Source organism: Lactuca saligna, chromosome 6 (assembly GCF_052625555.1).
Source record: "Lactuca saligna cultivar CGN05327 chromosome 6, ASM5262555v1, whole genome shotgun sequence".
Classification (NCBI taxonomy): domain Eukaryota; kingdom Viridiplantae; phylum Streptophyta; class Magnoliopsida; order Asterales; family Asteraceae; genus Lactuca; species Lactuca saligna.
Genome location: NC_136422.1, coordinates 168211981 through 168281684, shown reverse-complemented (window position 1 = coordinate 168281684; position 69704 = coordinate 168211981). Strand labels below are relative to the sequence as shown.

General features: G+C 35.0%; 9 protein-coding genes and 1 long non-coding RNA gene across 12 annotated transcripts; 2 read left to right on the top strand and 8 right to left on the bottom strand.

Annotated features, from left to right (window-relative positions):
- Positions 1 to 9871: 9871 nt before the first annotated feature.
- Positions 9872 to 17183, top strand: LOC145000420 (P-loop containing nucleoside triphosphate hydrolases superfamily protein). The gene is made up of 28 exons (XM_078959646.1): positions 9872 to 10004; positions 10115 to 10263; positions 10379 to 10525; positions 10706 to 10855; positions 10961 to 11208; positions 11313 to 11488; positions 11623 to 11747; positions 11886 to 11922; positions 12025 to 12116; positions 12202 to 12318; positions 12400 to 12513; positions 12886 to 12969; positions 13053 to 13239; positions 13327 to 13427; positions 13528 to 13626; positions 13713 to 13826; positions 13910 to 14026; positions 14102 to 14182; positions 14321 to 14392; positions 14498 to 14591; positions 14681 to 14706; positions 14798 to 14883; positions 14961 to 15032; positions 15105 to 15332; positions 15401 to 15536; positions 15607 to 15693; positions 15762 to 16346; positions 16513 to 17183. Exons 2-28 carry the CDS (start codon positions 10135 to 10137, stop codon positions 16909 to 16911), a joined length of 3903 nt encoding a protein of 1300 aa, XP_078815772.1. The 5' UTR covers positions 9872 to 10004; positions 10115 to 10134; the 3' UTR covers positions 16912 to 17183.
- A 6760-nt stretch (positions 17184 to 23943) lies between these two features.
- On the bottom strand, positions 23944 to 26659 carry LOC145000294 (argininosuccinate lyase, chloroplastic-like). The gene is made up of 7 exons (XM_078959492.1): positions 26214 to 26659; positions 25747 to 26010; positions 25419 to 25535; positions 25176 to 25324; positions 24782 to 25073; positions 24530 to 24694; positions 23944 to 24444 (listed from the first exon to the last, which is right to left on the bottom strand). The coding sequence occupies exons 1-7, from the start codon at positions 26550 to 26552 to the stop codon at positions 24193 to 24195; spliced, it is 1578 nt and encodes a 525-aa protein (XP_078815618.1). The 5' UTR covers positions 26553 to 26659; the 3' UTR covers positions 23944 to 24192.
- A 201-nt stretch (positions 26660 to 26860) lies between these two features.
- LOC145000295 (uncharacterized) lies at positions 26861 to 29704 on the bottom strand. Of its 2 annotated transcripts, XM_078959493.1 has the most exons (6): positions 29244 to 29703; positions 28744 to 28936; positions 28459 to 28545; positions 27919 to 28314; positions 27709 to 27823; positions 26862 to 27592 (listed from the first exon to the last, which is right to left on the bottom strand). In XM_078959493.1, the coding sequence occupies exons 1-6, from the start codon at positions 29315 to 29317 to the stop codon at positions 27039 to 27041; spliced, it is 1419 nt and encodes a 472-aa protein (XP_078815619.1). In that variant the 5' UTR covers positions 29318 to 29703; the 3' UTR covers positions 26862 to 27038. The 2 variants fall into 2 exon arrangements, with proteins under 2 accessions (XP_078815620.1, XP_078815619.1); XM_078959494.1 differs by lacking the exon at positions 28459 to 28545 and having other exon boundaries at positions 26861 to 27592; positions 29244 to 29704.
- Positions 29705 to 29948: 244 nt separating this feature from the next.
- Positions 29949 to 31423, bottom strand: LOC145003116 (CCA tRNA nucleotidyltransferase, mitochondrial-like). Its single transcript, XM_078962257.1, is given in 3 exon segments — positions 29949 to 30996; positions 30998 to 31057; positions 31419 to 31423. Coding segments are annotated over 3 exon segments (1113 nt in total).
- Positions 31424 to 33284: 1861 nt separating this feature from the next.
- Positions 33285 to 36078, bottom strand: LOC145000396 (CCA tRNA nucleotidyltransferase, mitochondrial-like). 2 transcript variants are annotated; one of them, XM_078959616.1, is made up of 2 exons: positions 35739 to 36078; positions 33285 to 35221 (listed from the first exon to the last, which is right to left on the bottom strand). In XM_078959616.1, exon 2 carries the CDS (start codon positions 35202 to 35204, stop codon positions 33516 to 33518), a length of 1689 nt encoding a protein of 562 aa, XP_078815742.1. In that variant the 5' UTR covers positions 35205 to 35221; positions 35739 to 36078; the 3' UTR covers positions 33285 to 33515. The 2 variants fall into 2 exon arrangements, with proteins under 2 accessions (XP_078815742.1, XP_078815743.1); XM_078959617.1 differs by having other exon boundaries at positions 33285 to 35131; positions 35739 to 36077.
- LOC145000397 (uncharacterized) lies at positions 35889 to 37586 on the top strand. Its single transcript, XR_013661213.1, has 3 exons — positions 35889 to 36026; positions 37008 to 37187; positions 37270 to 37586. It is a non-coding gene; the product is annotated as an uncharacterized LOC145000397 (long non-coding RNA).
- A 969-nt stretch (positions 37587 to 38555) lies between these two features.
- Positions 38556 to 39287, bottom strand: LOC145003115 (uncharacterized). Its single transcript, XM_078962256.1, has one exon. It carries the CDS (start codon positions 39285 to 39287, stop codon positions 38556 to 38558), a length of 732 nt encoding a protein of 243 aa, XP_078818382.1.
- Positions 39288 to 42610: 3323 nt separating this feature from the next.
- Positions 42611 to 51693, bottom strand: LOC145000774 (uncharacterized). The gene is made up of 23 exons (XM_078960051.1): positions 51458 to 51693; positions 51239 to 51339; positions 50195 to 50767; positions 49864 to 50027; positions 49680 to 49751; positions 49448 to 49582; positions 48830 to 48954; positions 48338 to 48643; positions 47714 to 47801; positions 47502 to 47607; positions 47198 to 47305; positions 46942 to 47105; positions 46739 to 46859; positions 46063 to 46287; positions 45737 to 45927; positions 45483 to 45650; positions 45299 to 45404; positions 44586 to 44723; positions 44145 to 44306; positions 43808 to 44011; positions 43280 to 43474; positions 43116 to 43187; positions 42611 to 43013 (listed from the first exon to the last, which is right to left on the bottom strand). The coding sequence occupies exons 2-23, from the start codon at positions 51284 to 51286 to the stop codon at positions 42861 to 42863; spliced, it is 3624 nt and encodes a 1207-aa protein (XP_078816177.1). The 5' UTR covers positions 51287 to 51339; positions 51458 to 51693; the 3' UTR covers positions 42611 to 42860.
- A 1538-nt stretch (positions 51694 to 53231) lies between these two features.
- SDH6 (succinate dehydrogenase subunit) lies at positions 53232 to 54766 on the bottom strand. The gene is made up of 3 exons (XM_078961489.1): positions 54496 to 54766; positions 53758 to 53860; positions 53232 to 53613 (listed from the first exon to the last, which is right to left on the bottom strand). The coding sequence occupies exons 1-3, from the start codon at positions 54673 to 54675 to the stop codon at positions 53459 to 53461; spliced, it is 438 nt and encodes a 145-aa protein (XP_078817615.1). The 5' UTR covers positions 54676 to 54766; the 3' UTR covers positions 53232 to 53458.
- A 1320-nt stretch (positions 54767 to 56086) lies between these two features.
- LOC145001383 (plectin-like protein) lies at positions 56087 to 58081 on the bottom strand. The gene is made up of 5 exons (XM_078960753.1): positions 57807 to 58081; positions 56876 to 57017; positions 56664 to 56765; positions 56493 to 56569; positions 56087 to 56385 (listed from the first exon to the last, which is right to left on the bottom strand). The coding sequence occupies exons 1-5, from the start codon at positions 57982 to 57984 to the stop codon at positions 56279 to 56281; spliced, it is 606 nt and encodes a 201-aa protein (XP_078816879.1). The 5' UTR covers positions 57985 to 58081; the 3' UTR covers positions 56087 to 56278.
- Between the last annotated feature and the right edge of the window lie 11623 nt (positions 58082 to 69704).

The window sequence follows — 69704 nt, the reverse complement described above, 5'->3', positions numbered from 1 at the left end:
TGTGTTATGTGTTTCAGGTACCAATGATGATCATGGGAAGGCGCCGGCATGATTCGTACACACGCACATCGAAGTTTTTATATATACTTTAATCTTGGGTTTTGTACTAATAAAATGTTGATACAATGTTTTATTTATGATTTCAAATGATATTTTATGGGTTACAAAAGTGAAAAATTGTTCAAAATTTTACGGTGTTACAAGTTGGTATCAGAGCCTTGGTTTGACGGATTCGGATATATCTTCGGGCGTATCTGAACTCAAACTGGGGATTTGAGAAATTTTTTAATAATAAAAATAATATTTTTGAAAAAGAGTACAAAGAGTTTTGAGATAAACAGAGCAGAGCCGTGTGTACGATCAGCCAGCGCTCGAACGATGATTTCCCAAAATACCCTCATAATAAGTGATTATCAGATATGTTATGTATGCTATATGATGAGTTGCGATATGCATGCTAGAGTAGACTAGGTATTGTTATTAGGACTAGAGTGGTCTGATATATGATGCCTTAGTCTAGGGGTTTTGTTGTTAGAGATGCTTATGAGTGATTTAGATAGCAGCGAGGTGCTTATGAGAGTTTTGTTAGTGAGTAGCACATGATAGAGAGAGTAGAGTACTTGGGATTTGAGGCTCAAGGAGGAGGACTTGGGATGAATGCCAATACGGTGTGGACGGTAATATTGGGCCCGTACTACTGAAGATACCGGGTTGGTACGCAATCCAAGTAAGAATCCTTTGTGCACCAAGGAACGAGTAGGGTGGAGTTATCGAGTGTGATTATACTCGAAAAGGGTCTCTAATATTCTTATGTTGTATTTCAGAGGGAGACCATGGTTGGGATGTGCCACACACCAGTGATTGGCAGTTCGGGTGATGAGGAGATTCGTAGGATCATCCAGGAGGAGGTGGTTGCGGCCATCAGGGTAGAGATACCAGAGATGTTCGGGTCTATCAAGACCACTATGATGGAGACATTTGATGAGAGATATGTTGCTCTTTCTGAGGCTGCTGTTGCTGCGGCCACTGCAACTATAGCTGCGACTAGGTTGCAGGGTGGTGATGCGTTGTTGTTCCGAGAGTTCAGCAACACAAAACCACCGGAGTTTGATGGGACCCAGGACCCGATCGCGGCGATGAGATAGATTTCAGACATAGAGGGGTTTTTCTTTACTTGCTCATCTCCAGAGCATCTGAGAGTCCGGTTCATGCTGAACCAGCTTCGCTTGGGAGCGAAGGACTGTTGGAAGTTTGTGACTGCGCATTTTACGTCAGTCGAGCTTGCTGCGGTGACCTGGGAGAGGTTCACCACTATGTTTCGAGATGAGTACGTTCCCCAGGTGGAGAGGGAGCGTTTGGCCCAGGAGTTTCTGACCCTCAAGTAGGGTACTGAGTCTGTTACGGTAATTACGAGGATGTTCCATGAGCGGGCGATGTTCTGCCCAGAGCACGTGTCCTCCGAGCAGGCATGTATGAGCCGATATTTGAGCATTATGAGGAGGGATATACGTTAGTTCGTGTCGAACTCGATGTACCGGATATTTGCCGAGCTTCAAGAAAATGCCCAGAAGAGGGAGATAGAACTGGAGACCCAAGCCAAGGAGGAGGCTGAATCTCAGTGAAGGGATCGGCGGCCGGATCAGTCTCAGCCGGTAGCCAAGTGGGCCAAACCCGCTGATTCGAGATCTGGGAACCAGAAGGCCCGCACTTGTGGCAAGTGCGGCAAGAATCACGATGGGATATGCAGAGCAGGATCTTGCTACAAGTGTGGCAAGGAGGGGCACATGGCCAAGGATTGCCCCAAGGGTTTTTCAGTCTGTTTTCATTGCAACCAGACTGGACACCGGAAGGCAGAGTGTCCACAGTTGCGAGGGTCAGCGCAGGGAGCATTTCCGGGATCATCCCCTGTTGCGGTGAGATCTGCGAATGTCCAGCCTGCGAAGGTTGAGGCACCAAAGGCACACGGGAGAGCCTTCCAGTTGACTGCTGAAGAGGTCCGCGCAGCACCCGATGTCGTGGCCGGTATGTAATCTTTCATTTATTGTTTTATATTATGTGATGATTGTGCTTATATATTCTTATGCGTAGGTACCTTCCTTGTGAATTTTGTACCTGCTCTAGTGTTATTTGACTCGGGTGCGAGTCGATCTTTTGTATCGTTGGCCTTTAGCCGACACATCAGTATTAGTAGAGAGGCGATGAGTCGACCTCTGAGATTTTCCATAGCAGATGAGAGAGCGGTGTATGCCACCGAGGTGATTCGTGGTTGTGTACTCGAGATTTTTGGGGTTGAGTTTCCGATAGATTTGGTCCCTCCTCTTTTATTTTGATATGTATATTTTTGGTGTCTATAACTTTGACAGAACACACATGTATGAAATTATATTATTAATGCAATGGATGATGTTGTTGCTTGTTTACTACTATTCATTGTTGTGATACTGTACATGACGTCCTCCGTCCCAGAATGTTTCCGTCATTCATGGTTTTGGGGTGTGACAGACTAGACAAAACAAAACCATTTCATAAGGTGTTTGGCATGGATGGAACAAAATCTAGTCAATGAGACTAATTTGTTAAATTTTAGTCTCATCTAAAATGATAGAACTCAATGGAACAAAAAAAGAAAATGACAAAAAATCCACCTTATATCCTTGTCCACCTTTCTTTCTTTCAACTGTCAAGCAACACTTCGATGAAAACTACTCCTAGAAACACCCTGATGACCCCCGCCTCTTCCATACCAAAGCTTCCCTTTCATAATCTGATATGCTACTCCATTTGTTGCTTTCTCTCATGTCCATCTCGAATGATCGATCTACTTTTCTTCTTCTCTTGGTTTATGTTTCCTCTTCTCACTCCTACTTGCACATGCTAAGATCTTATTGATTGTACTTGTTATTTTCTCGAACAATTAAATTTATGTATGTATACATCTGCTTCATGATTTGTAGAATGATAAATTAGAAAAGAGATCAATCAAGAAGTCGAAGGAGAATGAAGAAGATAGCACTTCAATGACTAAAACCGAATTCGGCATGAATCAAGATTAAACTTGAGAATATAACAAATGAAAACTGAGAATGAAATAAGAAAACCTATGAACTTTTTCAGATCTTTTAGGTGTGAATGTGAGAGACGATGCTTACAATAAAATGAAAAGGAAAACTATTTGTACCATTTTTCCTAATACTCGTTCATGATTTGTTATATGGTGGTAGATGAAACTTAATAAAATAAATAATTTTAAATTATATATATGAAGAGTGTATACTTTTCACAGTGTTTTCATGATTTGTTTTTCCCTTTATATAATTTGCTCATATTTGTGTTTAAACAAATAATATGAATTTATTCTTCAACAGAGATTTTTTTTTTTTGGTTTGATTTAGGTTTAAACAACAATAAATTTACTTTTTCAAGAATGATACCAAATATTGACGTTGTTAGTTATAAATTTTGTTTAGAATTTATATTACTTGGTAATTGTAATTATAAAGTTATGTTGTTTATTATGATATGAACGACACTATAGTAATCGTGACTGTTATTTGTTGTACTACCCAGGTTACCTCCGCAACGACAGGTCGAGTTCAGAATCGACTTAGTCCCAGGAGCTACCCCAGTAGCCAAGTCGCCCTACCGCTTAGCACCAGTTGAGATGCAGGAACTCTCTGGTCAACTTAACGAACTGCTCAGCAAGGGCTTTATAAGACCGAGTTTCTCACCTTGGGGAGCACCGGTCTTGTTCGTTAAGAAGAAAGACAGATCATTCCGTATGTGTATCGACTACAGAGAACTCAACAAACTGACGGTCAAGAATCGTTACCCTCTGCCTCGCATAGATGATCTATTCGACCAACTGCAAGGGGCGAACTATTTTTCTAAGATTGATCTGAGATCCGGATATCACCAGTTACGAGTGCTAGAGGAGGATGTGCCGAAGACAGCCTTCCGAACTCGTTACGGACATTACGAGTTTGTGGTGATGCCATTCGGATTGACCAATGCGCCAGCGTTTTCATGGACCTGATGAACAGAGTATACCGACCTTACATGGATCAGTTCGTCATCGTTTTCATTGACGACATCCTGATCTACTCCCGAAGTAAGAAAGAGCATGGCGATCACCTGCGACAAGTTCTAGAGACATTACGAAAAGATAAGCTATATGCGAAGTTCTCAAAATGTGAATTTTGGATCCGGAGAGTCGAATTCTTAGGACACACGGTAAGCGAAGAGGGAATCCACGTGGACCCATCCAAAATTAAAACCATTGAGAACTGGTCAGCACCTAAGACGCCTACAGAAATTCGCCAATTTCTAGGTCTCGCTGGCTACTACCGCAGATTCATTCAGAACTTCTCACGAATAGCGAAACCTCTTACAACCCTAACCCAGAAAGGCATGGCCTTTGACTGGGAAGAGAAACAAGAAAGAGCGTTCGAAACACTCAAACGAGCCTTGTGCACCGCACCAATATTATCCCTTCCCGAAGGAATAGAAGACTTCGTAGTCTATTGTGATGCATCGAACCAAGGGCTCGGGTGTGTTCTGATGCAGCGAGGTAAGGTCATCGCCTATGCCTCTAGACAGTTGAAGACACACGAAGTTAACTACACGACCCACGATCTTGAACTAGGAGCAATGGTGTTTGCTCTGAAGATCTGGAGACATTACCTGTATGGAACGAAGAGCATTATCTTTACCGACCACAAGAGTTTACAACACATATTCGATCAGAAGGAGCTCAACATGAGACAACGATGGTGGGTCGAGCTACTCAGTGATTACGAATGCGATATTCGTTATCATCCGGGTAAAGCCAACGTAGTAGCAGATGCCCTAAGCCGGAAGGAATATTCTGGTCGCAAGGTCAAGTCATTGTCAATAACCATCCATTCACACTTGTCTAAGCAAATTCAGGAGGCTCAACTTGAAGCCATGAAACCTGAAAATGTGACGAATGAATCCCTTAGAGGAGTAGACAAGAATTTAGAAGCCAAGGGTGACGGAGCCTTATATTTCATGAACCGAATCTGGACACCGAAACACGATGGTTTCCGAGACTTGGTCATGACCGAGGCGCACAACACTCGGTATTCCGTCCACCCAGGTTTAGATAAGATGTATCTGGATCTTAAAAAGCTATACTGGTGGACTAATATGAAAGCAGAGATTGCTACCTTCGTGAGTAAATGCCTTACTTGCGTAAAGGTTAAGGTCGAGTACCAGAAGCCCTCTGGTTTATAGCAACAACCAGAAATCCCGGAATGGAAGTGGGAGCGGATCACTATGGATTTCATAACCAAGTTGCCCAAGACAACGGGTGGAGTTGACACCATATGGGTCATCGTTGATAGATTGACCAAGTCTGCACACTTCCTGCCTATCAAAGAAAACGACAAGATGGAGAAACTTACGAGAACATACATTAGGGAAATCGTACGACTACATGGTGTACCTATGTCCATTATCTCCGATAGAGATAGTAGGTTCACCTCAAGATTTTGGCAATCACTACAACATTTCCTAGGAACAAGGCTGGACATGAGCACATCCTACCATCCTCAGACCGACGGACAGAGTGAGAGGACCATCCAAACTCTGGAAGATATGTTGCGAGCCTGCGTGATTGACTTTGGGAAGACATGGGATACTCATTTACCCCTTGTCGAGTTTTCCTATAATAACAGTTATCACACGAGCATCAAGGCTGCTCCATTTGAAGCTCTCTACGGCCGAAAGTGCAGATCCCCTCTATGTTAGGCTGAGGTGGGTGATACCCAATTAGCCAGGGGGCAAGCTTCCGACAGTACTCTCACCGGTCTGGAGATCATTCGGGAAACGACAGAGAAAATCGTTCAAATCTGTGAACGATTGAAAGCCTCTAGAGACCGACAGAAGAGATACGCAGATAAACGAAGGAAACCTTTGGAATTTCAGGTGGGAGACCGAGTCCTTCTCAAAGTCTCACCCTGGAAGGGCTTGATACGCTTCGGTAAGCGTGGGAAGCTTAATCCGAGGTACATAGGGCCTTTTGAGATTCTTGCAAGAGTCGGCCCCGTAGCTTACAAACTCGATCTACCCGACACACTTCGTAATGTACATTCTACATTCCACGTATCTAACTTGAAAAAGTGTCTGTCCGACGAGACTCTCGTAATCCCACTCGACGAGATCGAGATAAACGAGAGCCTCAACTTTGTGGAAGAACCAGTAGAAATCATGGACCGAGAGGTCAAGCAAACCAAGTAAAGTCGCATCCCTATCGTGAAGGTCCGCTGGAATGCAAAGCGAGGACCTGAATTCACATGGGAACGCGAAGATCAGATGCAACGAAAGTACCCACATCTGTTTCCCTAATCCACAAGTGTTTTCTTACTTTAAATTTCGGGACGAAATTCCCTCTAACGGGGGGATGATGTGACAACCCGATATTGCAACTCTTTGTAATGACCCAAAAAGTCAAGTATTGTAACCACTTTTGAGTTAATAAAATTAACTTCGATATTAAAAAGTCCAAAAAGTTCCTATTTAAATTTCTTCTATGTTTAAATGTCATCAAACCATGATCGTACGTAAAAAGAACGCCCAAATCCGACTTCGTATATTGAAGTTATGATTTTTCCAAGTTCAGCTTAGCAACAGACAGCTGAAAACTCGAATCAGAGATCGAGCGACTTTTGGCCGGAACGACCTAAACGAGAATCGAATGTCTCGACAATGGTTTTTCAGCGGTAAAAAGTCTGGCAAAAACCGACGTCAGATAAAGAAGTTATGAATTTTTAAAGAAATTCCTTAATCACGTCATTTTAATAAATAAATAATAAAAATAATTTCGGAATTTGCCAACGGAATCTAAACGAAAGTTATAGATCGTAGTCTCACCTTCGCGGGGATATAAAGAACGTCGAAAATGGAGTTCGTATGAAGAAGATATGATTTTTTGAAGTTTATTTAATAAATTATAATTAAATTTAAATAAAAAATGTTGGTAATATCCGAAGAGGAGTCAACCTAGGGCCGAGGTACGCGCTGCGTACCCTCGTACGCCCCGCGTACTCGAGGCCACGACCTCGGATCGTCCACGTCGCCCCTATGCGAGCCTACCCCCCGTCCTGTCCGAAACGCGCTGCAGCCGAGGATGCGGTCAGCAGTGACGTCCCGTACGCGCCGCGTACGGGAGTACGCCCCGCGTATGTGGGCCTTTCAGCACCCCTATAAAAGGGATGCGAGGGCTTCCGAAAATTTTGCTCATTTTCTCTCTTTCTCTCACGATCTTGCCTCGATTTCCGTGCCCGTTCAAACCCGAAGCTCTGGTCTTTTTGCTCAAGTCTCGAGGGTCGATTTTACTCCCGAGATTTCCGAGAATCCTGAGACGAAACTCTGCCCGGTTTTCCATCTCGCTATCTTCAAGCTTCCAAGTGAGTTCATACCCCCTTAAATCAACCTTTGAAATGATTTTAAATGTTTAAATACTTTATGGGGGGGGGGATACAAGTTAAATACTTATAGTTATTGCTTCGATCACATGTGATTGCATTAATCACATGTGATTAATAACTAGGAAACCAATGATTTTATCACTATTCAAACTGTTTTACTTCAAAATGTTTTACAAACTCTTTTACTTATCAAATGCTTTTATTTAAACTTTGTTTTACTACTTATAAATTTGCATGCCCATATATGTATAGATGTATAAATAATGTTTAAAGGGCTTAGGAAAGCCACCTGTCCTATTTCCTTTTCCTCGATTTGGATGTGGTCTGGTGGAATTCCGGGTGACCATCCGAAGGTCGTTTCCATATTAATTATATATATATATATATATATATATATATATATATATATATATATATATATATATATATATATATAGACATAAAAGTACTTCCATATTCATACGTACTAGACCCACCATCAGTAAGTTACCATCGGGGTAACACAGAATCATACTATTACAACTGCTAGATCAATGAGTCAGTTCATTCATGAGGCTATACTAGGAAGAGAATATATATGCAACTATACTACGAGAACATATACAACTATACTAGAAACGAGAAACATTTCATTACATATACAAGAATACGACAACAATTGTGATCCACTGTATCGGAGCATGCCTTAAATGTCATGGCCCGAGTTGTAGCCAAAATTCTCTTGGAGGGAGAGCGTTGAGTTTGCATATAGATCTATACTGGATTGACTATCCTACACCTTGCTGCTAGCTACAGCCGGACCTGCAGGTCTGCGGGTGCCAAACGTCATTTCGTTATTACGACCGTTCTTTATGTCGTTGTTATCAATCGATAGTATGGTGCAATTATCACATTATACCTTAATATAAATCCGGTTCAAGGTAGTTAGTACATCAGTAGTTCCTATAAAACAAAAGTACAGTACTACAATGATTTACCCATTACATTTTAGTGATAACCTCACTTAAACTATAATGTACAAACTATATTTTGTTAAAAGATAGTTACACTTGGGAAATTACACACTTTTACATCAAACGAGCATATGAAACAGTTAAGCCTTGGTAGAAGGCTACTTTAATAGAAAATATAGGTTTTTTTGAGAGATTTAAACTTTTACAAACATTTACATCCAATTTACAACTTATACTTACGACAGGTTCAAACGTTTTGATAACAAACATCGACACTAAAATACTTATGAATTCACCAGCTTAATGCTGATAAACTCTTTCAAAATAACTTGTATTCTCAGGTCATCAGTAGACAGGTACCGATGCCAACTTTTGAGAAGATGGAGCGCATTCAAGACTCATCATATTATTTTGCTTCACATTATATTTTTGGTGTCTAAAACTGTACAGAACACGTTTGTATTAAAATTTTATATTTAATGCAATGGATGATGTTGTTTGGTTATTTACATTTACTGTGTTGTGATACTTTACATGACGTCATCAGTAGACAGGTACCGATGCCAACTTTTGAGAAGATGGAGCGCATTCAAGACTCATCATATTATTTTGCTTCACATTATATTTTTGGTGTCTAAAACTGTACAGAACACGCTTGTATTAAAATTTTATATTTAATGCAATGGATGATGTTGTTTGGTTATTTACATTTACTGTGTTGTGATACTTTACATGACGTCATCCGCCCCAGAACGTTTCCGCCGTTCTTGGTTTTGGGGTGTGACAGAAGGTTCAAATGTTTTCTCACATCTATTGTATGCTAGAATGCACAAATAAGAATTTAGTAAAAGTTATATGTAAATTAAATGATATCCATACTTATAATTCATTTTTATGAAAACTAATTAAATTATTCATTAATGTTAACAATAATATTTTTTTAGAATAAATTCGTATCTAGAAGAATGAGATGTATTCTAGCAGAATGACAGTGTATTCTAGTAGAATACATTCTCATTCTTCATATTCCATGCAACTATATTGTATTTTAAATGAGTGAGTCCTGAAAAAAAAACAAACTAATACATAAAAATGTAGATGCAAATTAATTCTGAAAAAATGTTATGGCTAACATTAATATACATTCAATTGTATAAATTATTTAATATTTATCTTTATTTAATTAAATAATTATTTAATTTTACTAAATTCTTATTAGTATATTCTAAAACACAATAAAAAATATAAAAACATATTCAGTCGAATCTTATTCTATCTAGCCTATTATCAAACGCTACCGTATGGTGGCATTAATGAGATTTTGCCGAATTACGCATTGATAAAATCTTATCTTCAATTTCCTTGGATTTTTATATAATATTTTTTTTGGCAAATGTTAAAAGAAAATACATAGTAGCATCACATGCAGCTCACGTGACTAAACCAATTCTGAAAGTTTATTTGAATTCAAATCTGAAAGCGCCGTTTCTTTCTAACAAGTCTCTCCCTCTCTCCAAATTCAAAATCTCTTTTTCTCTCCCTCTCCCTCTCTCTCACACACAAACACACACACATACACATAAACACAGAGTCGAAACCCTAGGTAATCGATTTCTCTTGTTTGCTTGATCCATACTTTATACACGCAAACAATCACAAACATGTTTATGCAGTTTGAATTTGTTTGGTTTTGATTTTATTATTCAATTATAGGGTTTGGAATCTGATTCGAGATGGATGGACCCGATGGGAAAAATGGATCTCAATCTGTTCGAGTAGCTGTTAATGTTCGACCACTGGTTACTCCGGAGCTTCTTGTTGGCTGCTCTGATTGCATCAGTGTCACTCCAGGCGAACCGCAGGTGATTGGACGTAGCATAAGTTGCTACTTTTGAACTGACGTGGTTGTATATGATTATTGTTGAATTCCAGCAAAAAGTTCGAGATTTATACCGGATTTGTTTTTTTGCAAATTAGGTGCAAATTGGTTCGCATTCTTTCACATTTGATTATGTATATGGGAGTACCGGGTATCCCTCCTCTCGGATTTTTGATGACTGCGTTGCTCCCCTTGTTGATGCACTATTTCATGGCTACAATGCCACAGTTTTGGCTTATGGCCAGGTATTTTTTCCTTCACCTGTTTTTCTTCTATGAAACAATTTACTGTGCACAATTGGTTTATGATAGTCAAATATGTAGTCAGAATGCTCACAATGCTTCTTGTCTCTCTTCATTACTAGACAATAAGCGTTTGTTATAGTTTTGAAGCTTATGATTTCTGTTGTTTATTTATTACCAAAGACTGGATCGGGTAAAACCTACACTATGGGAACAAACTATAACGGAGAAGGCAGTAATGGCGTGATTCCAAAAGTGATGGAAATGATATTCAAACAAGTAGAAGAGACCAAAGGCACTACCGAGTTTTTAATAAGAGTATCTTTCATTGAGGTAATGACAATTGTGGTCTTATTCTTATATGGCTTTACTTGTAAACTCTACACACATCCCTTTTTACATGTAGTTATTTGCTGAAATTGTATATTGGCATTTCAGATATTTAAGGAGGAGGTTTTTGATTTACTGGAATCAAATTCAGCAGCATATTCCAAGGCTGATGGGAATGGCAAACCTGCAGGGCCATCTAGGGCTCCTATTCAAATCAGGGAAACAGCAAATGGAGGCATCTCCCTTGCTGGTGTAACAGAGGCTGAAGTTACTTCACAAGAGGAGATGGCTTCATTTCTGTTGCGAGGATCTGTGTGCAGAGCAACTGGGAGCACAAATATGAATAGCCAATCAAGGTTTGTTCTCATTTTATATTCAAAAGTTTGTTACTTTAATGTGATTGTGTTACATGTATCATTTATGTAATAAGTTAGCTTCACCAACATTTCTTCTCTTTCAGTCGATCACATGCCATTTTTACAATTACAATGGAACAAAAACGAATTTCTGGCTCAACAAATGGAGGAGCTCATGATGATGGAGATGATATATTGTGTGCCAAGCTTCATTTGGTTGACCTTGCTGGATCTGAAAGGGCAAAAAAGACAGGAGCTGATGGGATGCGTTTACGAGAAGGTATAATATTATTTAACACATTGTGCACATTTTTATTCTTTCATCCTCCTGATTCATGATGTCTTCATTTTGATGTTATAGTACATTGATGAGTTGTCTAATTATGAGTCTCTTATTGTTCTATGTGGTGTTAGGAATTCATATCAACAAGGGTTTATTAGCTCTTGGAAATGTGATAAGTGCATTGGGTGATGAGAAGAAGCGAAAAGAAGGTGGCCATGTGCCCTATAGAGACAGCAAGTTAACCCGCCTTTTGCAGGTGATGTAGTATTTTTATAAAATGCATCTTTAATATAAAGTTTAACGGGTGAAACTTTAAAACCAGTCATTTATATAGCTCAAGTGCTGGACTTTCACCTTTAATATAAAAATGTTCTAAAAATGCATTGTTTCTCAGGACTCTTTAGGGGGCAACAGCAAAACTGTAATGATAGGTATGATTTTTTGAAGTTTTATCATGTTTTGAGCTATGGAATATGTATAAATTTTCCTTATTAAGCTAACTATCATTACTTTTCTTAATTTATGTGATGTAGCCTGTGTAAGTCCAGCAGATACAAATGCTGAAGAAACTCTCAATACATTGAAGTATGCAAATCGAGCACGCAACATTCAAAACAAAGCAGTGGTAAGATTAATCTTTTAAAAAAAATGTAACACAGCTTTTTATTTGTTATTCAATCATGTTTCCATCCTAATCTTTTGTCATGTAGGTGAATCGGGATCCAGTTACAGCTCAAATGCAACAAATGAGAAATCAAATCGAACAGTTGCAAGCAGAGCTTCTTTATGTAAAGGGAGACTCTTCCACACCATTTGAAGAGCTTCAAGTAAGACATTTGTTAAATTTCCAGTCAATATCCTTAATGAACATTTATAAAAAACTTAAGAATCTGCCTTTTTTCCCTCAGCTTTTGAAACAGAAAATAGCAATACTTGAAACAAGCAATGCTGACTTACAGAAACAGCTTCAAGAACATCAAGTCAACTTTGAACATTTGACTAAACAAGCAACTGATGCTCAAGTAAGTAAAGAATATATGAATCAGATGATCAATTTATCATTTATGGGGTAAATTGAAGAGAAGAGAAGTGCAGTGTACTTTACTCTTGTTACCAATGTGGACATTGTACTTTTATTTTACCTATAATAGCAACACATTTGGATATTTTTACTGATATTAGCAAGTTATAATCTGAAACTTGTAATATGTTGCAATGTTGCTATTATTGGTAACAAACTGTAATTAAATTTTTGTAAAGAATTTTAATTACAAAAATTTAAACTTGTTGCTATTATGGTTAAAAATTAAGTACGATAATGCCTATATTGGTAAAAAGTGTAAAGTTTGTTGCTATTTTCAACTATCTTTAACACATGATTTTTTTTCTTTCAGTTTGAAAAGGACAAACTGTTATTAAAACTTGAATCTGCTCGTGAGGGTAAACCTTGGGATGAGAACAACTGTGACTCGAATAAGGTATAATGAGTTTTACAAACTTCCAAGATTTATTGTATTTCATTAAATCTTTAAAAGTTATTAACCATTTCAAATCTTTACAGGATGTTGGTTTATTGAAAACTTATGTTTCAAAAATTCAAGAATTAGAAGGAGAATTGATGCGCACACGAAGATCAAATACCTCAAAACGCACTGAACTTATCGATTTCTTGGATTTGGATGAAAGTGTTCTTAACCCAAAAAGTAATTTGTTTCCTGGATCTGATTCTAAACCTGCTGAAGTTGCTGGTAAAGCTTTTATAAATTATTTTTACTAAACTCTTCTTTGCTCATTATTAGTTCATAAAGTCAATTTACAATCTTATATGTTTGTAGGTAATCCTGAAGATGAAGAGAAAGAGCTAGAACATTGTTCCTTACAAGAAAAACTTGATAATGAGCTCAAAGAATTGGACAAAAAGCTTGAACAAAAGGAGGTATATGGTTTCACCTCCTTTCATTATGTCTATATATCAAGTTATAAAAGCTTACATTTTTATTTATTTATTTATTAAATCTTCTATGGATACACAAAAGGCTGAAATGAAGCGGGTTGCGGGTGGTGATACATCTGTACTTAAGCAACATTATGAGAAGAAGGTTTTGGATTTGGAACAAGAAAAGAGAGCTTTGCAGGTTTGCCCTTCATTCTCTAGCTAATTTTAATCAGAAAATTTATAAAATTTCTCACTTATTATTTCTTTTTTTTGATAATGTGACAGAAAGAAATTGAGCAACTTAGGAACAATCTTGCAAATATTTCCACCACTTCTGATGATAGTACACAGAAGTTGAAGGAAAATTATCTTCAGAAGTTGAACTTTTTGGAAGCCCAAGTGAGTCCATTTTCTTTAAACTGGATGGATTTTTTAACAGTATTGGAGTAATAAGTAATTAAATACGAATGTTTGAATTTTAGGTTGTGGAGTTGAAAAAGAAGCAAGATGCTCAGGCACAGTTGTTAAGGCAAAAACAGAAGAGTGATGAAGCTGCAAGGAAACTTCAGGATGAGATTCATAGAATCAAAACACAGAAGGTTTTTTGTTTTATTAAAACGTCATCAACATTTAAAAAAATATTTTTACTAAAATCTATGATTATTCATGTTTAGGTACAATTACAACAAAAGATCAAGCAAGAATCTGAGCAGTTCAGATTATGGAAGGCCTCACGAGAAAAAGAAGTACTCCAGGTATAAAGACTTTAATCATCAATTTTGAGAATGTGTATAAAAATTTGGATTTCATTTCATTTTGATCTATCCGTTTTAATGTTTTATCATTACAATTTCATTTCTTGCTCTAAATGTTGAATTTTTTTTATATAACAGCTTAAGAAAGAAGGAAGAAGGAATGAGTATGAGATGCATAAGCTACTAGCTCTAAATCAAAGACAAAAAATGGTAAGCTCAGATACAATCACCAATATTTATTTCTCTTTTCTCTTTTTTTTTTTTTGGTTTTAATCCAAACGCAATAAGCCAATAACCTTTGCTTCTGTTTTTAAGGTTGTGCAAAGGAAGACAGAAGAAGCTGCTTTGGCTACAAAACGATTAAAAGAAGTACTCGATTCACGCAAGACTTCTTCACGTGATACATATGGTAATTTTTTAACTTTAAAATGTATTTTCATCACATGTTTTTATCTTAGCTTCTAGATTCTAACAATATAATGGTGTAAACACTTACAGGAAGTAGCAATGGACCTGGAGTTCAGGTATTACTATATTTTAATGGATAATCAATTCTTCTACTCAAATAATATATTTTGTTTTTTGTGAATATTAAATTGTCAAATTTCATTACAGGCACTGATGCAAGCAATTGAACATGAGCTTGAGGTTTATGTTCGTGTGCATGAAGTACGTTGTGAACATGAGCGTCAAAAGGAAGAGTGAGTGCCCTCCACAATTCTAATGAATATGCAATTATGAAATTTGCTAAATTATTTTTCTGATTATGGAATTTCAGGAGGGTAAAAATGGCAAAGGAGTTGGCAGAGCTGAAGGAGGAAGCAAATATGGCAAAACATTCAAGTTTAAGGTTCTGTTACTGAATTCACTTTCTTGATTTGTTGACTGGATTGGATGATTTGATGTTGATTGTTGCATGCAGTGTTTGTGGTCAAACGATGTCGCCTGGAGCAAGAAACGCAAGGATATATGCTCTTGACAACATGCTTGCTACTTCATCCAAAACCATCGTTGCAATGGCGTCACAGTTATCAGAAGCAGAAGAGCGAGAAAAAGCCTTTAGTGGCAAAGGTCGTTGGAATCAAGTTCGATCTCTCCAGGATGCTAAAAACATCATGAATTATCTCTTCAATCTGGCATCATCTTCAAGGTATCTTGGATTGTTTGAGAAATCTTAATCTTCAAATTTAATAAATTCCGTTTTGTATGCTTTTACAGATGCCAGGTTTGGGAGAAAGAAGTCGCGTGTAGAGAGAAGGATACGGAGATCAGAGGGTTGAAGGAGAAAATCGTCAATTTAATCCGACAGATTGAAATGCACAAGGCCGAACTCATTCGACAGGAAAAGCTTAAGGTTTGTGTAATGTGTGTGTTTCTTAAACCCTAATTTTGTTATGGTTCTCACTTTACTTGTTATTTAACAGAAGATGATGATGTCCAAGAGTTTCAGAAAAAGATCCACAAATCAAGATGACGAGGGTGAAGGACACGTGTATGATTTGCGACCCAAGGTATTTTTGTAAATTCTTTCTACTTAACATGTACACGTGTTTTAAATTATATTATATTATTGATATAGGGACTACGGAATTCGATAGCTTACAACACCAGTGGAGATCTGGATGAATTACTGGAAGACATGGACACGTCAGATTCCGATAATTCCGATAATTCCGACGATTGGTTACATTCCGATGACTTCCAGGACGAGTGGGGCAATCGGAGGAAACAAACCGCTAAAAGAAATTCCAAAGCCGACTTCACAGATTCGGAAATGCAGAAAACGTCTCCGAGTGAAGAAGGTAGTACGGGTGAAAACCCAAAAGTACCCTTCGGGGAGTGTTGTACATGCAGCAAAAGCTCTTCATGTAAAACGATGAAATGCCAGTGTCGAGCGGCGGAAGGCATGTGTTCAGCGTCGTGTGGGTGTAACCCGAAGAAATGTTCCAACCGGGAAACGGTGGTGGTTGTGGAGCAGTCTGATTCCCGACCACCACTACCAGCACCACCGGTGGCAGTTGATGTTAATTTATCCGATGATCAGGAGCTTGCGAATCGGGCAGCGATGTTACTTGAGTCGGCTCTTGGTGATAAGCCGGCTGAGATAAACAACGAAGTTGAGGGCTCAAAAAGAAAGCCGCTGTCAGACATTGGGAATAAGGTTGTGAGTCTTGCTTTCATTTTTTTTATTCAAATCATTTTTCAGCTGGTTGATTTTGAAAGGATAGTACATGACACGTGCCCTTTTTAAAAAAATTTGCATCAAAGTCGACTATAGTAAGTAACAAAAAGTCTTAAGACTTGATGAACTTTTTTTTTTTTTTTTGCAGGTGAAATCGAACGCACCAAAGCCTCCAGCTCCAAGGAAGAAATGGCGCAAATCAGCAGCAATAAAACTGATTCCAGTGGTGGCTCCTCCTCCTTCTCAAACAGAAGAAACAGAAACAGAAGCTCCACAGACACAAAAACAGGAGAGTAATAATAATAACAATAGCAGTGTTGCTGTTGAGACAACAAATATCCCACAAACGTTAAGGTTACCCAGAGCAATGCGATCTGCAATGTCAAATCCTAACAATTCCATTTCTAATCCTCCCTTGAGAGACCGGAATTCCCAACAGAATCAGTCTGGGGATTCGACTGCTAACAAAGAACCTGAGCATGCTACTGCCATTCCTCTTAGACCAACAACAAACGAAAAAGAAAATAATAATAATCATGGGATTTAAGGTAATGGCGTCAGATATCATTTATCCATCTAACTCTTTCTTCGTTTTAGTTGTTTAAACAAATCCGTAAATGGTAATGTACCTTTTGAGGATAGAGAATTGGGACTGTTTGGGTAGGGTAGTTTGTGTTATGTAAAACACTGATCAATCTTCTATTGATGAGAAGAAGCTTGTTTGGTTTGGTTTGGTTTGGTTTGCTTAGTTAATGATGAAATGTATCTTTATTTCTACATTGGAAATGTAAATGCATCTAAACTTGTTCTCTTGTTTCACTTTGGTTGCCCGTGTTGTTTTTTTTTTTTTTTATTTATTTTTTATTTTTTATCTTTTATTATTTTGAAATCCAAATATTTTGTGTTTTTACTTGCATGCAGTGAGATGTTTTTAGCTTGTATTTGAGAAGGTGTACTTGTATGTTGATCGTTCATTTGAAAAGGTGTACTTATGTGGTGAAGTGATTTTGAAATCATATTTTCATATGATTCCCAACATGTATCGAAACCAGGGTTTTTTTGATGTTTCAAGATGAACTATGTTGCTAAATTGTGGGTTTTTTAAATTGTCTTATGGTCATGTGAATTGAATATGGAGGGTGTTTACTTGAAAGCTGTATGGATTCTTACACAAACTGCTAGGAAAAGGGTTGTGTTGTGGACTGAATATATAACATTTTTTATAACTTAAATGAAAAGGTTAAGTTGTGTTTTTTGTTGGAGTATATGAAAGCATGACTGTAAAATGTATTGATGTGTAGTTTTAAGAAGATTCATGTATAACACTATAGTCACTTATAGTAGAAGTAAAGTGGGTATGATTATGGCCATTTGAAGTTGGAAAGTAAAGTATGTTGCTCAAAATGAAAAAACAAGGGAAAGTAAAGTATGTTGCTCAAAACCCCCCGTAAAGTGAGTAACCATGCTTCCCTTCTAGATAACTGCTATCTAGATTAGTGTTTGGTTATTATCATGTCATGCGAAAGATATGATGTCTTGGTTACATGGTGTAAAAAGATGGTAAAGCTGAGATTTACAGCAGATTATTATTGTATCTACTCTTCTAATAAAACATTACCACAGCCGCCACGTGGCAATTGCTAAACCCCCTCCCAACGATTTTTCCCGCTCCAAATTCTATGTGAAGTTCCGAAAATACCCTTTCGGCCTCTTCAAACCTCATCTACCTTCATTCCGCTCTGTTCGTTTGAAACAATTGAGAGTTTCCAACTTCTATGCGATAAATCAGCTCCTAAAGAAATCGGCTCTCAAATTCCAGAGATTGTTGAAAGTAATCATTTCCAAAATTATTTATTTGTCTCTTTATTTATATGATTACAATTCCATACCCTTTCATTTTAACCCTAATTTTGTAACCGAAAATTGAGCAGAGCCAACAATCAATCTCTACCATTAGCTCTGAGATTACAAGCTCGATATGTTTTACTATGAAACTTCATTTTTTTTTTTTTTTTTTTTTTCTTTTCTGGATTATAGTATTCTTAAATAGTTTCATTGGTCTCTTTCTGCGAAACACATATCTGGCTATGGAACAACGAAGAATCAGAAATTGATGGTCATCTTCACCAACAACTTCAGGTAAACATAAGTCTGTTCCTCCCCCGATCGATTTCAGTAAACCCTCCGAATCTAACACTCAACTACTTCATCATCGGTCATCATCAAGGTTAGTTTCAACTTGTAAAATCTCTTTTCCTTCTCTTATCGGTTCTTTATTCTCTCAATTTTGCTTGGTTGCATCATTTTGATTCCAGTGTTGTTCGTTAGTGATAGGTCTTTGTTCATTTTAGGGCTGGTAAATCTGATTCGATCAATTTCATAATGTTTGCGGATTTATTGGAGACTTTAGCATTAATATTACATTTATTCGTCGATAAATCCACTTTTTTTCTCCTTGGTTTGTAACAGTTTTTGTTCGACTATTTTCGGGTAATTTTGTTGATTTGGTATTGATTCTAAGTGCATATATCATTAAAAAGGTCATGTTTATATACAACCTAACTGTTGTATTAGTTTAGTGCAGTAACTTGTGAGATACCAAATACTATTAGGTTTCATGAATTAATGCTCTTATGGAGAATGTAACAAATGGACAAGAGAATGATTAGGAACATGCTGATTTTATAGAGATTATGTGATAAGTTTCTAAAAATTATTTTGTGGAAGAAATAAATGGATAGACTAAAGTTCGGAACCATGGTACTTTGAGAAGCATGCATAATACATTTACAGCAAATCCTTTTATCTCAAAGCAGTGAGATGGACTAAAATTAGAAATCATAACAAATGCAACCTATGGAAAATCTCTTGACTATATCTTTTTGTTAGTTTTGACTACTAAAATTAGTGATATATTTTTCATTGTCCTTTTGCCAGGTACACTTGCTTGTATTGTTGAAGATCAATTACCATTTACTGACCTCCTAAACCCTAAACCAGTTCTATCACCTAATGAAATTTTCATGTTGACACACACATTTTCTTTTAAAACTCCACTATAAACTTCAAAAAATTCAAACTTTGATGGAGGGTTTTCATCTTGATACTAAATGGGAAGACATCACATGTCCCATATGCCTATCCTATCCACACAACTCTGTTCTGCTCCAATGCAACTCCTACAACAAAGGCTATCGCCCTTTCGTTTGTGACACCGATCATCTCCACTCCAATTGCTTACACCGTTTCCGTATCACAAACGGGGCATTGACCGAGTCAACCAGGACATTGACCGAGTCAACCATCATGCCCACTTTGCATATGCGATGTCATGATTTCATATCTCAATAAAAGTTTGTTTTGATTTATTTAACAGAGTGTTTTTTTAATCTTTCTATATCAGTCTTGGTGTTTTTTGTTTAAAGTAGATAAAATTATTTACACTTATAGCAATGCAATTTGAAATTAATCCCATTTACATCATATTACTTTCAGAACTAATACATTATGTGTCATTGTTTTTTTAGGTGTTATTTTGATATGTTTTCCAACATGGACCAATTCTAAAATTATTAATTGATGTCAACAATTAAAGTACTTTAACGTTTGAAGTACTTAACTTATGTTGCTTTCCTTAAATATCATATGACTACCTGTATTTAGTATTCAGGTAACTCATTTACAACAAAGTGAATTTTCTGAGTTTGTTATAGGATTGTTACAAAGTAACTTGAGTTTCTTTTAGGATTATTTTGCAGCATTTGGACCATTTTGCCCCTGATATCTGCTCATCAGTTTTTACTTCTATTTTGATATGGGTGATAAATTATCTATTTGATTGGAAAATAAGTGAAGATCATGCCTAAGTATAGGATAGTATGTAGTTGAAAGATGGCAGTCAATTTTGGGAAGCCACTGATGGATGTTTTCACTTTTATTAGTAAAAAAACATGAAGAATGAGATTCAATCCAATGTTTTAGTAAATTTAATGAATGCTTATATGTAAATATTGTACTTTTATACCATCAAAGTAAACAAGATTACATTTCAATTTGAATATTTTTGTTAATTTTTTTAAACAAGTACCATTTTTTTTGTTTTTTTTTATACAAGGACCATTTACGTTAATTTTTTTAAATAGGGATCATTTATGTTAATAGGTTTTTTTTCACCTGTATCGTGTGTATTGCATGAAAAGGTAACATACTTTGATTTTATTGTTTGGTTTTCTTTCACTTGTATGGTTTTTTTTTTTTTTTTTTTTTTTTTTTTTTTTTTTTTTTTCGTGAGAACAATGTACTTTTTTTTGGGTTTCATGTCACCTGGTATGATTTTGTATGTGAAAGGGAAATGTACTTTGATTAATTTTGTAAGTGATAGTGACATACTATCTAAATTTACATAAATGGAAACTGAAATTTACCATTTTATTAAATTTATATGAATAATTTAGCATCCTACTTCCTAATTATGTCATATTATATGTAAGTTTGCTTCAAACCGAAAGTAGGTTGCTATAAATTTACTAATTTTCAAAGTCACAGTGGCATACTATATAATTTTACACAATTACCCTTTTATTTACAATAAACTAGATTATAACAACCTAGTTTCATTTAGTTGCAACCTACTTTTCTTTAATTTAACCTCATAAAACCATTCCGTTTAAGCATTTATTTTGATTACCTTACTATCAAAGTTGCATGTTAGAAGTATGACTAGGATAATGATTAAAGCTAAAAGAGTAATCTTGGTTGAAATAATTAACTTTTGAATTATAAGTTGATATAACTTTTATTAGTTTGATTTACGTTAAGAAGGATCCTTTTTTATTCATTATGCTTTATGTTTTACTGTAAATCGAGAATAGATTTATAACCTTAATAATATATCTTTTTTAAAAAGAAAAAACATTATTATTAATAAACAAAATAAGAGCAAAGAACCAGAATTAAAGTAATGATAGAAGGTAAATGAATTACTAAATATATCCTTATGATATCTAACTTTACATGAATTAAAGTAATTACAAATTACAAAGTTATTAAAAAACACAATATTACAATTCATAAGTTTTCTAAATTAATGCTATATTATTTTATTATATAATTAAATTTTTAATTCTATTTAAAATTAACATCCGTGGGTTCCACGGGTTTTAACCTAGTAGTGTAATAAACTAGTGTAATTGAGATTTATAGTAAATTATCGTTGTATGGTGTAGCAAGTTGGTATAATTGATTATAGTTGTATGGAGTAATAAGTTTACATAGTTGAGCATCATATCAATTTTTTTTTATATGATGTATTAATGGGTATTGATGATAGATAGAGATAGTTTGTATAACTGAAATCATAGGTGGTTACTAATGATCGATCCTGTGAGTTTACATATAGCTTAATTTATAGCTGATGGTTGTTGAATAATATGGGAAGCATTTATAACTGGGAATTATTTATGTGTGATGAAAAATTGAAATGGTATTTTGTGTAGCTGTAAGTAATACCACAACCAAGTGCTGCTAATTGAAATGGTATTCTGTGTAGTTGTAATACCACAGTAGAGTGCTATTAATTGGAATATTATATGTGTAGCTGTATAACCACAACTAAGTGCTATTAATTTAGATATTAGCCTTTGTGGTAATATCCATTTCTGATAGCTGATATTTCGTTTGGCGAGCCTTTATGGAAATACCTATTAGAGATTTGGAGTTAAAATACGGAAATTCTGTCGTGTTATACACTTTCAAATCGAAGGATTTGGATGGTACTCCTAAATACTCAATTGGATAATACTAAAAAGTTTGAGAGAAAAAAAGAATGAGAAGTATGTTTTTTTTTTTTTGTTTTCATACCCGAATTTTGACCAAAAACACATTTAAATGTCTCTTGTCTGAAGTAGTACTCGTATGAGTAAGTTCATAGTTGTTCAAACTGCTAGGGAATGTTGTGATGCTTGTTATTTAATTCTTTATAAACCGCGTTACAAGTGAAGCATAGGTTGGATAATGGAATACCTAGTAAGAATACACAAGATTGATTCATTTTGAGTAAGTAATGATAGCAATCATTACAAAAGGAATTGTATTCCATAATCCAAAGCAAATAGTTTATTAATACATATTCCAAACAAAAGGTTTCATAATCCGTAATTCAAACAAAAGTATTTCCGGGCTCATGAACAATATGCATAAAACGTCACTTTCAACTTTTGTTCAAAACCAAACAAAGATACGAGACATAAACTTCCAACATAATCAGTTTGTAGATTCAACTGTCAACAACGAACCATGAGCATGCCACTCCTCTTAGACCAACAACAAACGAGAAAGAAAATAATAATAATCATGAGATTTCATGTGATGACATCTTCATTTATCTAACTCTTTGTTCATTTTAATTGCTTAATCGTCTCATGTAACCCGTAAATGGTTACATACTTTTGAGGATTGAGAGTGGGACTGTTTAGGTGGTTAGTTGTGTTACGTGTAAAACACTAATCAGTCCTCCATTGATGAGAAGAAGCTTGTTTGGTTTGCTAAGTTGTGTTGTGTATCTTTAGTTCTACATATAAATGTAAATGCATCTAAAATTGTTGTTCTCTTGTTTGACTTTGGTTGCTAGAGATGCGATGTGGCACTGCCAATGGTGTTTTTATTATTATTTTGTGCTAAAAACCCAATCATATGTAATTTTGATTTTTTTTTTTAGAAATAGTTAATCGTGTTATTGCGTGGTGTCTTTTTATATCTCATTAACGAGTTCTGATATGTTGTGAAAATATAGAAATGTTTGTTCTTATATGTGTTGGACATCTTTTAATCATGAAACTAATGTTCAATTGCGATCAAAACTCCACATGGTGTTCAAAACGCAAACTAAATCAGACAAAGATTGACGAGAAGCAAAGCCATGTCTCTTCCGCATAGACACATCAACATTCTTTTCCTTTTCCCCAACATCATATTCTTCACCATGCTCTTGATCATGGCTAACTCGGCTACCAACACATCATTTGGAGTGGGGAGACAAGCCTCAGATTTGCACCTTCAACTTGTGCCCTCTCTGTGGACAATTGTAAATTATTGGTTGCTATTCTATCCAATATCTCCACACTTTCCTCATAATATTTGTTAAGCAAAGCTTTTCCAGTTTGCATATCTACCAACATACGTGTTTGAGCATCCAATCCTTGGTATCAACGAGTCGATTTGTTAGACATTCTCAATAAGTTGTTCCATCTCTCTTTCTCACACTTCCTATAACAACTCACAATCCATTACCTAAATGATAAGATAGCATTTCTTAGATTTGCATTAATAGTTGGTGGGAAAAATCTTGTTAGGAAATTTTCTATTAATTCCTCCCAATTTGCCTTCTTAGTAGGTGGGGAAAATCTTTGTTTGAAATTATCAAATCTGGTTAAAATATATCACAAATGGTACAAAGATTCATCAATAAATGCTCTACAAAAATGACCATTATTATTGATCATTTGGAACATCACAAGTTTGAATTCAAAATTGGCGTTATTAATCACGACAATCGGTAAATTAATCTCTTCAATATTCAAAATTAACACCTCCACGAACAATTTGCTCCATTTTTTTTTAACTTAATGGTCTTTATAATAACTCACAACAAAACAATCCTAGTTCTAAGTTCTAACAACACATTAATAACCTATTATTCAACTTAAAACTAAAACAAAAGTTATTACAATAACTAGAAATTCATGGGCAAGACAAGAGCCACACAAAACGAAACACGGTTGAGAAAACAAAAACAAAACGCATTTAGGTTTGTACCAAATACAAAATTTTGTCATTGGTCGATACCGAGCCTTGTGATCCAAAAATCTAGTTGAGCAGCCACACATTCTGAACCCGTGGAGCCATAAGAAGTAAACTTGTTAATGGAATTTTGAACCCCAAGATACTCATACACATCCATCTCAAATACTGTGTTAATTGTACGCAACTCATCAAGACTCAGCTCTTGAAGCTCACACTTTTTGTACACACATAATGCAACTGCCCTTCCAACTATGTCATGTGATGTCCTAAAAGGTATTCCCTGCATAAAAAAAAAAAAAAAAAAATCAATCCACTTTCTTGTATTACATCATCAGACTATGATTGATTGATTATATAAAACTTGCCTTGTGAACAAGATAATCTGCAAGTGTGGTGGCATCCAGATGTCCAGCTGGCAAAGCCTTGTTTATTCTATCTTTATTGTAGGTGATGTTGTTTGCAAACTCCGATGATACTTCCAACATTCCCATAATTGTTTTCACACTGTCAAACACTGGTTCCTTGTCTTCCTACAAACAAATTCAAAAACACCCCAATAAGAAAGTAGATGAAGTTTAAGGGATTTATAGTAATAATAATAATAATAATAATAATACCTGTAGATCACGGTTGTAAGCGAGTGGAAGACCTTTGCATAAAACTTGAAGGGTGACAAGGTCACCTAAAACCCTAGCAGATTTCCCACGAACAAGTTCCATTGGATCAGGGTTTTTCTTCTGAGGCATAATGCTGCTACCTGTTGAAACAGAATCACTAGGAGTAATGAACCCAAATTCCTCAGATGCCCATAACACCCATTCTTCACCAAGTCGAGATAAATGCATTGCTATGATCGCGTTAGCAGAAAGAAGCTCCAAAACAAAATCACGATCTGAAACTGCATCCATACTGTTTGTTTTATGTTTTAAAACAAACAAACAAATTTAAGTACACATTGGTATTATTATGAATAATAAATAATATGGAATTCATATTCATAAACAGACATACCTGTTCCTCATTGGAGCAGTGAATCCTAGAGCATCAGAGGTCATGAATCTGTCTATGGGAAGACCAGTGCCAGCTAATGCACATGCTCCTAATGGGCAGAAATTTAGCCTAACTCTGCAGTCTAACAGACGTCCAGCATCACGATCAAGCTACACAAATACAACAAGGTGTTAAATGTTTAAGTTTAACCATGGTTAAGTTTGTTTATGCAAGATGATAAAAGTTACATAAAGAATATGAAACCTGTTCAACATATGCTAAGAGATGATGTTGAAGTAGAACTGGTTGTGCCCTTTGCAAATGTGTATAACCAGGGACAATCACTCCCTCATTCGTCTTAGCCAACTTTACCATTGCAATCTGTAGTGATTAACCAAATACTTATTAGTCATTTCTGGGATATTTTTGATGACGAGGAAGAGGAGGGCATTTATGTCTTTTGCATGGATGAGAGATCGAGAGTGAAACCTTGTTCCATCTTTTTGGATGGGACAAAAAATTATAACTTTTGTCTGTTTTGACATCACAACAGTTACTTTATGCCATATCAGGGGAGTAGTCAAGTAGCAACCTGAAAATGTTTAATGCGTGCAACAATCATGTCAATGGCATCACGACACCACAAGCGAAAATCAGTTGAAACTTGATCATTTCGACTCCTGGCTGTATGCAGTTTCTTGGCAGGTTCACCAATCAAATCAGTAAGGGCTGCTTCAATGTTCATGTGTACATCTTCTCTGTCAGTTCTCCACTCAAACTCCCCCCTTTCAATTCGTTCCTGTATCTGGTCCAGACCTTCAAGAATGCTATCCCTGTCGCTGAAACTAATTAATCCCTACATTATGTGCTTATGTTAGAGCTACGAATAACAAATAGATTTTGATTGAAATTGGGGGTTTCCATCAATCAGAACGTTATTAAGGAATTTCAGTATTCTAGGCGATACAAAGTGTTTCACTGTTGTGTTCTTCGTTCATCTATTACAGATTTGAGTTAATGTGTTTTTATTTTTTCAGAAATGGAAGGAGTAAGTGATACCTGCTTAGCGAGCATGGAAGCGTGAGCTCGGCTACCCATAATGTCGTGCTTGTAAAGCACTTTATCGAAAGATATCGATTCCGTAAACCTCTCGACTGCATCCGTAACTCCTTCCTCGAACCTTCCTCCCCATAGCTTCGCTTCTTTTGGCGGCGCTGCCATGTTCTTCGGTTGTGATGCGCAGCACAGTACTTCCATCGCCGCCGAACGTCGCTTGTTTAGAGAATCGAATGAGACGGAGAAGATTAGACGATGATCGATTGTTGACGATAATTTAGGGCTTCGGATAGAGAGTGTAGCAGAGGAGGTCGACCGAAAAGATGAAGTAGCGAACACCATTGATTCCGTTGTGCGGCGGCGACGGTAGAAGGGAATTATCAAGGAGCGTCTCAAGTAGAGAAGGAAAGCATGTGAGTGTCTTGGTGTGGTTTGACTTATTGACTTTTTGTTGTTCGCCAAAAAATTCCAAAAATGTATAAAATATTACAACTTTTCGATTAAATGGTCTGGTAGTTTTTTTTATATTTTATTTTGATAATTTAAAAACTAAAATGCTAACAAAACTTTTGGTCCCCCTAAAACCGCTTTTTGTAACTACAAAGAAAAATTAATCACGTTCTAAAATGTTTGTCAGTATAAAAGCAATTCATCATTGAATAACATCTGTTGCAACTAACAACTTTTTTCCATTAGCATACATTCAAATAACAAAGGAATCAGAATATTGACAAAAAAAAAAAAAAAAAAAAACCCTAATATTTGCTCAAAAAAGCTCCTAACAAAAGAAAAAAGAAAAAAGAAAAAGTAAACTTTGACATTGATCTTCTACCTACTGCTAGGACAAACATGGGGGACGACTTTCTCTTCTTGATCTTTGAAATCAGATTCAAGATTCATCTTTTGTAGGCTCTCGGAAACCGCAACTTGCTCTTCTTTAACCAATTCAACCGGTGAAGGTGGGCAAGAAGGTTTAACTGGAAGCCCACCATTTGGACCCGTGGTCTGGACCACCGGTCCAACATTTGAATTACCATGACCCGAGCCCAGGTTAGGTCGTGGTCCATGTGGCGATATGCTAGAATACCGCTCACGTGGACCCCCCATGCGGGCAACAGGCGGTCTACCGGTTCCATTACCCATTTTGTTGATATGGATGGCACTCTTCAACTGCGCCTTCAAGATTACAGCGGCGGCCGATTGGGTGGCGATGCGGGCCCCGGCGGCAACCGCGGCGGCTTTGACCGCGTCCGGCCCGGAGGCGAGCGGTCTCGGGAACAATCTTTTTGGATCCGCTTGGGACTGATTTTGTCGGAGTGTGGCGGCAGATGGTGGCTCCGCCATGGTGGGTTGCACCGGTTTATTGCCGAAAGTTGTCCCCCCTGTTCACATTAGAAAAACTAAAGTCAGGATATTTTTAGAAGGTGACAGTTATTAAGTCGTTACATTTTACAAATTTACCCTCATCTACAAAAGAAAATTGTTAAATTGTTATTACCAGGCTTATCAAGAGCCATGTTAAGCGCATGTCGAGCTGCCAGCTGTACCTCCGAAAGCTGTGGGCCCGTTTTCACATTTGAGTTTGTATGACGCTTCTTAATAATGCTCCACCTCTGGTAATAACAATTATTTCATCAATATAAGAATAATTAATAGAACTCTTTATAAACTTTAGCATAAAACCATAAGTTAAAGATATATAATTAACCTGAGATAGCTGTGAAGCAGTTCTTTCACCCCTAAAATCTCCTTTTGAAATGTTTGCCCAGTTTCCTTCACCACATCTCTGAACAGCATCAAACAGTGATCTATCCTCTTGTGCAGACCATGGTTTTCTTTTCCTCCTAGATGGGAAGTTGCTGTTTTGACACGTGTTTGTAGTATCCAATGTTTCACCAGACAAAACTGGTGGGACCACTTGTGTTGGAACAAAAACCGGAACTGTTATATTAACACCACCCGTTGAACTAGCAAGTTGTGTACTCTCATCTGATGATGGAGGAGGGGTAGATTTGTCTTTTGGTATGTTTATCATCAATGGAGCTTCCATCACCAACCCTTTTTCTATACATGACTCACTTGATGAATCAGAAGCAATGAGTACCTGAAAAAATGCGTAACTTTTTTGTAAGGGGGACAGAAAAAAAGAGTAATAAAATTTATGGGTTTGGTTATTTACGAATTTACCCTTAGGGGGTGTTTGTTTGGTCCTAATTGATAAAATTCGATTTTTTGATTTTGTTTTTACCTTCACATAAGCTGCAGCCTCTGCTGAAGCATCGTTGCTAACAGTTGGGAAAGCTTCAAGTTCATATTCTAGATCACTATCATCATCCTGTGATTGGTATTTTTAATGAATTTAAAAGTTTTGTAATAACAAGATTCGATAAATTTGAGTTTTTGGCTACCTGATTTGATTAATATTTAATAGTAACAATACAAAAATCACAAACTTTTTTTGAACCATCATACTTGGATTTTCTAGTAGAATACAGAATTTCAAAAGAACAGTTTGCAAAAATGATAGACTTACTAATGGCTTAAAATCATCTTCAAACTCTTCAATTAATGGCTCACGATAGGCTAAATGGCGCCATAACATTTGATATTCCCTAGGGTTTGTTATACCAGTTTTAGTATGCTTCACCATTGCATACCAATCTATCATTACATCCTGAACTTGACCCACTTCCTGAAGCAAATTTAGCACTGTTGTAGTCTTGTACCTTCAATTTCACAACAATCACCAAATAGAAATGAGAATTTATTCAATTACAATGGAACATATGAAGATGCTAAGAATGGTATAAGCAATGAAATTGACGTAATCCATGTAGTAGACTCTGTGTGTATTCTCAAGAGAATAAACAATTCAGTTCAAAAATTCCGAAATTAGTTAAATGTTCAAATCAATGAAACAACTCAAGAACGTTTGTTCATTATCATATACAAACGCGACAAGAAAAATTTCCGGGGGAATTCGTGCTTTTTGAATATAACGAAATCCAGAAAGTGATGATCAAGGAGAGAAACCTTTCGGCGACAGCAGATAGGTCTTCTTCACTGATCGACCCTCCTCTTTTCTCCGACATCATTTCGTCACCCATTGATGATTTCTACGACTGAGACTATGAAGTTTGCACGAATTCCCCTCGCTCAAAGGAATACGAGTGGAAGTAAGCGTAGAGAAAGAAATTTGCATAAACCCTTCTTTTTTTTTTGAGAGATAAACCGTATAAACCGGGGGTTTGTTGGTTGGGAAAATCAAATCACGGATTATTGTGATTGGTGTGAGAGTGAATGCTATGAATTCGGAAAAGGATTCTGATAATGAATCAACTTAAAATCGTCATTTGTTTCTGAATATACGAGTGTAATTAAGCGTGGAGAGAAACAAATTGCATAAACCCTTTTCGGAGATAAACCCTAGAAAATGGAGGGTTTTGTTAGTTGGGGAAATCAAATCAGGATGACTGTGATTGACGTTAGAGGGAATGCTATTAATTTCGAAAAATTCTGATTAAGGAATTATTTTCAAATCATTTGTTTGATTTCTCCTTATGAAATTTTAAAAGCAAAATGAAATATTTGTGCTACGAGTAAACATAAAATCCCTATATTTATTATTAGAGAAATTAAATATTTTTCTTTATTTTTTATTTATTTATCCACCACTGCATATATTCCATCACCGCCTCTTTAAGCTAACAAACGTCGGGCAAAAACCATTGAATATTGCTATGTCTTTAAGCCAACAAACTTTAAAGAATTTTTTAATATATAATTCACAACGTATACCATTTTGTCTTTGTTATCTACATAAACAGTGTTCCTAATTGGAAGAAACAAAGACGCATACAAATAAAGTCTCCTTTGTTTATCTATAAAATTACATCCCACTTCATGAAATTGTCTCCATGCCAAATCCATATACTCAACACAACTTTTCTCATGTTCTTCTAAAATTAAAGGCTTGTGATTTGTAGGTGGTGTGAAGACAATCGAAAACAACCCTAAATCATAAATGTAAGTTAATGCTTTAGTAGGTTGATTCCCGTTTACCATAAGATCAATCTCAAAGGCCATTCGTTCTTTACTAACTTTACCCAAAATTGCGGATTTCACATCATTGTCTAAAGCTGCAACTTTTAACTCTTCCACCATTTCAAAACCAAACCTTGTACTAAAACGAATTGCTCTAAGAACCCTCAATGGATAATCCAAAAACGTCACTTTTGGTGGCAATGGTGTCACGATTTTCCCAAATTTCAAATCATCCAACCCTCTTTTTGTGAAATCTTCAACTAAACATGTATTGATGTTGTAAAACAAGGTGTTGATTGTAAGATCCCTTCTATACGCATCTTCTTTTGGTGAACCGAATTGTAAATTGCAATCTTCGGATCTCAAGTGCACGAAATCAATCCAGACATGGAATAAGCTCATTCTTGTTGTTTCCAAATGCTTGGATTTATCCGGATTGCTTTGAATAACATCAAATCCTTGTGTTTCTTCACATGTGGAGACTAAATACTCGTTTATCTTTTCACAGAACTCTCTTCCTAACATGTTATCAAGAGCAATATCGATATCGTAACATTCTTTTCCTAAAAGTTTATCGCGTACCCATCCACCTACAACACGAAGCTTTGTTTCAAGATTGAAATGAGCAATAACTTTATGCAATCGATCGAATATCTGTTTTTCTTTATCGTTTAGATCAATGGTTTCCTTCACTATGACAGGTAATGTTCCATTTGTCTTCATGATTGACCTGCATCAACTACCCTGTAAAGGATGTGGTCAAAGAAGATCCATTAAACCAACTTAATTGAGTTACTTTCTCACTAAGTTAGATATGAACATGGCTGCAAAAATACATTGATTAAATGATGAAATGGCCAAAAAAAAAATCTCGATGATGATAGAGGGCTAAAACAAAATAATTTGTTTTAGCTAGTGGATTAGGATTTTCAACAAAATCAATAACTAGTGTGCACGATTTTGTTGTGAGAAAAAGACAAATCTAATCAAATTCCCTAAATATTTTCCAAGAAATAGCCAAAAAAAAATTAAAAAGTGACCCATATAGTCATTGAAATTGCAGTTGGGTCTTTATGGGCTGGGTTTCGTCATTTGGACAACGATTTCATCAAAAGCACAAAAGGAAATTTGGTTTTGCAATTTTGGCATGATGAAATCGCAGACCCCATTTACGATTTCATGTATGATTTCCTCTTCTAGAGTGAGATTGTATAAATATCTATACACAAGTACTTGTACAATCCCACTTATCTTTGCTTTTCAAAATAGTGTCTAATACATAACGTTATGCATTAGACATTTGTTGGCTATATGGGTCATTTCTAATTTTTTTTTTTGCTATTTCTTATAAAAACTTTAAAAAGTTAGATTAAATTTGTCTTTTTCTATTTTTCAATTTTGTTGTGATGAAGATTAAAAAAGAATCATATGAATCCACTAGCAACATAACATTTATCATGGAAAAGCAACCAAATTCGACCTAAACATACAAACAACAAAAATAACAGCATGAAACCTTAATTGTGCAAAAACCGAGTGAGATTAAGCAACTAGATTACTCAATCGAATGCTTATGAGTAAAATCTGTAAAAAGAATCAATTAGATATGAATATCGACAAAAAGATTAATGCACCTGTAATCTTTAGATTGAGATTCTCCGAAAAGAGGACCGAAGATGGGCGAAAGTGAAGCGGGAGTTACTAACTTACTGTAGACCAGAGGGTTACAATTTACTAAGGTGTTTCTTTCTTTTTTTTTTTTTTTTTTTTTTACCTATTGCACATTTGCAGCCAAAGTTTTAGGAACTTAACTGTACAACAAGTTTTAATATCAATTTTGAATATTTTTTTGAGAAAATAAGAAAATTACAAATATAGCTCAATCTTTTAATTATTTTGTGGAAAATTGTCAAAAAAAAAAAAAAAAAACCCTCAAATTACAAATATAGCCATGAAAATCACAGATGGATTAAGCTCATCTACGATTTTAGCAAATTTGTTTAAAACCTCTCTAATAAAAATCTTTAGAAAATTTGTTTAAAACATCGCCAACACAAATGGGAAATAACAGATGGACGCCAAAAATGAAAAAAAAAAAAAAAAAAAACGCTTTATACCCCTGAAAAATAGGAAATAACAGATGGATGCAAAATCACAAATGGACTGAATCAATCTGTTATTTTGGTGGTTATTTTTGTAATTTGAATTTTTTTCGGCTATTTTCCACAAAGTAGTTAAATGATTAGACTATTTTTGTAATTTTCTCATATTTTTATACTTAAAAGTTAAAAGCAAATTATAATTTAACATATTATAGATATTTTGTTTTTCTTTTAATATATATATATATATATATATATATATATATATATATATATATATATATATATATATATATATATATATATATATATATATATATGGAAAAGTGAATATACCCTTAAGGGTATATAAGTTTAGCTACCCAAACACATCATAATACGTCATTTTCTTTGATATATTTATTAAATATATATATATTCATTTTGAAAAACAAATTATAATTTTGTTCATCATAGTATTTAACACTGAACCTTACAAAAATTAAATATAAAAATCGTTGTTGTACATGTCACGAAGGATCATATACTTGCTCTTTTTTATAATTTTGTCATAGTTCAAATATTATCTAGACGAAAACTGGATTTTAATTGTATACACTTCAAACTCTTGATTTTCAATCTAGACCCGGAAGTTGCAAATTAGTTTTGATCAAATGGGTAATCTTTTGTTTGAATTATGTTCAGAATACTTCTGTTTAAATTTATGAAATTGTTATCAAATTTAATATGCGTAAATAAAACTGCCTGATCTACCATAATGAACATTATTTAGTTAGAATTCTTTGAAATAAATCTGTGAGCAACTTACTATTAGGTAAAAAACTGTAAGCAACTTACTATTATGTATAAAAAATAATCATAGTATATTGCCCATGAGCAAAGTATGTTGATATTTCCTACAATTTTCCCTAAACAAAACACAGCAACAAGAAAAAACAGCATCACGTTTTCTCTGTTTTTATATTTCAGAATATGCAAACCGATATCACCAGCATCAAAATTTACTTCTTGTACATCAAAAAACTGTTCCCCATATTTAGATTCTAAGATATACCAATATCTTGATAAAAATGTAAATAGCAACCTACTTACTAGAAAAATAGTAGTAATAATAATAAAAACACCTAGAAATAGATTAAGATTATTCTCCTCTTCCTCTTCATGTTCTAGCACGCTTCTTCTCCATTTCCCTCTTCATCCAATCAACACATTCCTCTAAGCTTCCAGAAGGATAAGCAAGCTGCCATTGTAGAAGCTTCCGCTGCCATTCACTAACAACCGGGCCCCCTTTTTCAAGCTCCAAATGTTTCATTATATCCTTCCCGTTGACCAAAGGTTTGACTTCCCACACTTTCTCCAAACCTAATTTCAATATCTCTCTTTCAACCTCCATAAACACTTCCTTCCTTTTCTCCACTTCTCCCCCCACAATACTCGAAAGCATCAAAGCAACCCTCCACAAATCTTTCATTTCCCTCAAAACCAAACCCAACAAGATCCTTGGTTTCAATTTCACAGGAACTTCAATCAAATCAATTTCCAAATCAGTTTTATTCATATCTTCACCGGATAACACGAAAGGGATCAAACACAAAAGCTTCTCAACTCCATTATGTAGCCTCATGACATCATCCGCATCACTAACTTTTAACTTTAAAGAGTTTTTGAAAATGAAATTCACAATTGGAAATGTTTTCTTTTTGTTGTCTATGTAAACTATCTTCCTAAGTGGAAGAAACAACGATGCATATAAATAAATCCTTCTCTGTTCATTTGTAAAACTACACCCCACTTCAAGAAACTGTCTCATTCCCAAATTCATATACTCAACACAAATTCTATCATCTTCTTGTGAAATTGAAGGTTTACAATTTTCAGGTAATGTGAAAACCACCCAAAACAAACCTAATTCTGATATGTAAGTTATTGCTTTATCTGGTTGATTCCCGGATACCATAAGATCGATCTCATGCCCGATTCTTTCTCTGCTAATTTTCCCACCAATGGCAGATTTCACATCATTGTCTGAAGCTGCAACTTTTAATTCTTCATCCATTTCAAATTCAAACCTTGCACTAAAACGAATTGCTCTAAGAACCCTCAAAGGATCATCCAAGAACGTCTCTTTGGGTGGCAATGGTGTCACGATTTTCCCAGATTTCAAATCATTCAACCCTCTTTTTGTAAAATCTTCAACTGAACATGTATTGATGTTGTAAAACAAGCTGTTGATTGTAAGATCCCTTCTATATGCATCTTGTTCTGGAGAACCGAATTGCATGGTTGGAATTCTGCTGTTTTCAGTGTAATCTTCGGATCTTAAGTTGACGAAATCGATCCAGACATCGAATAATCGCATTCTTGCTGTTTCCAAATGCTTGGATTGATCCGGATTGCTTTGAATAACACCAATTCCTTGTGATTCTTCACCTGTGGATACTAAATACTCGTTTACCTTTTCACAAAACTCTTTTCCTAACATGTTATCAAGAGCAATATCGATGTCATAACAATCTTTTCCTAGAAGCTTATCGCGAACCCATCCTCCTGCAACACGAAGCTGTGTGTCAAGATTGAAATGAACAAGAACTTCAAGCAATCGATCGAATATCTGTTTTTCTTTATCAGTTGGATCGATGGTTTCCTTGACTATGATAGGTAATGTTGTTGTATCTGTCTTCATGATTGATCTGCAACAACGATACAACACTTGAGTTCTTGGAAAGGGGAGTAATGGAGTCTTGAACTTGATGGTGGTTTTATGCAGAGACTTTCCTGTAAAGGTTGTGGTCACAGAAGATCCATAAAACCATCTTAGTTGTGTTATTTTCTCACTAATCTTAGCCATATCCACAGTGAAAGTGACTGCAAATATTTATAGGAGAGCAAAACTATCACTATTAAAACAAATTTCAACCTCCAAGTCAGCAATAGAAACAGAGCATGTTATGGTCCCAAAACATGAAATTTGATGCATGTATCAGATCTACAGATTAATTAATTCAGATACATACAAGTTTCTCACAACTTGACTTTCAATCCCATATATCATTCATTATCAATGCTAAACAAAAAGATCAAACTACCTTCATAGTCACAGATCCTAAATCCTAACACCATCTTATTCAAATACTTTACTTTTCATGCTAATGCACGAGAAACATCATATGATATCTCACAGCAATCACCAAAAGGACAAAAATCTTAATTTATCACAGCTTGTGTGTTGATGTGTATGCACTCTCATCTGTGCTCTCGCTTCAAATTTCATGAGATTTGTATTACTGCTGATAATAAAAAAAAAGGGGGGCTTTGCAGTTTGCACACCGACAATAAAAAGACCACAAATTATATGTAAATAAAAGATGAAGTAAGCACTTACCAGTTGGTTTGTTGAATATTTTCGATTCTGAAGCGGAAATTTCGTATTTTTAGAAGGAAGGCCTAGAAGCTGTAGAAGGCGGAGAGTGGACGGAAATCTCCGGTTGAATGCTTGGACTCGGTCAGAATCTCCGGTCTGTGCGTTTGTTTTTCTACTACAATCTTGGACTACATTTGTGCTGATTCAGTCCAAATGAAAAACATGACTGACTCGGACGGAATGAAGAAAAAGACACGCTTTACCCTCGATGCTCCTTCAATCTCCTATATCGCTCCTCCTCCAGAATTGGTATGATTTTTCATGTTTTGACCTAATCGACAGGTTAGCAATGCTTGTCTCTGTAAGGGGTGTGCGGATGAAAAAAAAAAAAATAATAATAATAATAATAATAATAATAATAATAATAATAATAATGTTTATGGCTTATTGCTTATTCCCACAATAAACTAATTTAAGTGTTTGGATAAAATTCAGTTTATTAGGCTAAATAAGCTAACTTTAATACGTATTCCTCTCCATGCTTATTGCTTATTCCCACCACAAATAAGCTATAAGCAATAAACTAAAAATCTAATCCAAACACCCCCTAAAATTGATTATTTGAAATCGATTTCTTCATAGGCTTGAAATCGATATTTCAATGTACAGCAAAACTAAAGACCCTAGTTTTTTCAAGTGCTTTTTCTTTAGCTTAACACTTTACTGATTATAAACCTTTTTATATTTTAGACTATCTATATAGAAATTAGGTTTGGCTTTAATGGATTGAGATGTGAAATATTGATTACTTAATGATCTCAGTTTCATATTTTTACGAATCAAATTGATTAAATTGTTTAATTGTTATATTTTCTTAATAACACATCATCTAATAACATGATCTTTGTAATTTATTCTAATATATTTTATCTTTTACTAATAAATGAATTATTATAAAAAAAGTAAATGTTTGAAGGTAATATAATCATTTTGCACTTAGATTTAAAATCAAGACAAAACTGCGAATTTGGTCCTTGTGGTTTGTTAAAACCTTTTGATGGGGTCCAAAAAGTTTTCAGCTTGCACCAAAGGTCCAAAATCAAGGTTTTCATGGGTTTTTAGTCCATTCCGTCATTGTCCGTTTGTTTGGAGCCGTTAGTACCATCACATGCCCTCCATGTGAGGGCATTTTGGTCATTTTAGGTCCTTATTTTAAATAATATCATATTTCTCCTTTATATACATACTCATACGTAATCCCCTTCTTCTTCTTCATTTTTATTTACAAAGAAGCAGCAAAAAGGGCTTCTTCTTCGTCTCTCAAAGGGATTCTTCTTCTTCGTCTCTCATCTACTTCTACTGCTACGAGATTCACAAATGGTGCTCTGCTTCTGTGGGAACGTTGCTGTTGTGCGAACCTCATGGACCTCACGAAACCCTGGTCGTCGTTTCTATGCATGCCCTAAAATGGTAAGCAAACTCATATTAGGTTATGATATTTCGGTAGTTATGCAATAACTCTTCTACTTTAATGTTTAATGTATTCTTGTAGGGATCCAAATGTGGATTTGTGGGGTGGTTCGATCCCCCTATGTGTCAAAGATTAATTGTTATCATACCAGGACTGTTGAGAACAATGAATAGGTATGAGGTTGAAGTGGGTCAGCTGAAGAAGTGTTTGCTTGTCTCGTGGGTTTTGTTTCTGTTGTTTGTGCTATTTTAGAAATAGGAATTAGAGGTTAGGATTTTTTTGTTGGTAATAACCACTTAAAAATGTTGTCTTTTGGTGCTAGAAGGTTTGATTGGGGTTTATATATGTTGTAAGTGTTGTATTTTGGATCATTGTATATCTAATGCTTTTATGACAATGGGAAGTGTAATGGTTTTATCCTTTTATGAATATGAAATTATAAAGGTTTGATCTTGACATGATATGCAAGTGTAATGGTTTTTCTCTACGCTTGAATATGCAATTGTAATGGTTTTACATGCATACATTAAGTACATTGCCATAACATCTTCATGATTTCACAGTACAACTGGTAATAACCACTTAAAAATGTTGTCTTTTGGTGCTAGAAGGTTTGATTAGGGTTTATATATGTTGTAAGTGTTGTCTTTTGGATCATTGTATATGTAATGCTTTTATGACAATGGGAAGTGTAATGGTTTTATCCTTTTATGAATATGAAATTATAAAGGTTTGATCTTGACATGATATGCAAGTGTAATGGTTTTTCTCTACGCTTGAATATGCAATTGTAATGGTTTTACATGCATACATTAAGTACATTTCCATAACATCTTCATGATTTCACAGTACAACTGGTAATAACCACTTAAAAATGTTGTCTTTTGGTGCTAGAAGGTTTAATTAGGGTTTATATATGTTGTAAGTGTTGTCTTTTGGATCATTGTATATGTAATGCTTTTATGATAATGGGAAGTGTAATGGTTTTATCCTTTTATGAATATGAAATTATAAAGGTTTGATCTTGACATGATATGCAAGTGTAATGGTTTTTCTCTACGCTTGAATATGCAATTGTAATGGTTTTACATGCATACATTAAGTACATTGCCATAATATCTTCATGATTTCCCAGTACAACATAAACAAATAACAAACAACATTACCAAAAGGGGACCATAACAGATAAATGCCAAAACACAATCATTACCAACAAAGGGAATTAAAGTACATTATCAAAACATTGGAGTACATTGTTCCATAAAAGGGCATCAAAGTATATTATCAAAATGGAACCAAAAAAAGGCAACAAAGTACCAACTAAATTGTATTAACAAGTCTTCACAAACATAAAAAGTACTTAAACATCAATTCCCATCTTTGGCCTTGCAGGTCCTGGCATTGTGACCCTTTTGCTTACACTTACTACATGTCACACTCAAAAACTTCCTGCTCAGTGATTGAGTTTCATTATCATTTTGACTTTGACTATTTGCTCGCCTCTTACGTTGTTGGATTTCAATCATTTCCTCTGCTGTAATCCTTCTTTTCTTTTTTGGCCTGCCTATAGCTTTGTTGTGTGGTGGAGGCACAAGAGTTGTTGGGTAGTCACTCTTAGGCCACATGGCTCTACCTTTGATAGGCTCCACCTTGAAGGAGTACATCTCTTTCCATGTATCAAGCCAATACACCTTATGCACATAGGTGTAGAGTTCTCCCACCTTTTCATTATTTTCTGCCATTTCATTTAGGCTTGCAATTGCATGCTTGCAAGGAATTCCAGTAAGCTCCCACTTTCTACAACTACACTCCCTTTTTTCCATGTCCACCACATGTTGATCATTCCATGGACCTTTAATTTGATACTTTTGTCCCCCATTCCATCGTGCATGATACTTACTAGCTAGTGTTGTGTTTGCTTCCAAAATCCTAGTACCAGTTGGAGTTAATGGACCTTGACACTTGTTTAACACCTTCATCACATTGCATACTCTCTTTATAAGGTACTCTCTGATGAACTCCAAACAGCTAATAATGGGTTTCTCTCTCCCTTTAACAAGTTTGCTATTGAACACTTCACAAAGGTTATTTAATAACATGTCTGAAATTGCCCTTCCTACTAGTTCATTAACAAAACAATAGTTCGTGTATATCTATACTATAATAAAAAAATAAGACAAAAAATTGAGAAAATACCTGAAAAATGACTTCTAGCCCAATGATGTGGAGGGATTTTCAAGAGCCACTGATATGCTTCTATGTCATAATTCCTTAGCTCTACCATTACAGCTTCAAACTCTGGTATGGTGGTGGCTGTAGCACACCTCCAAAAATACTCCTTGTACTCTGTAGTCTTAAATCTAATCCTCATGTTCTGGTATATGTGTCTAATACAGAACCTGTGTTCTGCATTAGGGAACAATTGTTCTATGGCTGGTAGAAGACCCTGTTTTCACCAAAACAAAATAAGTAATTAGCATTAGTCTGTAATGAACCTAGTATACAATATTAAATGTAACTATACTACCTTCTGTCTATCACTGATAAAGGTGAAGTTGGAATTTGAATACAAGTCAAGATCTTCTGCAAGACACTGAAGAAACCATTTCCAACTTGAAGTGTTTTCACTTTCAACAACAACATATGCCAATGGGTAGGTTCCATTGTTGGAATCAACACCAACTGCACTTAGTATTTGACCTAGGAAAGGTCCCTTCATGAAGGCTCCATCTAAGCCTAAAAATTCTCTCAAACCTGCCTTAAATCCTTTCTTCAAAGGACCTAAACACACATATATCCTTCTGAACTGCCTGGTTGGGGATGAAACCACAGGTTCAGAAACCACATCAATCTTTACAGTTGTACCTTCATTTGTCTTTTGTAGCTCTAGTACATAGTCTCTCAAAGCTGCATATTGCTTTACGTAATCCCCTGCAACATTTTTGGTGGCTAATGCTTTTGCCCTAAATGCTTTCTCTTCTGAAATACTAACTCCATAAGTTGATTGGAGTTGCTCTTGTAAGGCACGAACAGGCAGTCCAGGATTAACTTCAATCTGATCCATAATACGTTTGGAAAGAAATGTTGTTGTGCAAGATCTGATTTTTCGTGTTTGGAGGCAGATGTGTTTTTGATTATAGGTCTTAATAAACCAATAGTCCTGTCCACTTGACCTAGACGCATGAAGTTTCCATGTGCATTTAACTTTATTTGAGTTTACATCTTTACCCTTTACCTTTTTCCCAGAGGTAGGTCCACTTACCCTACTTGCATTTAAAACTACAGTTCCATCACAAACAGCTGTTAATCTACTCTTGTCGTTTTTTGTGAATGAGATATTCCTCCGTGTCTCTAAAGCATGCAGGTCAATTTTATCTTTCAACTCTTTCTTGGCTTTATATTTCTGCCCAATATGAAAAGCTACATTGTGCACCTCACCAGCAGAACATAAGGTTTGTTTCCCCAGCTCTTTGATTATTTCTCTTCTTTTCTTGTTGTCCCCTGAGTCATCACTTAGTGAATCTCACTCGTCATTATCAATTACCTCCAAATCCTCTTGTTCATCACTATCTTCATTTCTTTGACCACCCAAACTTTGACATCCATTGAACTATGCTTCTGTATCAATATTTAGATTGAAATCCTCCATTAAATGGGATGCTATCTTGGTCTTCAAACCCTTCGAAAAATCCTTTGAAAGGTTGAAAGTTTGTCATTAACTCATCATCTATGTTGATGTTAGTTGAAAATTCATTGACTCCTTGAGGATCATTATCCATGACAACTCTATACCCCTCATCTGCAAATCCTTCTACACCCTCACCATTGGATTTGTTCATGTCAAGTTCTTCATTCATATCAATCTGTTTGTTTAACTCTTTTTCTGCATCAACTACAACAAATTCATCTGCAAATCCTTCTACACCCTTACCTTTATCAACTTCACCACTTGCCATTGTTTTTTCACCACCTTCCCAATCCAAGTTAAGATTTCTACTGGTAGACGATGCCCCTTTACTATGTTTCCAACCTTTAGACCTACTAAATTCAGGTGTTGCTGATTTGTATAAGGTTAATGCTAACCCTAAATCACCCTCACCAACATCAATTTGGATTGGAGTTACCACTTCATGAGCAACTACAGGTGATGATGGTCTAAGAGGACCCTGATTATCCAAGTCTTCTATTATAACCCTTCTTGGACCAGTTGGGGACATAAAATATGTAAGCAAGTTCGTTTGACCATGCTCTGTGTACACTTTAATCATTTTGTTATTATGGGTAACATACCGTGAGAGATTACGCACATCATCATCGTTACCTAATGCTCGGAGTCCAAAGTCAAATCCTTCATTAGGCAAACGGAAATGGTAATACATGATTTCAGTACCATCATACCCTAATTCTCTCATCATCAAGTCTAGTTCATGAACAGAAAATTCATCAATGTCGACAACATCAAAGTACCTTACTTGGCCATTAATATACCTGATATTTGGAAACTTTGTGAAACTCCCTCCGTGATGAAGTTCAATAGAGAATATGTTGGGGTAACCATCTTCAAAATAGAAAGAGACGATTGTTAGAGTTTTTCAAAGTTTGAAGCTTGATCATAAAATACAGAGTTTTTTCAAAGTTTGAATCTTACCATAAACTTCTTGAACGTTGACAATCTCTCCAACATTTCTAAGTCCCCACATTTTCAAAAGCATGAACACAAGCCAATTTGCAGACGATCGTTAGGGTTTTTGCGTTTGAATCCAAGAGGTATGAGTAGAAGACGAAAGAGTGAGTACAATCTGCAATCTTATTAATTGAAGTGGCAGCAACGGAGGCTAGGACCTAAAATGACCAAAATACCCTCACATAGAGGGCACGTGATGACACTAATGGCTCCAAACAAACGGACAATGACGGAATGGACTAAAAACCCATGAAAACCTTGATTTTGGACCTTTGGTGCAAGCTAGAAACTTTTTGAACCCCATCCAAAGGTTTTGACAAACCACAATGACCAAATTCGCAGTTTTGTCTAAAATCAAACAAGTTTTAGTCAGAAAATAACTCAGTCAACGTTTCTAACCCAGTCAGCTTCTAACCCAATCAACTCTAACCTAGTTAGCAACTATCAAACGATCCCTTACTCTTTAAATAAACAATTTGATAGATGTTTGCTTCAAAATTCATCAATGAATCAATAATATAAAATTTTCTTATGCGGTATGTATTTTTTTTCCGAACGCCCGATGAGCTGGCAACTAATACACGAAAGAGTAAATAAAAGCTTTAGTTTACTACAGATTGTCAATTTCAACCTTGGTCAAAGACCATGCTATATAATAAAGTCAAACCACCCACAAACAACGAAGAATCACATTGCTTTAAATTATGTTAAGAATTATGAATATGACGAATCCAACGCTAAAAATCATCTTTCCTCTTGATCCTAATTGTAATTAGCTATAATGTAATGTAAACATCAAGAAATCATTTTCTATACTCAGTTGATGTCAACTACATATAAATAACCAATTTTAACAGGCTCATGACATGAGATAAACAAAAGGGGAGTAGTTGTAGCAAAAACGCACAAAAATTGGCCCTGGGTTGACCAAAAGTCAACACCATCAGCCATCTTGTTCTTGTATCTGTATGTGCAAAACAGAAACTTTCTAATAGTAGAAAGTATCATTCTTGTAGCTAGCAGCATCCTTGCAGAGCATTGACCTCACTTCAACAATGGATCTTGGTGGTTCAACATCCTTTTCTTCAAGCGTGTTTCCCACCAATTGTTGCATTTGTGATGCAAATGTATCATCCAAAATCTGCATTTCATGATAAAAGAAAAAAAAAAGACAAAAAGTGTATGAATATTACCAAACTACCCCTAGTATTCACAAATTTCATGAGAAGGAAAAGCCACTTACAGAAACGGCAACTCTTGAACCTTTGTACCACGAACGATTCTCTTTCCTGTTCTCAAGAAAACTCAAAACATCCTGAAACAACACAAAAAGAAACCATTAATACAACACAACTAAAAAAGATTTAATTTTTCATTTATTCTTTTTCACAATCCATTAGAACTCACTTGTCCCATTCGGTCCCAATACCCTCGACATGTTGCAATGAAAACATGAGTCTCAAAGATGTTATAGAGATGATTCATTGTATTCGTAAGCTGCTCTGTTAATGGTTGCATTCTGCATCTAATCTCAGATTCCCCCACACTTTCCTTGGAATCTTTAAGGATTTTCTTCAGTTTTGTACTGTTATGTAATCTTGTCTGTTCACAAGAACAACAAAAATCCAATAAAATCAATAAACTTATTATCTAAGTCCCCATAACACGTTTGTTATGCATGACATGACACTGATGTTATGACATTGACATAACAGGTTGTACTGCATTTGGCATACATTGGACTAATATCAATGAGACAACTTTTTATCCCATTCCCACCGAAAAAGCTATAACAAAGTGAGACAGGGACTTTCATATGTGCAAAAGACGTAAATGCCCTTTTTAAACTCGATCATCAAGAAAGCTTGTCCAACCCCATGTAAGAAATGTTGTCTATTTAACTAAAAATGAAGTGAATAAAGGAAAAGCACCCACATTTTCCAGAAGCTTCTCAGCAACTGCTTGTATATAATTCCGGAATTTTGATCTAAACATCACTGTGACTTCACTTAAACGTTCTCCAGGTGCCACATTTCCCCCATCAGGAATGCAACATGAACCCCATGACTTCAATTGGAGCTCAATTTTAGGTCGTAAAATATCTAGCATCCTCTTCATAGAGTTCAAGAGAATCCCAAGCTGAAATCGACCAAAAAAAAAAAAAACAATTTTCATGGCTATAACTTGATAATAACTTTTTTGAAATGCAATGTACTAATAAATAAGAAAAGATTTGAAAGTTAATGCCTTGATAAGAAAAAATAAGACAAACCTCGGGAGGCACCACATAAGGATGTGTGGTTCGTTTAGTGAGCTTTTGGACATATTTCAGCCCAAACTTCTTTGGTGTCATATTTTCTTTCAAAGGTGCAATTACATCTGCATATTGTTTGTCTAAGGCTTCAATTATCGCCTTTTCAATGTCAGCAATCGCCTATTTCATCAAAGACCAAAGCAAAAAAGAAGATTCGGTTAGAAGATATCAAATCACAATTTTCTTTCTTTTTCCATTTTGTGGGTCCCACCATCATCTCTTTGGGACAGATGTCAATGGCTTTTTGTCTCACCCAAAAAAAGGTGGGACATGGGCTTGCTCTTAGTCCCTTGTATGTGCAAAAGACATAAATGCCCTTATGATCAGAAATAGCCCTAGAACATTTTCCTATCCCCATGTAACAAATGCAGTCTTATTGAATTTGTGATGGAAACATACATTCTCCAAAGCAAAGGTATACTCTGGCCAACGGCTTATAATGACCTCATAATCATTCAAAGTCTCTATAAGACGATTATACATCTCATCTACAAATGGAGTTGTTGAATGTTGTGTCCTCACTCCACACCATTTCACCTGCAAGTTTGGAGTTGCTTTTAAGTTTTAACTTTTTATAATAAACATATTTCAAAGCTTGCAAATTGGTATGAGTTTGTAAAACAAAACACAAGTATTCAATGATCAAAATACATAAACACATAATTGAAATATATATATAAACTTATGATTGCTCCCTCTGTATCAAAATAAAAGAGCCTCTTGCTCAAAACAGAATATTATAAATATACAAATTGAAATTACTAATAAAAATATGATATAATAAATGAAAACTGATTTTACCACCAATGATCTAGAAGAATTATGATTTTGATGAAATTCACGAAAAAGTTTGCGTTTTTGTTTATAATATTTGATAATAAAAACAAAAACTACAGATTTTGTACAAAAGGTTCATATGATTAAGTAGAATAACATTAACGAGAGTTCACAAGGACTATATCAGTAAATTTTCAAATTGTAATTGATTTTGTATCAAACTTTTAATATAAGAACCTTAAAAAGATGGTTTATGTAATCATATCAAAGATATAATTACTTACAAAATTTGGAAAACCAAAAAAGTTAAAAATTTAAAAAACAAGGTTACATACCGTATCCATCTTACATGTCTCCAGGAGAGACATACGCTTATCTTGAATCCATATCATGATATACAAATGAAACAATTCTTTTGCATCAACTCCATTTTTGACATGACTGGAAAAAAAAAAAAGATTGAATTAATAATTGAAAAATCAAGACAATTAACAAGTATGAAATCTGGGAAAACATTACTTGATATTCCAAGAAGCAAGATCCTTCTGGAAATCTGCAGTTGCAATTACAAGCTCTGCAACATGAAGAGAAGGAGCCGTTGGAGGGCATGCAACAAGAAAGGCTCTTAATCTGCTTGCGAGTTCTGCACTGTATATTGCTGTTGAAAGATTTGGTAGGTCTATAAAACTGCAAAACAGGGTCATAAATGACAATTTTACCCTTTTCACAAGATCATATGGATATAAGAGGAACAGGGTTAAGAGAAAAAGCACCTTGGAAGTATATTGCTATTTTGGATCTCAATGTCTGTAAAAATCTCCTTCTTTATGTTCATACAAAGAGATTTCATTTTCTTATAAGCTGTAGAAATAGCAACAGAATCCATCAAATTGCCTTCACCAACTCCACTCACATATTCATCGGTTTCAGTCAAGTGTCTTCTAGATCTTTTCTTCGCAGCAGCCTAACAATCACACCAATTTTATCTCAAATATGGAACTATATGTCAGATACCTAATATACCCTCCAAAGGGTTTACTTTACATAACAATTGTTATGATGAAAAGAAAAATGTTAAGAAGCATGTGAATCAACAAACCTGGAAGTAGCTATATAGTTTATTTTGTGCCTCAGGAGACAATATATCATGAAGAAGTTTATAAAGTTTCACAGCAGGTTCCAACACGGGTGCTGCCACCCCAGTGGCAGGGGTAAAAACGTCCATAATGCCAGATGGAGATTGCTCATTTAGTGACTTGTAGTTCTCGAAAACAAGTGCAAGAATCTGCTCTATTTGCTCATCAATCTCTCCTAATATTCTATTCTGGTAAATTAAACGACTTTGTTATTTAAAAATCAATAAAAAAAAATCCACTAACATTCCTCATTAGACTTACACAAGATGAAAACCAAACAAGTTTGCCTTAAAATACAAAAAGTATACAACATTAGTTATTTATATTGGGGATGTTTGGATGTGCATAAGTGATTTTTAAAGCCTAAAAACTCATAATCATAATCACTTTTTTTTGCCAAACAATCCGTATATCAATAATTGGGATAAATGCAAGAAATTTGCAATTGTACTTTCAAATTTTATTCTTATTAGGACATTATACTTTGAAAAATCTACCCAATCATAATGAATAATGATGAAACTTGCTTTGTATTTGGATGACATTGCTATAATTGGACATTTTTTTTAAGTATAATGTTGAAATAAGAAGAAATGAAAGTATGTTACTCTTTTTTAACGTTTGAAGTTTAAAGCTAACCTCTTGATGGCTAAGGGCACTCTTGGTATTTCCCTTCATCATAACTGGTAACAATAAGTCATAGACAAGTGAGACACAATCAGCTGTTGGGGTAGCAACATCCATTACGTACGAAAGGTATCTGAAAACATTTCTCTAAAAGGTTAGAAATCATATATTTAGATTTTTTTTTTTTTTTTTTAATTATGATGAGAATATCAAACCTTAGCTTTGTGTAAGCATCAGAAACACCATAATATGATGCGAATTCAATGAGCAACCATTGCCATGAACCATGCAAAAGTAAATTTCTTTGTTGGAAGTTTTGAACTTTCATGGCAACCTCCATAACAATGTCGTATGCCACCGTTTCAGCAACAGAACCACACTGTCAAACAACAAGAATTCTTGGTTAAAAGACGTAAATGCCCTCCTCATCATGTGTAACATATAATAAGGGGAAAAGAGCCAACAATTCACCTTGAGACTATCGTCCAAACTTGTTGTATAATTTATATAAAGTTGGATTTTTCCAACAAGCTCATGCTCTGGTTCTCGGTATATACACCACCACCTTAGTTTGTCATGCTGTCATATATATAAAAAATATAAACTTTCAAAACATAAAATTTGCTAAAAGTTGTAACATACATGATACATCATACATCCACTTCATTTCTAGTTTAGTGATTGAAAGTGTTTTTGAAAGTTGGATTGTTTTGATGTGAATTTAAAAAGTCTATTGATAAAATTAGAAATGAAATGAAAGTTCATTGCTACTTACTGGATCTTCTGAAATAGTAGCCACTTGCACTAGGACACGACCATAATTGTTACCCTTAGAATCATTCACTTCTAGAATCAAGTCATCTCCAAGACTATCTGGCAAGCTGTAATCTCATTGGTCAGTAAGTATGATTTCAAATTTTCAATCAATCACAAATAGAATCATTGGTTAAAATAATAATAATAATAAATAAATAAAAGAAAACATACAATATATGGGTTTCACTAGAACCAGGCTGCATTCGAACTGTATCCCTTTCATCTGAACTTTTAAGTCTTAGCAAACATGAGTATGTTTCTGTCCACATGCAACAAAAAATTAAAACCATGTTCAAAAAAGATTATTTATTAAATAACTTAGGACTTAATGAAGAAGGCGTCATTTCCATGACTTTCTCTATTAAGCCGTTTTGTCTATATTAAGGGGTTGTTTGTTTTTTTTTTTTTCGTCATTAATTGTTGTATGGGTAAAGTGCTATTGCATTATAAAGAAAGCTTGTTTCTTTTTTGGAATCAATGAAGAGCCTTAATATGAAACAAGACCATTTTACCCTTTTGTCTGTAAGTGATGTCCAGTTGAAATCTTTATTTCTTACTACATAAGTGTCGTCAACAATAATCTTTATAACTTGTTTTTATTAATTATCTTTTAGCAAAAGATAGATAACAATACTAAAAGAAACAAGAAAAAAAAAAGGAAAGGAAAGTTTGTCTAAACAGCAGCAATGTAAATAAAGATGTCTTAATAGATAAAGACACCATTAAGTAAAAAAAGAAACACTCATATTATATATAGATTATCCCATTAAGTCAAAAAGAAAAGAATCCACAAACCTTGTAGAACTTCTTTGGAAGATGAAGTGCTGCGTAGACTTGAGACGCCATTTTTTAAAAGACCCGAAACTTGTTTTATATATTGAGTGCTTGCTTTCATATACGCCAAGCTTTGGCTAGAAAGAGAATTGTCTACAGGTACTTGAGGGGAAAAAGGAATTCTTCTAACAGCTTTCCACCCTGATGAAATCTTGGATTTCACATTGAAAACATGTCGTTTAACAGTTTCTAATTTGATTTTTGGTGGTTTTATTGATGAAAAGTTGCATCCTGTTTGTGGATCCAAGGCCATTCTCACTTTTCGAACTGCACCCGTAAACAAATTGTTATTTAACTTATAAGTTTGTCTCGTCAATGAAGTGGATGAGGAGGGCATTTGTGTCTTTTTGCATAGACGATTTTTTTTTTTTGTCATATTGACATTAGTGATTAGTCCTAGTGCAATGCATGCTAAAATACAGTACATGTGTTGTGTTGACTAAAAGTCAATACCTTGCACCTTCATCTTCCCAACCATTTTCTTTGGTTTTGTTGCAGCTCCTTTGCTAGCAACTTCTGATTCTGAAGAGTGTTTTAGATGCAGTTCTTCCTCTGATTGTAATAATGTTTGTTGCAAACTATACAAAATCAACCAAAAGGTAGAAAAAAAGATGACTATATTGTTTTTAAAAGTTAAAAAAGATCTGAATTTCTCAAAATTATATAAAAATGAAGGTGATGTTTCGTATGATGGAATCAAGAAAGAATGGAATAGTTAGTGAATGAAGAAAAAATAACTATCTGTTTTGTTCATTTTCATTTTTTAAAGTCCATCCTGGAATGGAATGAACGCAATACAACCCATTTTTATTCATATAATTTCTTCTTTTAAAAATTTCATGATTTGATCAAAATTACAATTCTATTTCAAAGAATAGCTAGAAAAAAATATATTGTTATTATAATCTTATTTAGCTTTTAATGAGCCTTTATTAAGTTTGCTTTTTTTATTCTGTAGATACAAATTTTATTAGCAATAACTAACTAACATATAAAGTAAAGTTAAAAGTTAAAACTATACATATAATATAAAAAGATAATAATAATATGATCTAAAAGAATAAAACTCACCCAAATGTGCTTCTTAATAAAGCACATTCATTTTCCAAAAACATGACTGCCTCTGAGCAACCCTTGGCCCATGCATGTAGGCAAAGCCGAACACATGCATCATACGCAACCACAGAATGCCAAGGCCCAAGTGAGCTGATTCAAAAAAAATTTAAAATAAATAAATAAGCTCAAAGGGTATATGATAAACCATTAAAGCTTACAACTTTTAATCTTTAAATATGAAATGTACCTTGCATGAAATGTGGGAAGTCGAGCAGGAATTGATCCTGAAGATGCACCACCTTCACCACAAACATTATTGCTACAAAGAATAAACATATCTTATATTACAATACATAAATTAAGCGCAACTAGTAATTACCTATCTTTTTATGGGGGAAAATAACCGAAGCGTATATAAAGTATAAACAAACCTATTAGATTGTTTTGAAACCTCGTCTCTTAATGGCATATGATTCGTTTTAGAATGTTGGAATTCTTCTTGTTTGATTTCTTCAACTGGGCCCACAAATGGAGGTGCACTAGGAATGTCTTCATCAAATGCCTTGTGATCCTGAATGTTTTGAGCACCCAAATCCTGCAATATGTTTTTATCCCTTACAGCATTAGAATGGGTATACGATAAAAATAAATCCTTAAAAAAGATTTGTGTCATTAAAATTTTCATAAATACACCTCTTGTGTACTTGACAATTTCATTAAAATTTATCTAAAACTAAAATGAAAGTGAAAGTAGAATTGTACATTTCTTGAGGTAACATTTTCATTGGCTCGTGACACATGAGAAGGATAAACATCTTTTTTGACTTGTGTAGTTGACAACTCTGAGCTACCTCTTGAATCATCATCATCATCCGATTCATCTTCAGTATAAACACTATTTCTAACATGGCATTGGTTTTTCTCAATTCCTTTAAATCTATCAACCACGTTCTCTTTTCCTCTACTTCCCATTGTTTCAACACAAGAACTCACATCACTAGAGTACACATGATACTGTGGGCGCATCTGTAGAGGATCATGGTACCTACTACTAGGAGGAACTATGTCATCCGGGTGAGAGGAATCTAGTGAGTATCGTCCACCATACACCTCACCTTCTGAATCCGTTGACATGTCATTTTCAGAAGCTGAATCTGTATCTTCCCCGGGCAGGACTTGAGATATTGGAACAATCCCGGGCAGATGCCCGCTTCTGAATTTTGAAGCTGGGGGCAGCCCGAACCCTCTGCCCATGTTTCGTGAGGAAATGGGGTTGATTTGAGGTTGTTGATTTGACATAAAGTAAGGAACTTCCTTCTTGATATTATTTGACCCCTGGATTTTGTAATTCAAACATAAGAAATCATAATTGTCATGAAAAGCCCAATACCAATAGTGAAGAATAAACAAGTCTGAGTGATTATTCATAGTAAAAAATTAGGGTTTTTCTTGCTCAAGATACATAATTCAGAGTGGACAAGCATAAGTGATTCTACTGATGGATTGCGAGATGAGGTTGAAATGTTCGAGATGTATATATAACCAGTAATCAAAAGATAACAGTACGTAAGCAAATCCAGTAACTCCATTCAGATTAATAAACAAAAAACGTATAATTGTAATCTAAAATCACTGAAAACAAGAATGCTGGATGCAGATCGAGTAAAGAAGCTTAATTTCAACTGTACAGAAATTAAACTAACGAATATAGAACAATGCAAGTGAATCATACAAAACACAGATGAAAAATCAATATGTAATCTACTAATTTCGACAATTGCGATTTTGGGGATATGAAAAACTAACCTCTTTTACCCATCTAACAGCATTGTTGTCTAACCCTTGGGTAAACATTCTTGCTTCCTTTTAGGGTTCTCTTCTTTAGAAATCACATCCAGCCTCCGCAACTGCAGCGAAATTCGAAAAGGGGGGAATCAAGAACATGAAAAGTTTATAAACTCTGAAAGAGAAAACATGAAACTTGTAAAATGCACGTGGTAAGTTGCGTATTGAAGTTTAAGTTACGGGGTATGAGTGGGGTTTTTTGCTGCTGGAAACAACGTGTTGGAGCAGATGAAGTACGATAATGTGGAAAAAGACAATCTTTTGATTGAGAGAGATAGATGATGGATCTGATCAAAGAGATATAATAAATTAGAATGCTTTCTTTCTCTCTTTTTAGCTGCTGAAGAATGATGTTTCAGGGGATGAATTTGCTTCTTGTTCTGTTACTCTTTCCCTCTTTAAAACACACAACAACCATTGATAGAGAGAAAATGCATTATTTATGCAGATAATTTTATATATTGTTTTATTCTGTAGACTAAAATAGTTTTTTAAGAACAGTATATTCATAAAAATTTCTTTTTTTTATCGATTCATATAGCAGAAGAAGCTTTTGATGTAGCCATTTTGTAAATTTATACTTAATCCTTATTTAAAATAATTTATATATTTTATAAAGTTATGTAATTGTAGGAAAAAAATGTTAGTTATTCTATAGACGATAATTTTAATTCCTCTATATTATATGATTATATCTTATCACGAATAAATAAAATAAAGTTTTTGATTATACCTAATGCAATATATTTTTCATATCATACAAGAAAAATAGATAGATATTTAAATGTTAATAAACTAATTAAATATTTAAAAGATTTGCATATAAAAGTAAACACAAAGTCTATTGATAGTATGATACGAAGCTTATGTTAATTGTTTAAAGTAGTTATTTATTAAATTTAATTTTGAAAATAGAATGAATTGCCAAATAAATTATCAAATTAAAAGATACGTTTTTATTACTTACAAAATCACTTTATAGCAGAAAAACACATTTGGGACTACTTTAATGATTTCGAAATTTTAAACCAGATAAAAATTAAGTTTTATTTTGATATATTTTTAATATTTAATGTAGTATTTTATTTACTTTAGGTGAAATATATAAAATATAAATAAAGTTTCTTCGGGCGGAAGGCAGACAGTAAAACAGAGGGGCACAACGACGACGTTTAAGTAGAAAGTAGAAACAGAAGAGAGATTGAAGTGGGACGTGGATGAAGTGGTCCGACGTGGCGACGCGTAAGTGGCCGAGGTTTAAGCAAATAAATATTATTTTTATTATTATTATAATAATTAAAAGGAGGCGTGGAACGTTACTAGAGTGGAAACGCATTGACTCCGTCAGCCGACTCATGCATCCCGCTTATTTTAATAAAAAAGAGTAAGTTACAGTTTTGGTCCCTGTGGTTTGTTCAACCTGTATTTTTAGTTTAAATTTTGATTTTTTGACATAGATAAGAGCATGTGGTTTTTTTAAAAGTTTGACACTCTTATCTTCCAAATTAATTTCATTAAGTGCTAAAAGAAACCCCAAAGAGGGGGGTTTTATTACTTGGTTTCCATTAAATACGAGCAGTACTAAAGAAGTGTTAGATCAAAATTAATTAATTTAAGGCATTATTATCATCTTACTAATATCATTTTGTCACACCCCAAAACCTAAACGGTGAAAATGTTTAGTTTAAACAGAATACTCCAAATCCAAATTCTACTTCATGTAACTTTTAACAAACGTTACCAGCTATCCACTACCAGCTAGTTTTGCCGAACAAGCTATATACACCTCAAGATAGTTTATGGTCCCTTCTCTGGGTTCTTACAGCCGTCGTCGGAGTCTCTTTAGACATATATAGAGTAAAATACCCTCAATAAATATTGACCAAAAAAAACCTTCTAATTCCATTGGTAAACAACACTTTATATATGAGATAAATTCCAATACTCCATATCATTGAACTCTCAAAAAACCTCCCATCAGAGTTGCAATTATATTGACAGATTGTCCATCAATCAAGAAGTTTATTTAAAAAGTCATACAGCTTCCTTCCGAAAACCTAATTCAAATATAATCACTAAAACAACCCACCAACAAAGAACAACATTTAGGGTTTCAAAACATGGAAACTACCTAAAATATTTATTTCAGACATGCTTCAAGTTTCTCAACAACACAAAGTTTTAAAAACGTCCTCCCGCCTTCTTCTCCCACCATTCCATGAACTTGACCTGGGCAGCCATGGTGTCCAACCTGTATAACTGAAGAGAGTGATTTGCAATTTCTTGCCCAAAACTCATCCCAAACACTGCTCCTGCTGCCAATGACAACGCTGCACCTGCAAAGTGCAAGGGTAAAATGGTCATTTGGCAATGTAAGGGTACAATAGTCTTTTTTTTCTTTTCCTCTCATGTTAAAACTGATGAATGTTGTGAAATTTGTTTTTTTGGAATGCAAGGGTAAAACGGTCATTTAGACTTACCATGGGGACTTTTTGAATATTTCCATGCAAATCCACCAGTTGACACAGCTCCAAGTATGCCTCCAACAGCAAGAAATTTCACAGCATCACGGGTTGTCTTAAGCTGTAAACAGGTTATTGTTAATTTGTATCTGTAGTGCATTTTACTTCTAGAATTTGTTGCATAAATTGGGAGAAAATTTGATACCTTGTTGAATAAACAAACTTTCATAATTGAAAATACAACATGCAATGACCTTAGGTGCACAAAAATCAATGATATATCAGTAAAATTGAAACTCTAAACTTCAAAAGAAACAAACTGTTTCAGTAGTCAATCCACTAAGTAATCTGTAATCGCTATTCGCTAATAAAATACAAGATTGCAGCCTTCAGTTCACATATCACCCTATAACCCATTCATCATACTGAAAGAAATCAAAGCAAATGAAAAAAAAAAAAAAAAAAAAAAAAAAAAAAAAAAAAAACTTACAATGCACAACAGGCGGAAGTCTCAAACCTACAGACCAGAAGAAGAACCCTAACGAATCAAATGCCTAGCTAAGGATTCATATAAATCCAATATTGCTTTCTACACATGCGAATCAAAAATCAATAATCAAATCATGAATAGCAAAGAAGCAGTATATTTAACCTAATCAATGACTACGAAACAACGCATAATCAGATCAATCAATACACATAGAAGGGATAAATAAATCGATGAAAAGGCATGTAAATAGGGAAGATTGATCATACGACGGGACCGTGGACGGGATCGGAAGCGATAAATTCTTCGACATCGGAGGAGGACCATGACGGAAGAGGGTTTTGGCGGCGGATGTAAGGGTGATAACCATCCAAGATCCTAAATCTCTCGCTCCAGAAATCTTTGAATCCTTGCCATAGTGATTGCTCCGAAGCTCCTTCTGTCGCCATTTCTCTCGATCTATCTCAAGCAGCTAAAGCACTCTGCTCCTCTATCTTTCTCGATTGTTCAATCATCAAATGGGCTAAATGCGAAATAATTTATGTTTGTTAACTATAAATAAATAAAAAATAGTATAAGATAAATGAAATGTATACATTTTTTTTAACACATACATATTATATTAATAGATAGATACTAAAGAAACTAGTTACGAAACCAATATATTATACGCGTTAATTCAAAAAAAATTAAATATAAATATCAAAATATTTGAGAATTTTAAATTTATAAGAAAATAGTTGGGCTGGGTCGGTTTTGCCAGGGCAAACCCAACCCAAACCGAAAAATTAGATTTCTAAAATTTTAAACCCAAAACCGACGGTTAGGGTTCAATTTCTCGGTTTTGGTTTTATTGATTTTTGTTGGTTTTCGGTTTTTGGCATTCTATATCAATACAGTTAGATGAGTGCTGATCAATTTTTTAAACTAAAGTAGAGAGGTTTGAAAACCGGTTATAAAGTGGAAAATCGTTCATATTTAAATCGATTTAGGATTAAAATGTTCGAACAAATAGAACTGGTTAAATATCAGATGAAACCCGATTTATTAAAATGGTTTTGAAACCTATATTTTCGACAAGTTGGCCAAAATTGAGTTTGGTGTCTATGCTTAACGAATTTTTCATGGTTGATCAGAAACAGCTAAACAGACGAAACACATAGCTTTTCAATGAAGTAAAGTGTTTCTTGGTCACTGTGTGATAGTTCAAAGTGACAATTTTTTCTTTTAGATTTAGTAAAAATGCTTATCGGGGAACCCTGGATCTTATAAAGGGTCACAAATGGTCTTAAGAAACCTTCAGGTAAAAGTGGTTGTGTTCCGTTAGCCCTTAAATGCATCAAAGGTTATGGAGGGGTAGTTCCCAACACATTAGTTGGACTTGTAGTCACACGTATAAACCCTGTCCTTTACACGTATATAAATAAACTGCTAGTTTAAAGTTAGCAATAAATAACCAATTGTGTTTGTGAAACACTATTAAGCTAAGAGGTGTCATGCTTTTTATGCTTTTTTTGACAATGGTAAAAGAATGCCTCATAAACTTTTACATTTTCTACTGAGTATAGTAAAGAAAAGATGGAATCTCAAATTTCTTTTTCCACATATTGATAGTTAACTTTTCAGTTTCACTATTTTAAAGGAACTTTGGTCATTTTGGTCAATATCACTGTAGCTATTATACACTTTGATGATACAATAACATTAGTTGGTACTTTGGTCATTTTACACATATTTGACAGGATTTTGGCTAGACTTTATGGATGGATATCTTCCTCAATTAAGTCTGTTATTTCTACATTAAGCATAAAGGAAACAAAGACACGTAGTTTACTTGATACAAAATATATTTCCATTAAGTAAAAAAGAAAAAACACCATAGCCTTATCACTACCATAGTATAGTTACAACCAAACCAAACCATTTTTGAATTTACTAGAAGCAAACAAATAAATACAAACGAACCCCCAAGAATACAAATCTTCACAAATTCAACCCAAAACATGGATTTAAAACAATCACATATTAAGTTTACATGAGGAGGAAAAAGCTTCAATCTTTTATCATCTCCCAGATTGTATTACAAGTATCAAAATCACTCTTCTCCTGGGGATTGAACTCAAACTTTTCAACTACTTTCTTCTCTTTATCAACAATATCTGTCATTATTCAAATTAAAGAAATGCAAATTCACAAGGAATATATATAATTCTAAATTATGATCTACTAATTGTATAAAAGTAATAGTAAACACAAAAAAGGATACGTCCAGATATCATCTTGGACTGATCATTTAAGTCAGGGAGGATGCTTGTTACACATGCAAACATTGATAGCTTCATCCTGCAAAAAAAAAAAAAAAATACATAAAAACATAAACTTTTAATATCATTTATCCAGGTTACACTTAATGGGGGAAAAAAATATAGAGCCTTACTGTGCTTTTAATTCATCTTGTTTGAGTTTCTTCAGAACCTTCCTTCTGTCTTCAATGGAACTTCTTTGTTCTTCAAGATCTTTAATTTCCTTGGTGATGGATGTGTTGTTGATAATAATGATAAAGGTGGATAATCAGTAATCAAAGGTTGGTGATTATGGCACTTAAACACAAAAGTAAAGTAAATTAAACATTAGTAAGTATATACTTATCTAAGCTCCTCTTGTAGCAATGTCTCTCTTTGAAGTTCTTCATCCAATTCTTTCTGAAGCAAATGTATTTCTGCATCTGAAGCAACTTCAGCCTTTGCAGCTTCTGTTTTTTGCTTGCATAGGTCGATCTTTTTTTGATAATCTGTTGTGTGAAAAGTGAAATTACAATATTGCAATTTGAAATGTCAATATCAACTAAAATACCTAATCAACACTGAATAATCTGTTGACACTTAATTTTGCTTTTAAATGTTACATGACACTTTTGCTCTAAAGCCTAAACCAAGCAAACCACTGTCAATTTCACCCCACATTTAGAGCATATATATGATTTTAATCCTAAAAATCTTCAAAGAAACGAATAATTATGTTTAGGATGTGTGACTAAATGTAAATTACCAAACTATCCAAAGCTTTGGTGAACTAGTTATGTTATGTGATTGTTGACTCTATATCTTTAAGTCTCGGTGACTACTTTGAAAACACATATCCAAACATCGACTGAAACTTTGTACTCCACAGACTCCTAAAACTTGGAATAATTGACCCGAGGTGTAAAGAGTAGATGTGATTAACTAATAATTAATGCATGAAAAATGAGAGATTTTGATACTTTGAAATTAACTTCTTGATTTCCGAATAGGGGTAATTGCTTACAGAAAGCAGGAAACATAGGATTTCAATCCATTTTCGTCCATGGACTTCGAAATTCACAGAATTGAAAGGGTTTTACTACAACTTCATCAACAAAACATTTCATGTTGATACCAAACGCAACTTAGCATATCAATTTCTCAACGAAGATTTCGAATCGATAGATTACAGATTTGAAAAGTAAACCGTTTGATATGGATCTCTTTTGTAACAGGAGAGTAACTTTTCTTCTATATTACACAAACTAAGGGACATATAGTGAAAAAGGACGTATTACCTTCTAGAGAGCTTTGAACTGCGGCATAATCTGAACGGCATCGATGGCGGAGTGTGTCGGATTTTTCGACTGAATGCTTCAAGTCATTGATGTCTCTTTCGTTCTTCAAGAACTGAACCAGGTCATCGCTATATGAAATTAGTTTCTCGACATCAAGCTTTCTAGAAATTTCAGTCATTTTGGAAGCGATCAACCTAGGGTTCCCGACAATACCTTCAAAGATGGCGAATGGAGGGAAAATGGTGAAAATATTGAAATGTAGGGAAGAGTGCAATTTTTCTTTTTGATACAGATCTATGTAAATTTGTTAACTGACGGTTTTTTTTTAATAATTTTTATTTTACTTTTAGAAGAATGATCCCTTATAAAATAGGGAAAATGACTTATAAGGGTAAGAAAGTTTTACAAATGTTCAAAACAAACCATTCAAGTTTTCATTGTTCAAAAAATACCATCTGAATAACAATATTGTATAAAAAATACCAATAAAATATATGGTTTGTTCAAATGTTACCTATGGTAACCGGTTGTTGTAGGTTAAGGATTAAAAAATTGTTGATGTGGCTTAAAATTAATGACATGGCATATAAGTTTTTATTGAAAACGAATTAGGGCTTTTGCATAATTTGGGACGAGCACTACTGGTTTCTCTCCTGCATCGTCTCCTTCATCAGCATCTTAATGGCTTCATCTTGTTCTGCCAAATCCATAATCTCATCCTCAAGCTCTAACGTTTCAAAGACAAAGAAGATGGTTGATGATTCATACCCTTGTGGTTGTGGGTTCCCATCGCAAATTTGGACTTCAACCACTAAAAAGAATCCTGGGAAAAAATTTAGGGTTTGTCCCAACCGACTGGTAAGTTATCATACCTTTTGTATACATACTTCCTTAGTTAATGTCGTTTTCCCTCTTCAGATGGTAATTTTTTTTTTCTGCATATGAAGGATCCAAACACACCAAATTGTTCTCTTTGGAAATGGGTTGATGACGATGAAGAAGTAAGAAACACGAATAAGAGAGATGAAACAGAAATAAAAGTAGATTCCATTGAAGTGAGGATATCAATTTTGGAAAAAGATTTGAATGAGCACAAAGGGATAGCAAAGAAGGAATATATTATTTTAAGTAAGGAATTGACACAAATGAGTAGGAAATTACGATTTCAGAAGTGGTTCATAATCATGATTTTTGTTGTGTTTTTAATGAAATTAATGATGTAGTATATATATTTAAATCATTGCAATGTACTTCTTTTAGTATGTATGGTAAGTTGTAGTTTCATTTTGATTTCCCTTTTAGCAATGTTAGAAGAAATATCAATGTACTTTTTGTAGTTTGACTTTGCTTTTAACAATGTTTAGAAGAAATATCATTGTCCTTTTAGTATATAATGGTTGTTTGTATGGATGGTATAACTGTCATCAAGCCATTATAATGGAGGAGAAATAGCAATGAACTTTTATTCAATGATATAGAACCGCATGCAAACCCTCACACATGGCTGCTATAACAGGGGTATTTTGGTCATTAATTTCGAAACATAAGCATCTTGGTCATTAATTTAGAAACATGAGTAGTTTGGTCATTCTTGTTGCATTTTTGGCGAAACTAAAAACAGGGGTAGTTTGGTCATTCTTGTTGCATTTTTGGCGAAACTAAAAACAGGGGTATTTTGATCATTCTTGTTCCATTTTTGGCGAAACTAAAAACAGGGGTAGTTTGGTCATTCTTGTTGCATTTTTGGCGAAACTAAAAACAGGGGTATTTTGGTCATTGTTGTTCCTTTTTTGGGGAAACTAAAAACAGGGGTAGTTTGGTCATTGTTGTTGCATTTTTGGCGAAACTAAAAACAGGGGTAGTTTGGTCATTCTTGTTGCATTTTTGGCGAAACTAAAAACAGGGGTATTTTGGTCATTCTTGTTGCATTTTTGGTGAAACTAGTGAAGCTTCCATCTTCTTATGGACAAATTCGAAAATTTGGGCGTGATTTTGGTAACACAAAACCTAATTACAGAAAATGATAAAGCAGTTGTCAAAAAAATATATGGTTCAATGGCCAAATATTAGTATTGATGTAGTGAAGTAAATGACAAAAACACCATTTCTGAAATAGCATCACACTTTCAATTTGTACGTTATTATTTCTTGCCCACCTCATGCTCAAACAAAGTATTGGTCACATTATGCCCAAACAAAGGATTGGTAAATAACTATTAAAATCACAATTTTTCAAAGCAACAAACAACAATATATGGACAGTAAGTATTGATGTAGTGAAGTAAATGACCAAAACACCATTTCTGAAATAGCATCACACTTTCAATTTGTACGTTATTATTTCTTGCCCACCTCATGCTCAAACAAAGTATTGGTCACATTATGCCCAAACAAAGGATTGGTAAATAACTATTAAAATCACAATTTTTCAAAGCAACAAACAACAATATATGGACAGTAAGTGATAAAACAGTAGATGTACAAACAATTTAAAGGGCATAAACAGTAAGTGATATTCATTCAAAACATGTGCATCCGGCACTAAATGTTGGTAAGTGTGCACAAGGCACCAAAAGAGGAGCCCTTACAATACTTAATTGTTTTTAGTGTGCACTAAGCACCAAAAGATGTGCCATTTCATAGTTTTTGGCATAATTTAAACAAAAGCTAATATCCTAGATTAAGGTGACTGAATTATCAATACTTGACCCACTTCCATCTTTTGTAACCACCTTTCTCATCAACTTAAGCTTTGTGATCCTCTGAGAAGGACCACCCTTTCTCCTATTACACTTTTTAGCAACAACTTGTACATGTTGAGCAACTACATGTTCAGCTGCTTGCTCCTCATTTGGTTGCTCATCAGCCACCATTTGTTCAACAACTTCCTCAACAACCACTTCTTCTTCAACCCCAACCTCCTCAGCAGCCACTTGTTCTTCAACCCCAACCTCCTCGGCAGCGACTTCTTCTTCAGCCCTAACCTCCTCAGCAACCACTACTTCTTCAGACCCAACCTCCTCAGGTAGTTGTTCATCTGTAAAGCAAAAAAATTATTAGTGTCAAAATCTTAATAAAGAAAGATTGTAATTAGGAATCAAACCTTGTTTCAGCAATGGACATCGTCTCCTGTTGTGACCTTCTTGATGACAATTACCACATTTTGGAATGCCCCCCTTCTTGCTAACAGTATGTTTTCCTTCTTTTTCTGTACGACATTTCTTTCTGTTCACTTTTGGTCTCCCGGGCATTCTCCTACGCCTTGGTGGCAAGATGCTTTGAAGACCTGTTTCCGACCACATGTCAGCTCCATTAGTTGGTTTCACGTTATATCTATAGCAACTTCCAAACATATTCGTTGTGAACCAAACAGCAACATACTCCTCTGCATTCCCATTCAAAAACAAGATTGCAGCAATACCATGTACACATGGTATACCAGTCAACTGCCATGCTCTGCACCCACAGGTTCTTTGGTCCAAGTCAACTGCATAAACCTCATGTAATTGTCTCACTTCATATATATGCGGACCACTTGGAGTAACATCCCAATACCTATGATTAAATGGTATAAAGTAAGTAATTTCAAATAAAAAAAAGTTGCATTCCAAGTAAGTATTATACCTCTGTTGTTCTTTAAATGTCTCAATCCTCCTTCTAATGGAAGGACATATATCCAAGTTCCATTTTTCCCCTTCCCTTTTTGTTTGTACATCCTCTCCATCACGTACACTCTGACTTCTTCCAACATTGATATAATAGGTTTTTTCCTGGCCTCTACAATTGTTGCATTAAAAGATTCTGATATTCCATTTTCCACAGCATCACAACACCTATCAAGCTTAAAAAATGCCTTGCACCATGTCTTTGGGTCTCTTTCCATTAGGTGATCATAAGCATGTGTGGACGTCGCATTGATTTCCCTCATATAAGATCGGAAAGCTGACTCGGTTGTGGACTTTGCAGCTCTCCAGAATAACTTCCTAAACTCAACACCTGTGTATTTCTTCTTAAAGTTAGCATAGACGTGTCTAGCACATTGCCTATGCTCACATGCTGGTGCTCTTTCTTTAACAGCTTCTACCAAACCCTGCCAGATGAAAATATTAACATTAAATATAAAATAACATATAAATAAACATATAAAGCACTAAGTTATGTATTTATAAGAACAAACCTTATGTTGGTCAGAAATAATGGTAAGACCTCTGCCATCTCCCATCCCAATGTCCTCAAGTAGCAGATCTAAGAACCATTTCCAAGTTTCCTTGTTTTCTACTGACACTACAGCCCATGCCAACGGGTACATTTGGTTGTTGGAGTCCCTACCAACAGCTGCTAATAGCTCACCTCTACAAATACCCTTCAAAAACATCCATCAACACCAATCACCCTCCTGCATCCTTCAATCCAACCATCTTTCACACCCTTAAGGCAGACATACATTCTTTTAAAGTAAGCTGTAGAATCAGGCATAGGATTCACTTCTATTGAGACTGTTGAACCTGGATTAGACCTCAATAACTCCGCTCCATAATCCCACAACTTTTCATAGTGTCCCACCAAGCTACCTGAAATTTCATCTAGTGCAAAACTCTTGGCATTTCTACATTGCCCAACACTTACATGCAAACCAAAATTTTTCTTAACTAATGCAACCATGTTCCTGTAGCTTATGCGGGGCTTTTCCAAAATGTCATTCGTTAACATTTTACCAATCCACATGTATGTCACAATAAACCCCAAATTAACTTGCCTGCAACAGTTATGTTTGTCAATTAGCGATTTGATCTGGAATGAATCTTCACTACTCATTGGAGTAGCCCATAGTCTAAAAGGGCAAGCTGCCTTCCCTTCTTTATTTTTACAACACCTCACTAACAATCTAGTTGAGTCATTTTTTTCGTACCACAATGCATACCCTTTAAAGACAGCATAATTTGTTAACATTTGCTTGAGTTCATATCTGTCAGAGAATCTCATGCCTAATACAGGTACCATTGTGTCCCACTTCTGGTCGGGATCATGAATAGGAAAGTGGTGGACCTCATCATCAACTTCATCATCTACCCCTCCTTCTGGAATAAGATTTTTCTTGGATAAAAACGGATCAACAGATTTAGGAATTTCTATAACCTCATCATCAACTTCATGGTCTACCGATATATCATCTGACATCACCGAGTCCACATCATCAGAAGATGGATCACTATCACCGTACACTCCATCTTCGGCTATCTCTTCTTCAATCCATTGCATAAGTGGCTCATGGTCGTGATCAATGTAGATACTGATTCTTCTCCCATTTTTATATCCAGCATCAAGAAACCTTACATAATCATCTTCATCTCTCAGCTCCCTCAACCCATCTACTAAGGCCCGATTTGGAAGACAGTAGTACATATCATGACACATACCCTTCGTCAGATTACGGATGTAGATTTTGAAGTCCTTAAACTCCATATTTCGTAAGTCTACCTCTGTGACAGAAGTCTTATCAGGATTGAAGTACATCAAGGGCTTAGGAACAAACACTCCTTTATGGAAAACATCTATACTCAATGCACCATCTGTTGAGAACGACATTCTTGTTTTAACAGCCAAAGTCAACTACAAAGGTCATTGTTAATGATTAGCAAGTAACATAATCATATAAGATAAATAAAGGTTGAACATATGACTAATTAAAACAATAAAATTTCCAAGAATGTTCAACACAGTTCAAAAGTATGCGGACTGATTTAGGGTTTGTTACCCCTGATTTAGGGTAAGTTACCCATGAGAATAAGTGATGGTCTGATTTTTATCAATCAACGATGAGTCTACAAACCTCCATTCTATATCCAACGTTCGATTGATTTAGAGGGGTTGGGGTATCGAAGCCAGTGTTTGAAACACAAAAAGAGACACAAGTAAAGAAAAATCGTTTGCTAAAAGAGGGAATGTTAAGAGTATAACTTACATGAACATATTAGACTTCAGAATTTCTTGAAGGATATTTGATCGATCGAGCCCTAGAAGAATCGCCTTCCCGGTCTTCGTGTTGTTGAGAGAGAAGGGTAAAACCCACATATATGTTAAACGATCGTATACTCCATGTCATTTCCTTTTTTCTTTTTATTTTTTTTAAACGGTTGAATAAGAGAGGTAACCTACACCTGCCGGTTACCATAGGTAACATTTGAACAAATAGTATATTTTATTGGTATTTTTTATACAATATTGTTATTTGAATGGTATTTTTTGAACAAGGACAAACTTAGATGGTTTTTTTTTAATATTTGTGAAACTTTCTTACCCTTATAAGTCATTTTCCCTATAAAATACAATTGTTTCTTGTTCTCTTCTCCTTTGTTTTCATGTCATTTTTAAGGATTTTTAAAATTGTTATTTTCCACTTATCAGTTTTTAGAGATTTCAATTTTTTTAAATATATATATATATATATATATATATATATATATATATATATATATATATATATTTAAACGATTTGATTTATTTCATAAATGCTTTAAAAAATTACATTTTGTTATATAAAAAAACATTATTTTATAAAATATTTAATGTTTATATATATTCATATTAAATTTTTATTTTTAATGAACCCATATAATACAAATGTCTTACACCTAATTCCTGAATATTTCATTCAGGTTTGATTTTTAAACTTCAGAAATACTTTTTGGTTTTTTCCAAACTTTTTTGGTTTTTTTTTTTTGTTTATGTCTGAAATGTTCATTTTAAAATGTTTAATGTTATCATTTTTTAATAATATGTTTGATTTTATGTCATAATATCGTATATAGTTCGTAATTATTAATATTTTTTTTGTTAAATTTAAGTAAAAAAATAACTTTTTATCCAAATTTTTGAATTTTTCATTAGATTTTGAACTTGTTTTGAAATTTCAGAGATTTTTTTTAGTTTTGAAATTTCAATCCAGAATCTGGAATGTTAGTCTGGAATATCAATCCGAAATCTACTTTTTCTTCAGAAATGTCCATTACAAATTAAGTGGTTATTTTTGCCTAAAACATATTTTTTTAGTTATCTCGGTTCGGATGTGCTTTTTAATGCTCATTTCATTAGATTATATGCCTTATGTCTTTGTCGGGATGCTAGGTCTAACAATTATTGGAATGGAAATAATTGGGACATTGATTGTCAAATGTCCATTTTTGGTGTTGCTTTGGAGTCTTAGCTTCAATCCTTGTTGGAGTTGTTGAACTCTATTCGTATTTCTAACAAGTTGGATTCGTAGGAGCGAAGCCTCGGGATAGAGAAACAATTCACAATTAAGGAAGCTAGATCTCAGTTGGACCTTCTTACTCTACCGTGTGGTGGTATTGCTATTAGGTTGAATAAATTTCTTCTGATAAAAATCAATATTTTTACTTGGAAGCTTATTCTTAAGCGATTATCGACTAGGTGTAATATTGTTATGCGTAGTATTGATCTTTCGTCTATTTTATGCCCTTGTTGTGGTGAGGCCCAATAAGATGTTGTTCATCTGTTTTTGAAGTGTTCCTTTGCTAAAGAGTTGTGGCAGAAGTTCGCAAAGTGGGTTGATATCTCGATCCACAATTTTGATTCGATTAATTTATTGTTTACTTGGGTTGACGACTTTACGGCAGGTAATTATAGACGTTTGATCGTGGATTCCATGTGTGTCACTTTGATTTGGATGCTTTGGAATTATCGAAATGCCTTGGTGTTTGGAAATGTGTAGTATCGGGAAGAGTTGATGTTTGATTCCATTGTTTCGTTTTCATATAATTGGTTTTGTAATAAGAATCGTAAAAGTATGAGGAATTTGAATGGATGAATGCAAAATCGGATCATAAGTTAATATTGTATTTTTTGTTAGTAGTAGCTTCTAGTTAGTTTTTTTAGTTTTTAGTTCATTCAACCGCCTTTAAAGACACATTAAATTATATTCTTAGTTACTTAAATTCCCTTTATAAATGTAACACCCTGTTCTAGGCCATTTTGTGATTCAGGGTCATGGGCTGGAAATCGATTCCATAGAAGCTTTGAGGCCTCGAGGAAGTGATGTTTAGATCTTTTGGAAGAAGGCAATGAATTTTATGAGACTTAAATCCTCTGCGTTGTGCTTTGGTCTGATGGGTAGCGTGGGAAAAGTCATAGGTCGATTTCTTGCATGAGAAATGAATTTTTGTTCGAGGAGTTCTCAGTATCAGATATTTGGATACTATTGTGGGTCTTTTTGATACCTTTTCGTGGATATAAAGATCGTTGAACTCGTAGTTGAAACAAAGAAGCTATGGCCATTCGAAGTTGGAGGGTTTTTAGGTTGAGCATGGTACGTTGGGCGTACAGGGTGTACGTTGAGCGCAGTAGGCAAGAGATGATCACGGGATTTAACCTAGTATGCTGGCCATACTAGGAGTACGCGGGGGGTACGTAGGCTGACACCAAACCTCGTTTTTTAGGGTATCACCCCAATTTAAAGGCATTAACTCACCCTTGGGCCTCCCTAAATCACCATCTACTCCTTCCATACCCTAATTTCGAATGTATCATTTGTGATTGAATATATGGAAGCTTGGTGGTGTTTTTGGTGGCCTTTTGTTAAATAAGAAGACTAGTGGAGAAGGAGGGGTTGCTTACAAGCTTTTGGATCCAGAAACTACTCCATTTGGTGCATCTTCTAAATGTATAAAATTCATATTTTGATGAGTTTCCTTCTCGATATCCATAGTTGGTTTTTCATGAACTTTTCTCCCAAAGCTTAGACCTTTGTGAGTATGGAGTACTCCAGTGATTATTACATGTCCTTTCAGACATTTTAGGTCTTATGGATTCATAAAAATGGTTAATTGATGGTCCCTTTCTAGCCATGCAATATCTTGGTAGTGTTGAGTGTGGATTTAGTTAGAGTTTCAAGGACTAAACTATTGTCAGCCATGCAAAGGCTTAAAGTTTGTGAGTTTATGGGTTAAGACGTTGTTTGGGACTATATTTGAGAAGTGGACTTAATGGCTTAATCATTTAAGTCTTTAATGATGGGTTTGGGTTGTTGTGGATAACGTTGGGTGTACCCATCTAGTACGCAACGCGTACTGGCCAAAGGCAACGTACGTCAAGCTTAGATCGAGTACGCAAGGCGTACTTAGATTGTTGGTCATCGTTGACCTTTTTTTTTTACTTTTATATTTTGGGCCATGTTGGACTACTAAGGTTTTAGGTCTTATTGGGTCGCTAGTCCTTTTTTACTTTAGGGTCATTATTAGGCTTTGGTCTGTCTTGGATTAGGGCCCATAGTGGGCTTTAGGCACCATTTAGGATTTTGGGCCATTGTAGACTTTTGGGTGTCTTTGGGAAGGGACCGTTTGCGATTTATTACCAGATTATTAATAAGGATATTATATGATGATATTTAGTGTGGAGGTTTCCCGGTTCAGCAGTTCGAGTTTTCATCTGGTTGTTTCAACAGTTGGAGGTGAGTATTCTCCCGGTGCTCGTGAGTTGAAGGCACCAATGTTGGCTCAATAAATTATGTATGTAGGATGCTAGCTATCTTTATGACTCTTGCATGTTTGTATGAGCATGTGTGGTAGAATAGTTGTATCTGTGATGACCAACCAGATCTAGTTGTTATTGTTGTGTTAAGTTGTTTAAATGTGACTGAGATTGCTGATAGTCTCCAGGGTTGTTGATAACCCATCGGGGGTGCTGTTAGCCCATTAGGATTGCTGATGTCCCAGGGTTGCTGATAACACATAGCTGCTTATTTGTGTTGTATTGTGTGTGGTATTTAAGGGAACTCAGTAAGCTTTGTGCTTACAATTTGTGGTTTAAATGTTTCAGGTTTTCTTATAATAAAGGAACGGCACGACTTGATTGCATCGCATCAATTGGGACTTGTGTACATGATAACGTTTAAATGATACTTTGATAAATGTTTTAAGATATTATAGCTATGATTTACATAAATACTTCAAGTTTTAACTGAAAATTTTGGGTTGAAATTTGATTCCTTACAATTTGGTATCAGAGCCTTGGTTTGAGGGATTTAGTCATACTATCGGGTGTGCTTGAACTCAAACTGAGGATTTGGTTAAAAAAATAACTTGATTTTCTAAGAAAGTTTTTGAAATAAAAAGGAGTGTGATGCATACAATCAACCGAGCTCAAGTAAGTATTTCCCATAATACAAATGTGTGTTATACGATTGATGCTTGATGATAATTGCATGCTAGGTTAGGGCTAAGGATATGCTAAGAGTTGCATGGTAGGATGCCTGATTAGGAGAGGTGTCTTATGCCTATTGTGTGAGCTGGTAGTGATGCATGCTAGTGAATAGAGATCTTCAGGAGTTTCTGATATAGGTCTGCCTATTTATGTGATGTTGTTAGTTCTTGATGCTCGAATGTTGCTTTCTCCGTGATTTGTAGGACCTATATTAATGTAAGTTAATTGTCACATGAATATGTTAGGTTACATGCAGTGAGGGTTAAATAATCTTATAGTGTTTTATTTGGCCTTATTGTGCAGCTCTTGTTTGAGTCTAATCGTTGTAGGGTTGAGACTTTTAGTCAAAGGATTATCCAAGCTTTGTTGCATATAATTGTATTCATGAAGTAGCGAAATGACATTAGTAGAGGTCCTTCAGCAGTTGATGGCATGGTGAGGTGGTAATCCTAGGAGTGCCTAGGAAGCGATTTTGTGCGATTGATGCGTTGTTTAGCATATTTTGGGAGGGTATCGTTGTGAGAAAGTGACTTAGAGGATTCAAATGATTATGATGAAAGTACAGGTAGGTGTGGAATGTAATATTGGACCCGTACTACTGGAAGCACAAGATCCACATTCGAATTAAGGAAAGTCCCGAAAATTCTAAGGAACTGTTTGAGGACATGAACATGGTTTGGCACCATGAATCGGTTGCATAATTTTGGGTATTATCAGCTTTACCATTATGGTAGTCCGGGAAAAAATAGGTCGGGTGATTGTTTGGGCCTTAGTGGCCATGCCATTCGGGGCTGAATGGTGTAGAGTGCAGACCTTTATGAGCAGTGAATTTTGAGGTCTTGGGGGCATACTCGAGGTAGTGTCAATATGAATCTTCGAACTCAATAAGGGAGTGGTTGGGATAAGTAGCTTGAGGATTGTAGATTGAGTGATCGTCCGATGACTTATGATGTCATTTTCTATGACAAGGGTTCTATTCTTCCAATTTTTTCATGTGAGGAATATAGTCATTTATGTGGATATTGTACAAGATAAGGACCATGGTATGCTATCCTTGAGTTCGGTTAGAGCGTGATTTGGCTGGTGGTTCTAGACTATCAGGAAAAGTGAATCGGGAACGACAACTTTTGTTGTGTCTCGACTGTGAGGATGATGCCTCATGTTGCATGTTTGCGTCTCGCGATGGAGGGAAGGTCATGGAATCAGGGGTGAAATTTGTGGTAGTCTAATTGTTTTTATACAGAGAATTAAATATATGAATGGGTTGTTAGAGCTATTGTTTGTGCTTTTGCATGGGATTCTTGATGATAGAGGTTGTTAGGTCTGGGAAGTTTTTGAGGTCTCCATCTAAGATTCGAAATTTCTTTGAGTTGTTGAATCTTTATCTGGGAGATTATCTTGCGTTGTATTATACATTTCAAGGGTCAGGGATGGTATGTATATGGCTGAGTTGGTTTGAGTGGGCTTTGTCTGTAATGTCAGTTGGTGATAATTCAAACCCAAGTGGGGGAGAACTGGGCATGCTTTAGAAAAATCATCAATCTGATTGAGTTTGTGGTTTCTAAAGAATGGGTTATAAGGATTTTAGGTCCGGATAAGCGAGCTTTGGGTTCAAGATGTGGTCAAGACATGGTGTAAAGCAAGTTAACCTTTGTTGTATGAGCTCATGAATGCACGAGT

What these genes read in the sequence shown, in the direction of transcription:
- LOC145000420 (XM_078959646.1), top strand. Translation starts at nt 10,135, where the DNA reads ATGGATGGACCCGATGGGAAAAATGGATCTCAATCTGTTCGAGTAGCT. An exon ending in TCACTCCAGGCGAACCGCAG is followed by an intron (nt 10,264 to 10,378) that starts GTGATTGGACGT and finishes TTTGCAAATTAG; the next exon opens with GTGCAAATTGGTTCGCATTC. An exon ending in CAGTTTTGGCTTATGGCCAG is followed by an intron (nt 10,526 to 10,705) that starts GTATTTTTTCCT and finishes TTATTACCAAAG; the next exon opens with ACTGGATCGGGTAAAACCTA.
- LOC145000294 (XM_078959492.1), bottom strand. Translation starts at nt 26,552, where the DNA reads ATGGTGTTCGCTACTTCATCTTTTCGGTCGACCTCCTCTGCTACACTC. An exon ending in TCTTAGCATATGTTGAACAG is followed by an intron (nt 25,325 to 25,418) that starts GTTTCATATTCT and finishes GTATTTGTGTAG; the next exon opens with CTTGATCGTGATGCTGGACG. An exon ending in CAGATTATCTTGTTCACAAG is followed by an intron (nt 24,445 to 24,529) that starts GCAAGTTTTATA and finishes TTTTTTATGCAG; the next exon opens with GGAATACCTTTTAGGACATC.
- LOC145000295 (XM_078959493.1), bottom strand. Translation starts at nt 29,317, where the DNA reads ATGGGTGACGAAATGATGTCGGAGAAAAGAGGAGGGTCGATCAGTGAA. An exon ending in AAGATGATTTTAAGCCATTA is followed by an intron (nt 28,546 to 28,743) that starts GTAAGTCTATCA and finishes TACCAATCACAG; the next exon opens with GATGATGATAGTGATCTAGA. An exon ending in AGGCTGCAGCTTATGTGAAG is followed by an intron (nt 28,315 to 28,458) that starts GTAAAAACAAAA and finishes GCATTTTTTCAG; the next exon opens with GTACTCATTGCTTCTGATTC.
- LOC145000396 (XM_078959616.1), bottom strand. Translation starts at nt 35,204, where the DNA reads ATGGCTAAGATTAGTGAGAAAATAACACAACTAAGATGGTTTTATGGA.
- LOC145003115 (XM_078962256.1), bottom strand. Translation starts at nt 39,287, where the DNA reads ATGTTATTAAATAACCTTTGTGAAGTGTTCAATAGCAAACTTGTTAAA.
- LOC145000774 (XM_078960051.1), bottom strand. Translation starts at nt 51,286, where the DNA reads ATGTTTACCCAAGGGTTAGACAACAATGCTGTTAGATGGGTAAAAGAG. An exon ending in CTGTTAGATGGGTAAAAGAG is followed by an intron (nt 50,768 to 51,238) that starts GTTAGTTTTTCA and finishes TACAAAATCCAG; the next exon opens with GGGTCAAATAATATCAAGAA. An exon ending in ATTGGGACCGAATGGGACAA is followed by an intron (nt 43,188 to 43,279) that starts GTGAGTTCTAAT and finishes GTGTTGTTTCAG; the next exon opens with GATGTTTTGAGTTTTCTTGA.
- SDH6 (XM_078961489.1), bottom strand. Translation starts at nt 54,675, where the DNA reads ATGGCGACAGAAGGAGCTTCGGAGCAATCACTATGGCAAGGATTCAAA. An exon ending in ATCCCGTCCACGGTCCCGTC is followed by an intron (nt 53,861 to 54,495) that starts GTATGATCAATC and finishes ACCTGTTTACAG; the next exon opens with CTTAAGACAACCCGTGATGC. An exon ending in ATATTCAAAAAGTCCCCATG is followed by an intron (nt 53,614 to 53,757) that starts GTAAGTCTAAAT and finishes TGCACTTTGCAG; the next exon opens with GTGCAGCGTTGTCATTGGCA.
- LOC145001383 (XM_078960753.1), bottom strand. Translation starts at nt 57,984, where the DNA reads ATGACTGAAATTTCTAGAAAGCTTGATGTCGAGAAACTAATTTCATAT. An exon ending in AGTTCAAAGCTCTCTAGAAG is followed by an intron (nt 57,018 to 57,806) that starts GTAATACGTCCT and finishes TTCACACAACAG; the next exon opens with ATTATCAAAAAAAGATCGAC. An exon ending in TTGCTACAAGAGGAGCTTAG is followed by an intron (nt 56,766 to 56,875) that starts ATAAGTATATAC and finishes TATCAACAACAC; the next exon opens with ATCCATCACCAAGGAAATTA.